This window comes from Mesoplodon bidens (assembly GCF_964165515.1).
Source record: "Mesoplodon bidens genome assembly, chromosome: 12".
NCBI classification, from domain to species: domain Eukaryota; kingdom Metazoa; phylum Chordata; class Mammalia; order Artiodactyla; family Ziphiidae; genus Mesoplodon; species Mesoplodon bidens.
This window is the reverse complement of record NC_138168.1, coordinates 94,162,696-94,233,164: the sequence shown is the minus strand read 5'-3', so window position 1 is coordinate 94,233,164 and position 70,469 is coordinate 94,162,696. Positions and strand designations below refer to the sequence as shown.

Genomic DNA, 70,469 nt, shown 5'->3' with positions numbered 1-70,469 from the left:
CTGACAAAGGATTAATCTCCAAAATTTACAAGCAGCTCATGCAGCTCAATAACAAAAAAACAAAAAAAACCCAATCCAAAAATGGGCAGAAGACCTAAATAGACATTTCTCCAAAGAAGATATACAGATTGCCAACAAACACATGAAACAATGCTCAACATCATTAATGATTAGAGAAATGCAAATCAAAACTACAATGAGATATCACCTCACACCAGTCAGAATGGCCATCATCAAAAAATCTAGAAACAGTAAATGCTGCAGAGGATGTGGAGAAAAGGGAACACTCTTGCACTGCTGGTGGGAATGTGAATTGGCACAGCCACTATGGCGAACAGTATGGAGGTTCCTTAACAAACTACAAATAGAACTACCATATGACCCAGCAGTCCAACTACTGGGCATATACCCTGAGAAAACCGTAATTCAAAAAGAGTCATGTACCAAAATGTTCACTGCAGCTCTATTTACAATAGCCCGGAGATGGAAACAACCTAAGTGTCCATCATCGGATGAATGGATAAAGAAGACGTGGCACATGTATACAGTGGAATATTACTCAGCCACAAAAAGAAACGAAATTGAGCTATTTGTAAGGAGGTGGATGGAGCTAGAGTCTGTCATACAGAGTGAAGTAAGTCAGAAAGAGAAAGACAAATACCGTATGCTGACACATATATATGGAATTTAAGAAAAAAAATGTCATGAAGAACCTAGGGTTAAGACAGGAATAAAGACACAGACCTACTAGAGAATGGACTTGAGGATATGGGGAGGGGGAAGGGTAAGCTGTGACAAAGTGAGAGAGTGGCTTGGACATATATACACTACCAAACGTAAAATCGATAGCTAGTGGGAAGCAGCCGCGTAGCACAGGGAGATCAGCTTGCTGCTTTGTGACCACCTAGAGGGGTGGGATAGGGAGAGTGGGAGGGAGGGAGACGCAAGAGGGAAGAGATATGGGGACATATGTATATGTATAACTGATTCACTTTGTTATAAAGCAGAAACTAACACACCATTGTAAAGCAATTAGACTCCAATAAAGATATTAAAAAAAGATAAACTATATGAACCCCAAGGAATAATAACACAGGTGTAGAACAACAAATAGGTCTTGTGCAAAGATATCAATTTCCCCCAGATATGTTTAACCCATGTTTTTTCTTTAATATCAAGTCTTTTAAGAAAAGAATTTCATAAATTAATTACTTAAGAGTCAAAAAATATATATATCAAAAATTTGTTACACCTGGAAGCCCAAAGGATTCCAAGGCCATGATCTGCTGTATGGTTGTTGTGTCAGGGACAGACTCAAATGTTTAAACGGTTATTACCTCGCTTGGCAGGCTATGGGCCTGTGACGGCGAGGCCCTTTTCTCAACCACATGGATGTTAGTAACTGGAACATCCCAAAGGGCTGTCTGTGCTGCCCAGGTAGCTGTTCAATTGCCCAGCAGCAAGGTCAGCTCAGTAATTGGCCACTGAGGTTTGACAGGGACCAGACTGGCCTGAGCTGGAGGAGCACAGATGACTGCCTCGATGGTCAGAGGTCAAGGGCCGTCCTGAGACTTGATGTCTATTGATGCCCACTCAGATGGGACAAAGGATGCCTGCAGTCCCAGCAGGGCCCCACCAGCCCTCAGGAGGCAGCACCTGGGGGCTGGTAGGTCGCTGCACCAAGTTCTGTATAAATTCATGGCATGACCATGGAGTGAGCTCAGTCAGGCCTGTGCTGGACCCGGGCTGCCCAGGCCAAGTGGGGCCAGCACTACTCTTTCCAGTTCAGATGGTAGGAGGAAACCCTGTGGGCTTCTGAGGCCCTAACAGCCGTTGACTGAGGTTGAGGTGGATTTGAAACAGTCAGTGACCAGAGCAGACGTTTCGTTCTTCTGCTCTCAGGTTCCAGGATGGGGGTAGATAACCAGCGGCCCAGGTGAACCCCACACTCGTGAGTGACCCCCGGCAAGTCCTGTCCATCCTACAGGACTCAGAGGTGTGGGCTTAGGGGGGCCGTGGGCCAGTTGTGCTTAACACTAACCCACTAACCCTAACGCCCAAACCTCTACTGTTCACTCCCTAACCCTAACCTCCTAATCTTGAATCCTAAACCCTCATGCTCCTAACCCCTAGCCCCTAGATACTCGACCTTGACCTCTAAACTCCTAACCCTTACCCTGACCCTGACTCAGACCATCTAACCTGACCCTCTAACCCTTACCCTCTAGCCTGCATCCTTTAACTCTTATCCCTCAAAACCTCATCCTCTTTTTTTTTAATTATTATTTGGTTGCACCTGGTCTTCGTTGCAGCAGGCAGGCTCCTAAGTTGTGGCTCCAGGGCTCCTAAGTCGTGGCTCGTGGGCTCCTTAGTTGCAGCTTGCCAACTCCTTAGTTGTGGCATGCGGGCTCCCTAGTTGTGGCATGCGAACTCTTAGTTGAGGCATGAACGTGGGATCCAGGGCCCTGACCAGGGGTCGGACCCAGGCCCCCTGCACTGGAAGCACAGAGTCCTATCCACTGCGCCACCAGGGAAGCCCCTCATCCTCTTAATGTAGCCTCTAATTCTGTCCCTGAGCCTCTAACCCTGACCCTGACCCTGACCCTACATTCTAACCCTGAGCGCTGAGCCTGAATTTCCATCCTCACTCCTGACCCTCGAACTCTGAACCTTACTCTGCTCCCTGCCCCTAACCTCTGAGCCTGACCATGATCCTACACCACCCTTAACCCTAATCCAAATATAGGCCCAGATCAGAACAGACGAAAAACTGGAACCCTACTCCAATCCCTTTTCCCAGTGTAATCAGAACCACAATTTTCATTTTTGTCTGAAACCTAAGCCTGTTCAATTATGCCTTTTCTAAATGAGCTCTAATGTACAGTAGACTGAACAAAACCTTAATTCTTATACCCACATAACCTTACACTGTTAGTGGTTATATAGACAAACCCTTTGCCTGTAACCTAACCCTAACCTCTAATTCCTAACCCCAACTCTAACTTACACCCCAACCTCAACCCCAAACCTAACTCTAACCTCTAACCACTAACCCACCCAACACAGCCACCCCAAACCTCAGCCAATGCCTGCTCAACTCCCAAACTGTATTCCTAACCCTAAAACATAACCACATCCCCCGTGAGTCCTTATCCTGGCTCCTCCAGCCACAAGCCTACCCTGATCCTCACCGTGAAGCTGGGCGTAATCCACCCTTGCATCCTATCAGGCCCAGAGCAAGTTGAAGAGGTTCTCACCTTCTTCTGAGCCCTGTGCACTCCACCCCCGAGCCCCGTACCCACGGAGATGGCTCATCCGCCTGGCTCCGCACCCCTTGCATATATTACCCAGCAGCATGGTGGGGTTTTGTTTTTGATTTTTTGCTAAGTTTTATTTTAATCCAAGGACTTTGCTTCATACAAAATGTCATTGTAGAAACAATAGCAGAATCCAAAGTTTGGCTGATAAATATTACTCAGGCAGCAAACTAGTCAAATCACAGAATTTTTTTTTAAAGCAAGTCCCAGTTGTGTTGCATGGTTGGCACTTCTCTTTTTGTTTTTGTTCTTTAAAACACTGTTCTTAAATATAAAGTTTTGCAACAAACCCTTGATTTATATCAAATATAATTAAAAATTAACAAATGAATACATTTTATCAAAAAGTATGAAGATATACATGTCATGCACATACTTGAATATATGTATATATGTATATATTTTACATGCACACATAACTTATTCAAACTACAGCCACTGCTTGACTGGTTCCAGATGCAGACAACTGGTTGATGCACTTCAAATTTGGCAACTCACTATGAGATTTGGGGGGAAACGTGACAGCTGAGAAGAGACAGTACAGAAACAAAATGCAGAGTCAGGAAAACAAGACAGTATATCCCCCGCTGTCTGTAATTTTCACCAATTCCAGTGTCTAGAAGAATCCAGACAAGCCAGCATGGCTGTGTGCGTCTGGAAAAGTGGATTCTCTGCCCAACATGGCCTGGGGAAGCAGCTGTGGTTCTGCACAGAAGAATACACTCAAAATAATATGGGCTGGGGGACCAGAGACAAAACATCAGTCCCCAAATACTCATCCTTCTGCTTTGCAACAGGAGCCAGTGATGACATGCACAGCCCGAGATTCCGATTTTAATTATATCCTATTTGAGTAAAATACTCTGTTATTTTAAAGTTTCAGAGTGTTGTGCCTTCAAGTAAGGAAATTCTATAAAATGGTTTGGTCACAATCATGCTCAAACCCTAGAACAGGTGGCGGTCTTGTGTGTTTTATTTCTAATAATAAATGTGTGTCCTTTGTTGCACAGCCCTATGGGTTAATGGCATCCACTCACGGGGACACACAGACACGCACACACACACATCACACTCCAAGTTTCTTTAGGAGAATCATGGGGTAAAAGCCAATGGGAACACTCAAATGATCCAGCAAAGAGATCATCTCACATTTCAAAATATGGAGGACACACCAGAATCTACTCATCTAAATGCTCCTTTTGTTCACAAAACAAAGGGTCTCCCAGTGTTTTATGCACCACATCCTAACAGTGGTCTTTCTCCTTTGAAGGTGGCCCTGAAGCGGGACTTCGTTTGGCTGCCTGCTTTCCCACCTCTTGTGCCAGAAAGGGTGTGGGCTCAGATGCCCAGCTCAGCAGCTGCAGCTGAGCTGCTCCTTCCTCCGAGCTCCGGCCTCATTTCCGTTTGGTTCCCAGCTGCCCTCATCTGCTCAGACGCGGGCGCTCCGCCTGTCCCCACCCCATCCAATCTCCCCCACTTCCCACCAGCCTCTCCCCGATGAGTCTTCTGTGAAAAGAAATTTGCACAACTACAGAGATTGCGCCCTGCCTGTCAGGCACCCCGTCCCTGAGAATCGCGTGTAGAAAGACTGACCGGCCCACGCGGGCCGTGCTACACGTGCCCTGCAGCCTCTACTGCTTCGAGGAAAAAGGGCAAACGGCCGCTGCATTCCAACTACGACGGACCTACTGGATGTTTGCTGCACGTTCTCCATTACATCCGCTTTCTACTCAGTTGCTCTTTGGAGTAGTTTCCACAAAGCCCACTCGCAGTTCACACAGGCCTCCCGTCCCGCCCCCGGGAGCCTGCGCGAGGAGCTAGGAGGTCAGGCACTTGGTCGAGAGCCGCGGGAGCCGGGGTGGTCTGGTTGGCCGCCTGGACTGGACACAGAGCATCTCCTCGAGCAAGCCGAGAACACACATCCTGAGAGGCTGAGATCCTCCTATAGGTTTGATGTTTCACAGTCATGTTACCATTCCCTTCCCCGTTATTCTGGTTTTTTATTTTTATTTTCTGATCAAGTATATAGAGTCAACAAACGAGTGAAGGGTGTCGTGACTAAAAATCAAAACCAACAGCAAGAACGTGGTCCAGATTTGGTCCCCGTCAGGGCTGACCGTGTCTGGGAGGACAGAGCATCTGCGTGTGTTTCTAGCGCCTATTTGCCATTTTAGGTGCGAAGGGCGCCACCGGACTGCCGGTGCGCGGGGGCTGACGAGACCTGCTCGGTTTACCACCGACTCTGGCCTGAGGTCTCGCCCGCTCCTCTGCACCGCACGTTTGGATGAAGGATGATCCGCACAAGATCCAGCCCTCCTGCAAAACGTCCCCAGCACACACCTCGGATGCTGGGCCTTTCACCCAGTGCGGCTCAGCACACACAGCCGCGTCCTGGGTAGGCTCTGAGCTCTGAGACCCAGGGAGGCAGCGCGGGAGGGGTAGAGAGGGAGCCACAGCCCTCTACAGACCGCTCCGCCCAGCGCGAGGGAGGAGACACAGGGGCGAGGCTCTCCTCCCAGGGCTGCTGCCCCCGCCTCAGCGCCCGAGCGCCCCGGAGCCCAGCGCGGATGATAAAACTCATCACCTGGGACGCGCCCGCCGGTCGCGGTGCGGCTACCACCAGTGGTCTTGGTCGGGGTGGTGGTAGCTGTGCCTCCCGCGGCCGCCCCCGCCTGAGCTGAGCCCCAGAGTGCAGTGGTAGCCGTTGGGCACCCGGCGGAGGGGGTGCGACTGGGAGGTCAGGGAGGACACGCAGGAAGTCCGGGACGAGCGGCCCGAGATGGTGGCCACGGCCTCCTCGAAGGTGAGCATGTCCTCAGGCTGCGTGCGGGCAGCAGCCTCGCTGTCCAGACGCTGCCCCTGGTACGGGTTGGAGCCGATCCGAGAGCTGGGGGCCAGGGGCTGGCTGAGGGGGTCTCTCTGGAGCAGGGCGTTGTGTTCTGAAAGGCCACGGCTAAGCCGGCCGGGGGAGAAGGCAGGGAGGCTGGTCTGAGCCCCAGCAAAGTGGACGGGCGAGGAGTTGGCCGTCTTATAGGTGATGCTGGGACGGGGGGTCAGCGGGGTCTGGGGCAGCTGCCTCCGCCCGCCGCGGCCAGGGGTGCTAGCACCAGATGTTGGCAGCAGGGGGCTCCCGTTCGCTGAAGCACTGCCCTGCAGGAAACGGGAACACAGCAAACCCCAGTCAAAGGACACGGCGAACAGGGCACGGCACAGGGGAGAGCCACAGCGGGGGGCGGGGGCGGGCAGCTGCGATGGACCCGGGGCGGCCCCAGGAGGGTGGGATGGCAGTCTGGGGATGGTGGTGACAGCAAGGGATAGGCACAGGGCCAGGGACCAGGAGACCACAGCCCAGCCCACCTCTGTCAGAAGGAAAGCAAAGAAGGGACTGGACAGCGGGAGGGCCAGGGCTCCGCCCGGCGGGACGGACGGGCCCGGGGAAGTGAGGAGCACAGGCTTGGGCCTAGGAACCAGGACGGCAAGGGGCTCCCTCCCGGATCCCAGGGAGTGCGGGTGAGGCAGGGTCCTCAGGCCCACGTACCTGTCTCGGGGGTCCTGGCTCCTGCCCAGTGGTTGGCGACGCATGGTGACCCTAACCCTAACCCTAACATGTACACTAACACTAACCCGTACCCTAACCCTAACCCATTGTCGTACCCTAACCTGTACCCTAAACCGTTCCCATTCCCTAACCCTAACCATACCCGTTCCCTAACTCTAACTCTAACCCTAACCCCTAACCCTAACCCGTAGCCGTACCCTAACCTGAACCCTAAACCGTACACTAACCTTAACCTGTACCCTAACCTGTACTCTAACCCGTACCCTAACACTAACCTGTACCCTAACCCATACCCTAACCCGTACGCTAACCCGTACCCTAACCCTTGGGTAGTGCGAGCTCAAAGCTCTCTCCTCAGGCAGGGCTGAGGTCTCTGGGGAAGGCAGAGCTGTGGTCTAGAAGATGCAGCTGTGGGGTCTTTTCCTCTGCCTGGTGACAGGTCCCCAAGGTGACTGTCTCAGGTTCAGGGCGGGTCTATGGGGATGACTGTGGCTGCAGGTGACTAAGAGGGACTTATTCTCCTTGTTCTCAGGTGTCCTGTCTGATCTGACACTGCAGAGTCTGGCCCAGGGCTGGTGAAATCCTCACAGACCCTGTCCCTCACCTGTGCCGTCTCTGGGGGCTCTGTAACCAGCAGTTACTACTGGAATCGGATCTGCCCACGCCCTGGGAAAGGGTTGGAGTGGATGGGGTACTGGACAGGGAGTACAAGCTACAACCTGCTTTCCAAGGCCGAATCTCCATCACTGCTGACACGTCCAAGAACCAGTTCTCCCTGCAACTGAGTTCTGTGACCACCGAGGACACAGCCGTGTATTACTGTGCAAGAGAAAGTGAGAGGAAGTCAGTGTGAGCCCAGACACAAACCTCTCTGCAGGGAGACAGGAGGGGCTGGGCTGTAGGGGGAGCTCAGAGACTAGGCCCAGGAGCCGGTGCAGCAGGTGGCAGGGAAGGTGCTTTCGGTTGGGATCGAGAATTACCTCTCCACAACATTCAGCTGCCCCAAGGGACATTTCATGTTTTTTCCGTCTCTGAATTCTCGTATTCTCAGTGCAGCCAACAAATAAGAAAGTTACATTGTCTATTTGCAGATGGGAAATCATCAGTCACTAGGGATCTGTCTGTCAAGTTCCTATATCTTATTTATTTTTCTTGACAAAGAGAACATCCAGAAGACTCTCAGCTTCCCTGTGATTTGAAAACATTTCCACAAAGGGAGGTACCAGCACATTTCATCAACCCTGTGTCCAAACCCAACTTCGACCCCCCTCACGCACAGGTGGCCCACATATAGGACCTCCTGTCAGACAGGCACATATGACCTCAGGGGGTTATGATCAGTGCACCCCCAGGACCTCTCTCCACAGCGTCTCTCTCCCCCCAGGATATGTTAACCTCCTGCTTCTGATTTACTGGGGTGGATGTTGAACCCACCCCAACATAACGCTCTGCCTTCTACCTTTTAAATTCTCCCTCTACCTGTCCTAGACCCTGATCACCATGGGGTTAGGGTTAGGGTTAGGGTTAGGGTAGGGTTGGAGTTAGGGTTACGGTTGAAAAAAAAGCACACAAGATCTCAGAAAACCAAGTAGTGTTTCCCTCTGTGAGGGGAATTTATGAGGTAAATCTCCATTTGAAAGGGTGTCTCCCTCTCTGTACCAGGAATAGGGTAACTGAAGCTCAAGAAACTTTTACCTATGGAGAAGGCCTGGACTTAAATCTACATAACAAACATACCCTTGTTTACTATGCACTGCCTGATGACCTCCTTTAACTGGCTTCCCCCCTCTCCCAACACCTTTTGTTTTTTAACTGAAGATGGTATATAAGGGAGATTAGGTCATTTCCTGAGTTAGTTTTCCTGGTGTTGACCTGAAACAAACAGACGGCCAGATATTTCTCCAGCAAATATGGGTTTATTCTCAGGATCGGGAGAAAATCACAACTTGGAGGTCTGCAACCACAGCAAAGCACATGAGCATCCCCATGAGTCAAGGGAAGGAAAACACCTCTGTAGAAAGGAAGAGGACCCTGGAAAGGCTATAGCAAACAGAGTACACAACTTTTTATTGGCTGAGTCCTTGAGTCCCGGCTCAGTCCTTTCCTGAGGCCAGGAAATGAGAGTCTTTCTTTTCACTGTGGGGCTCCGCAATTGTGGTAACGCATGAGAGCTCTCCGTTCTGGTCTCCCAGTCCTATTTAACTGAGGTTTCTGCTTATTAATTTTTACAACACTAACCCCTAACTCTTAGCCCTCGGCCCAATCCCTAAACCCAAACCTAACTCCTAACCCTTAACTCTAGGCCCTAACCCCTAAGCTTATCCCTTCCCCACCGTCCTAAACCCTCTCCCTAACTGCACCCTTCATGCCACTTTCCTGGACCAACTGGGCCAATGACATTTCTGAATCCTTCAGCATCTCCACCCTGCCTCTCCCCGCCACCCTACAGCCCCGCCTCCAGGGCTCAGGAGGCGACTGGGGTCATCCGCCCCTAGGTGAGCGGATATGTACTCCCAGACCTAGAGCGCTCAACAGTGTCTGCAGGACGTGCCCAGGCCGTCAGGAAGTCAGAGAACCCGCGCTCCGCTGAACTTAGCTCACCTAAACGCCCTCCAAGACCTCCACGTGACCCCCGGGGACTCAAGCGGCTTCGCGCCCCTGCCCCAGGAACCAATCGGAAGTCAGGGACAACGAAGCGGGCCCACGCCAGGCCTCCCCATGGCCCCGCCCCCTCTCCACTGCCGTCCAATCGCTTCTGGCCCGCCGTCCTCCGCGCTTCCGCGCCGACTTCCGCTGTCGGCGGCGGGGCGGCAGTTCGAGGGGCCTGATGTCTGCGCCCATGGGAGCCGCGAGCGTCGGGCTGGCTGAACTGGGTTTTGTGGAGGCGGCGCCGGCGTGGCGGCTGCGCAGCGAGCAGTTCCCCAGCAAGGTGGGCGGCCGGCCGGCGTGGCTCGGCGCAGCCGGGCTGCCGGGGCCCGCGAGGCTGGCCTGCGCGCTGTGCGGCCGCCCACTGGCCTTCCTGCTGCAGCTGTACGCACCGCTTCCGGGCCGCGCCGACGCCTTCCACCGCGGTCTCTTCCTTTTCTGCTGCCGAACGCCACCGTGCTGCGCCGGCCTACGCGGTGAGCGGCCCGGGGACCGGGTAGCGCGTGCGCGGTGAGCGGCCTGCGGCCCCGGTCGCGCGTGCGCGGCCTTGCTCGCGGTCAGGGTCCAGGAACCGTTCAGCCTCCTCTGCGACCCCACCGCGGGCCTCTCCCCTGTACCCCGCGAGCGTTTCCGGGGGTGGGGGGGCGTTCCAAGGGCTCGCGCCTTCTTCTCCCCCAGTTTTTTGTTGTTGTTAATCAGTCGGTGGTAGGTGTTCAGATAATAGAACCTGTAATTTTTCGGAAACCTCGGTTCCAACACGTTGCTCATATGTATGTAGTCTGACTTAATGTTACTTTTGTTACTAATTTGAACAAGCTCAAAGAGCCTACTTAGTTGTATGGACTTTAAAAAGTTTATCGTTTTCACTCTTATTTTTTTCTTCCTTTCCAGAAAATAAGCTTTTTGTAAGCAAAAACTTTCTTCTATTTTTCTTTTTAAAAAATGACTGTCTTTTCAGTCCTGTGTGGAGTGAAGGCTCAAATATTTGAATTGCTATGTTGTTTTATTTAAAACATGTATAACGTTTCTCCTCTCTCCTTAGTTTTTAGAAATCAGTTGCCCAGGAGAAATGACTTCTACGCCTATGAGCCACCTTCTGAGGATCCTCCGCCAGAGACAGGAGAATCCGTGTGCCTCCAGCTCGAGTCTGGTGCTCATCTCTGCAGAGTTTGTGGCTGTTTAGGCCCCAAAACATGCTCCAGATGTCACAAGGCACATTACTGCAGCAAGGAGCATCAGACTCTGGACTGGAGATTGGGACATAAGCAGGCTTGTCCACAAGCAGGTCAGTCAATTCTGTTTTTATTTTTAAACCTCAGTTTCATAGTGTCTGTCAGGCCACATCTTTCATTTTGAGGATAAACGTTAACATTAGAAAAGGAAAGGTGTAATAGTTTTCAAAGCTTTGGTTAACTAGTGACTTAAACACCTTTATGAAGAAGGAACTGTGAGGTCTTGCCCACTCGCGTCCCAGCCTAGCTTTAGTGTAGTCATTTAATTTATGAGCTATAATCTAAAATGCTGGAGCTACATATGTTACTTACTAAGGAAAACTGTTATGACATGGAAAAAATACACTTCAGATACAGGAAATTATTTGACCTTCCAAACTAAATGATTACTAATGATGCTAGTTACCTTACTTTGTTTCAGGTGATTTGGACAGTACAGTTCCAGACCACAGCTTCCTTTTTCCAGAATTTGAAATTGTAATAGAAACAGAAGATGAGATTATGCCTGAATTTGTGGAAAAAGATGATGAATCAGAGATTATAGGTAGCATGGGTAAGGAATCAGTTTCAAAACTCATTCATTAAATATACACTACTATGTATAAAATAGATAACTAATGAGAACCTACTGTATAGCATAGGGAACTCAGTGCTCTGTGGTGAACTAAATAGGAAGGAAATCTATAAAAGGGGATATATGTATAAGAAAAAAAGGAAAAAGGTGGGGGGAAGAATAGTGAATCTAGTTGAAGCAGAGAGAAAAGTAGAGGGTCAAGTGTCCCAACATTCCAGCCTCAAGGGACATGTTCTCACCCATTTCAGGGGACACTGAGGACCTGCCATGGAAACCTAGGGATTAGAGAACCAATTTGGAGACACCTGTCTTAGATCATTGCTAAGACAAAAAACGTTTTTCTTTTTAACTAACATATGAGAAGATTCAGTGCCAGATGTTTAAAAGCACCTAGGGAGAGGGATGCTATGTTTGTTGGTGGGTAGTAGTGTTAGAGAGTGTGCTTTGGGGAAGAATTCACTGATGAAGGAGTCTGATAGAAAATTTCCAATAACAGGTGAGAGAGAACTCCCTGTATTGAGTGTCCAGTGAAATGAAGCCATGCTGTATCTAGTCTGGACAGTGCATGCCATTGATCCACACTGTCTCTACTCCTCAGACGTGGGGCCAATAAAGTAATAAGCAATAGAAATGTAAAAATAAAAAAAAGAAAACGCTTTCATTAAGTGATTAAATATAATGCTTGAAAGGAGGGGCTCAAAATGCCAAGAAGAGAAGCACTGATAGGAAAAGGCAACTCACTTGGGAGGCTGCAACCTATACTTTTCAAATATTGCCTCATTTGAAGATATCCTTTCTGTACTTCCCTCCTTGGTATACATAAGGTATGTTCTGGTTCCCGTAAAGGTGTCAGAGGAAGTATCCAGGTGGTCAGTTGGGTGGGGCTGCACAGGATGCTGGAAACTTGGAAAGTTTATCTGGCTCCAGGATTTGTTTCTCTGATTGAGATGGTGGACATGAGAGTGCCTAGCAGTGTTCGGTGGGCAGCAGGGGCCCTTTTATCTGGCAAGTTTCAGATACTTGATTTTGTCAGTTACCTCAAGGTTATGCTCTGGAGCAGTGCCTGTGCTGAGACTGAGCAGTAGCCAAAATTTATCCAACACTTACTCTGTACCACGGGCCTTTTGGGCATGATCTTACTAAAATCTTGACATCAGAACAATGTGTTAGAAACTCTGCCCCATTTGGCAGTGAGGAATTTGAGGTTCTGGGTATAACTTGTTTGGTCGTATAACTGACTAAAGTTGTTAAGTTCTAGAACTGAAGTTTGAGCTCCCGTCTTATTGACTCCAAAACTTGAGCTCTTAACCACCACAAAATGTAGATTTCAGAATCTAAATTAAATTTTAGATTAGAATGTCAGCTTACTGGCTTACATTTCACATTCAGGGTATCAGAAATATCTTCTGAGTTACAAAGACTCGATCCTGTTGGGGATGGCGGTGTTTCAGGTGGCTGAGATTCCAGAGGTGAGTGTGAAGGAGTGAGCTGGTAGGGTTAGGGCGTTGTGATAACTGAATGAGTGTAAGGGAAAGGAGAGATGAAACATGAAGAGATTGGAAATAAGAGTCCAGATGGGTGAAGGACACTAGTGATAAGCAGGGCTCATATTTTTGGGGTGCCCTTTTGTGTGCTGGGCACAGCAGTCCTCAGACTGGGACTTGGGGTCTGTTCTTTTAATTTGGAGTTTTGAAGAGAAGCTCTTACTAGGAGCCGGCATAGTAATAATGCTTCATGGAGTACCTGCAAAGTCAGATGGTCTTAAAGCACAAACATTAATGAATTAAAATAGGAAAGGCTGTGGAAACATCTGGCCTTCACTGTCTGATTTAACACTAAGTTGGTTGTTTAAAACTGGCCTCCCTCAGCATGTGTTTATTGTCATGACATGGAGATTATTCCTGTTGCATAATAGTTATGTTGATAATTTTTTAGGTGAAGCACCTGAGGAAGAATTGGATTCCATGGCAAAACATGAATCTAGGGAAGATAGGATTTTCCAGAAGTTTAAAACCAAAATATCCCTTGAACCAGAACAGGTAAAATAGAGTTCATATACAGCTCCTTCTGTTCTTTTCAGGTGGTGTTTTAGGGGTATAAACCCTGAGTAGGGAATTCCCTGGCAGTCCAGTGGTTAGGATTCTGCACTTCCATTGCTAGGGGCCCAGGTTCGATCCCTGGTTGGGGAACTAAGAAACCAGCCTGCCACAGTAGCACAAAGACCACCGGGGTTTTGTGAAAAGAATAATGGGTTTTGCTGTTATGAAGAATTCTGGCTTCTTGAAGTACATATTGACCTTCTGATGTAATTGTATCTACAGTGTGGGGGAAAAAAAAGAGTGGTTTTGAGGATTAAGGTAGATTGTAGACTCACACTAAGTATTCAGGAAATGTTTCCCTTTGCCTCTTTTCTTCCATTAACTTTATTCCCCTTAACTTCCCTCACCGTAAACATAAATCACTAAAGAAGACAGCTAAATTCCCATAAGCCAGTCGCTAGAGCAAATAAATATCCAGGGGCTTATAGGAAGAGTAGGTCTAGGTCCTAAATACTGAGAAGGTAGTTTTTAGCAACGCATATGCTTTTAACAAGAAATATTGAGGAAAGTCACTCATTTGTTATATAAGATGTTATTATAACAAAATTTACTTGTTTTATTTATCTAAACACTGTGGCTCACTTGGTATCTGTTCCTTTAAAAATTGTTAACTTAGGTTCCTTATATCTGTGTGAAGGTAAGCACAAACCCTGGGCTGCATGTTAGATTGACAACCTGATAATGGGGAAATAGGCTTATTGTTAGTCTTTTCACAAAACAGTCATAGGATTCAGATTCTAACCATACTGACATCTAAGAAAAATCATCTGGATATCCTGAATCAGATAAGCTGAAACAGTCCCTTTGATCAGGGGTCCCCATGTCCTGGGCCGAGGAGTGGTGCCGTGAAGCTTCACCTGCCACTCCCCGTCGCTCGCATTAACGCCAGAACCACCCCCCCTTCCCCCTTCCTGTCCATGGAAGAATTGTCTTCCACGAAACGAAACCGGTCCCTGGTGCCACAAAGGTTGGGCACCGCTGCCTTTGATGACACTGAGAACGGTATTAATTGTGCCCAGTGGAGGGGCGCAGGGGGACAGACAGTAAAGTGGTTTTCAGATGAGCGTATCATCAATTGTAAGAGTATGTACAAAGCTTCTCTAGATGATCCTCAGATCACATGAGATGTTGGTGATTTAAACTGATCCTGATTGATTTTAGATTCTCAGATATGGCAGAGGGCTTGCCCCCATCTGGATCTCTGGTGAAAATATCCCTCAAGAAAAGGATATTCCAGATTGCCCCTGTGGTGCCAAGAGAATATTTGAATTCCAGGTATGACCTTAAATAAGTACTATTTTAGTATGTAATTACCCTGATTTATAATTTTAAGCATTAAAAAACTTTGCCGAAGTAACATATGTGTATGGATCCCTATGGTATTATGGAAGGATCCCTATAATGAAAATCAGTAGTTTCCTGCCCCACCTTAGGGCTTGTTGCAAGGAGGGAGTTATCTTTTACTGGTCATCTGGTAGTTATTTCTGTCTTTAAATAGCATGCTTTTTCTGAGATTTATCAGTTTACTAGTTTTTTAGACATTACCTGCTGACTGACTTCTGCAGTAGTGAGGATTTAAATGTAGTCACTAACACCATCTAGACCATCGCCCACTTCCCAGTGTGGTTAGGGTCAATATTATTTTAGTGCCTCTATCGTTACCTTTGTAATTGAAAATAATATACCTTTTTTACAATCTTTGACTCTCTCCTTTGTGAGAGTGTTTCAGAACGCTTACTCTGTCTAGTCTTGGTTTGTAGATTTGTTAGGAGAACAAATTAACGTAATCATTAAAGTAAAATTTTTACCCCCCCCCCCCCGCCCAAAGAAGTTGTTAGCATCAAAATCCATTTGGGTTGGGCGGAAATGCTCTTGAATTGTGGATTCACTAACCTTATAAAGTGATATTTGTTTCTTAGGATAAAAAAAGGACTTTTGTGGACTGATCCAAAACTGATTGGTTCTTACTGCCAGAGCTCTGACTGACGCCCAAGATGAGCTGACGGTGGTTGTATGAAGCAATTTGATAACAGTAGTGGCAGTGCTGCCTCTTACTCTTCCCAGGAGACCACTGACTCCTAAGACCCATTTCTAGTCTATACAAATACATCAATAGATTTCCTTTTTGTATTCTACTAGGTTAGTGTTTCTTCAGTCATAGAAACAGCATCTGCTATTCAGGTTGTAAATAACCCAAAATAAAAGTTGCCCAGATAGAAGCCTCATCCCTATTTTGTGGCATATTATTAATAAAATATAATTAGGTTGACAGCCAGGTCAAATAGGTCAGCTGATCTTATTATACTTAGGAACTTCTTTCTTAAATGAAGAAGACAGACACCAAATAGAGAGGGACTTGAAAGAAATGTAGAGTTGCAGAGTATTTTTAGATTGTTAAATATGTTAACGCCGTAATGTCTGTAATCTCGCTGTGGAGATGGAGGTGGAGAGACCAGGATCCCCAGGAAGGTCTGGTCTGTTGAAAGCGGACTGTGCTCCTCACTGCCAAGGAGCGCTCTGACTGTGCCATCCTTTCCCCAGGTCATGCCTCATCTGCTCAACTACCTGAAGGCTGACAGTCTGGGCAGGAGTGTCGACTGGGGCGTCCTGGCCATCTTCACCTGCGCTGCAAGCTGTGGCCTGGGCACTGGCTACACCGAGGAATTTGTTTGGAAGCAAGATCTGACAGATGCCCCCTGAAGGCAGTGGTGTAAAGCCTTAAAATCTTCATCATCTCTTAGACTTTCCACTTCCACTTCTAGGACTTTATCCTAAGGAAATAATTACACCAGAGATACACAAAGATGTTCTTTTAGGTGTTGTCTATCTGTCCAGCAGGAGGCTACACAGTCTTAATGATACAGACTTATATGCACATCAAGTAAGATAAAGATGCCAAGGTACCACTGTAGATGGTACTCATAGTATGCTGTGTTTGTAAAAATATTTATACATGTGTATGTACACCAAAAATATCTGGAATGATATGCACTAGATGTGAACCGGTTACCAGTGGGACTAAGTGACAGGATCTTTTTACTTACATGTAATTTATTTCTATAATAAAAATGGGTTATGTGCCTGATTAAGTCAAACCATCACTCAGAGCATTTCTCCCCTAAAATTTGCAAAGTTAAAACAAGGAGAAAAATATTTGGGTAAAACCCCAAGAGCCTTCCTGAGTTCAAAGAGAAGCTCTACTTCAAGACTGACTTTGGTCCGCCAGTGGGACTGCTTATAGACCAGAGACTGAAAGGTCTTCTCTCTCCATCTCCCCATCTCATAGCACTGTCCACATGGCAAGTAAAGCCAAATAAGGACAGGGAATCAGCCACTGGAATTTCCCTGGGTCAGCCTGAGGGAAGGCTCTGAGGTAGCTTTCAAGTGAGGGATATTGTTTCCGATGCCTCTGTTTACACGAGCGGTTCCTAAAGCAGTGCCATCAACCATGCTAAGGCTCCTTTCAGCCCCAAGTGATTTATACTTACCTTGTAATAATTCCCAGTTCTCTTAGTGCTGGGCAGGCTTCACTGCTGCGAAGGCAAACCTAGAGACATTGCTGTTGATCACTGCTTGAAGACCAGCAGCTAGTTCTGGTAACATCCCTGCTAACCCTGAAATGCACTGCCACCATAAACACATCTTTTTGGAGGTAATATCACTTGCTAATATCACTGACTTGGCTATTTCACCAGTTTTATATCAGGAAATCCTGGCCTTTTAGTCCATACCACATGTGTGTGAATATGTATGTAATTTATACAAAGATACAAAAAATACTGGACTAGTGGGGCCTTCATAGCCCAAACTATAAATCAGAAGTTTGCCCCAGTAGGACAGCATCCCAACTGCTAAGGACTTTTTAAGCAAATTGATTAGGGTCTGTCTATTTGGAGAGATCCCCAGATTATGTAGACATTCTTGCAGGCATGTTGGTAACCCGCCAAGCTATCCTTTAGGTGTGTATCCCTGCCAAGGTCTGGAGATGACAGCAAGTTCACCGGGCATTTCCATTTGGAGACAGACTTCCAGCACTGAGTTGGCAACCATGTCCAAAAAAAGCAACTAGTTGAAAATAACTAAAAAATAAGAAAATTTAGATAAATAAATAATAAAGCAACTCAGTTGCCTCTAGATATGTCAAGACATTTAAAAACCTTCATACCAACCATGAAATGATCGACACATCTCACCCAGCAACTGCTCCTGCGGAGGACATCAATCACTACTGCCAACCCATGCATGCTGTCCCTCAAACCTCTGCTTGGCCCAGATACTGCCTGACCAGGCAGCTCACCCTACTGGAGAGAGCAATGCATTCACCTGTCCTTTTTTATTTGATATACTGAATGCTGGTCACATCATCCTTTGACAATTCAGAGATCACAGCAAAGAAAAAATGTTTCAGTGCTTTTGATATTCATATTAGTGGTAGTGTTCTGTTATTCTAACTAACTCATCATCCCACGTGTCTTTAAAAATTAAGGGTTCTCAGCGTAAAATACTTACTATAGAACTGATCAACTAAAAACCCTGTAGTCTGAATCTGGATTGGATATACTAGTATGAACTCATGAGGTATTTTATCTTGAAAACTTTTAAAGGGAAAGAAGCAAGCACTTATCCTGCTATGTGAAAGAAGTATATCACTACATAAATAAGTATTCTAACAAATCATGAAAAGAATAATTAGAATTTTATCTTTTGCAACCCACTAATGAATTAGTGGATCAATCAGAAGACGACAATAAGACATTAAATTCCTAACAAACACTACTTACAGTCTTTACAAAGGGATCAAGCCTTTAGATGCAGTCACCCACCGGCAGGAAATGCAGAGAACAGAGGGATATGCTGGCTGCACCCTCCTGAGTTTGCAAATAGCACGACAGACTGTAAGAAACTACTACCCAAACAGCCTATAAACTTCCTTAAACGAGATGGCAGGGGAACTTAAGGAATAAAACAGACATAAAAACATATCAATTTATTAAAATGGAAGACTAACCTATATTGGTGTTTAGGTAATTACTGTAAAAGGATAATGGTTACTTGGGTGGGTGGTGTGGCTGGACTGGTGCATAAGGAGTAAGAATAATTCAGTAAAGTGACTGGAAATACATCTATCAGCAAGAATTTTAAAGTCTTATTAAAAATGCCATTAATAACAAACTAAAATACTTAGGAATTAGCTTTTATGTAATGTAAAGCCCTATAGAAAAAAATTATGAAACTTTACTGAAGAACCTAAGACTCACACGTGGGGAAACAATTCTTTCTTGAATAGAAGGAGATCATATTGGACTGATGTCTTTCCAATTCATCCATACATTACTGACATCACTGATGATTGGAAAATGCAAGAAAGGGGCACTTAATACACCATGTTCTCTCTGGACTGTAATCTGGTATGGATCTATCAAAACTTAGAATGTATAAATGCTCTTAATACAGTGACTCCTCTTCTAGGCATGTTACTATAGAAAACCTGTACTTATCCACAAATACACATAAAAGGATGTTCCCTGCAGCACCTGTTTATAATAGTAAAACACTACAGATAACGTAAATGACCATAATTATGGAAATGGTTAAATACATAAACTTGTGTAACCATCAGATTACACCATCAGACTACATCATGTGGCACCATCAGATTCCATTTCATGGCAGTATGTTTGTCATGGAAAAATGTGTATGATATAGTGACTAAAAAAAGGAAGCTATAGAGGCTTCCCTGGTGGCGCAGTGGTTGGGGGTCCGCCTGCCAATGCAGGGGACACGGGTTCGTGCCCCGGTCCGGGAGGATCCCACATGCCACGGAGCGGCTGGGCCCGTAAGCCATGGCCGCTGAGCCTGCATGTCCGGAGCCTGTGCTCCGCAACGGGAGAGGCCACAACAGTGAGAGGCCCGCATACCGCAAAAAAAAAAAAAAAGAAAAGAAAAAGAAAGGAAGCTATAAAATCAAACATATGCTTTAGAATTTTTTCAATAGGATAACAAAAGCACCCCAAAAAGAAAAAATCTGAACAGAAGAGGGCTGGGGAGGTACCCACCAATCTGGTAGTTAACCTGGGGAAACAGACAGACGGGAGAGGAAGGAAGAAACTTTGTGGTTATATACCTCTGAGCCATCTGAAAAAATATTTTTACAATTAAAAAGAAACACACACACCCGAACAATGAACCCCAAGAACTTACACATGCTCACCTGATGTTCATGAGAAAAACACACCTCACCAGTCGGTGGACGACCCCAGCTCTAACACTGAAGGCCTTTGGCTTAGAGCCCGTGTTTGCCACTTACGGGCTCTGTAACCTTGGGCAGACCCTCAGCTGGGGCCTACCTTGCCCTACTTGTGAAAGAGTAACAAAACCTAACTGCAGCTTTTGTGAGAAGGCAACGTATCTGGGAAACGGGAGGTGCTCAATGTATGGGACATAATAAACACGTTTTGTGAGCAACTTAAAATTTTCAGACAATTCTTCCATTTTCACTGCAACATACAATGAAATGTTGATTGAAACAAACAACAAGCAAGCAAGCAAGCAAACACACTGAAATGGTTTCAGGCATTATATCTAAAATACAACTTTTTAAACAGTATGATCACATGAATCTTACAAAGTTTCATTTATAACATCAATCTAACACTTTTATAAACAGCATTTAATGTACAGAGTACTCTGAAGGAAGAAAAATATGTACAGCCATTTGTTTTCATTAATACATTTCTATTCTGTCCTGCAATACTGAAAAGGTGGAATGTGGCACAAAAATAACCCATAGGAGTTACAAATTAGAAAACAACACTTTTAAAAAAGATTTTTACTTTTCTGGTAGAAATATAAAAACTGTGGTTTATGGGGAAGAAATTAAACAAAATAAAGTCCAATGGATTGTTGAGGTGGCTTTAACACTTAAAGTTTTGTCCCTTAAACCAACTTGTCAACAGCAGTAAGTGTTTAAAATCTAAATATAAATAAACGGGCAGCGCTGCCCAAATAGCAGCACAGTTCGAGCAACTTACAGTAACACTTCGGTGTTCTCTGTGCAGAAATAATACCCCCTCCCTGGTATCCCTACGGGGTACACATGCAGGAGAGCTTCACCTCGTGCTGCAACCTACAACCAGACATCCATCCTCTCATCACATGGGGCCATCCACAACACCACTAAATGTACCAGAACTGATTTTGTTTTAATAAAACAAGTGGGTGGGGGAGGCAGGAGTACATGACAGCCATTACGTTGTCTTCCTGAAACCCTTTAGAATAGGGTAGATGTTCTCAAAGGCTTCATAAATTTCTGCTCTGACTTTAGCACCTATGAAGACAAGTTGGAGTAGAGAAGAGTCTGAAAAAACGGCATTTCTTAACATAAAACCACAAGCACAATTCTCTCCACACCTAGTAAGACAGATGCATTAAAACATTAACGATGGACCCTTGTCATAATCCCATTTTTGTTTTTAAGGTGGTATTTTTTTAAGTTGGCTTTTTAAAAAAATTACAAAAGTAGCGCCCCAGGTGACTCCAGCCTCCTTCCGCAGTCTGCCCACGTGACTGGTGCTGGTCTCTGGACTGGGTCAGAACCCAGCAGGGCAGCAGTGAGAGTGGCTGAATCTTATTCTCCCAATTGATGCCTTCAAACAAGCTCTTTTGAATCTTCCTTTGTTGTCGCAAAATGATAATGGTGATGAACCCCAAAGTTTTAGACAATGGTACCCAACTTAAAACGCCACCTGTTATGCAATGTAATGCCCCCTCCCCCTCCCCCACCAAGGTCATGCTTCAGCTGGAGAAGCAGCCGGGCTGCGCTCTGACTTCCCTTGGCTCACTCCCTCTGGTGGGTGTGTTCCGCATCAGAGTGTCAGGGTCAGGGGAAGAGAAAAAAGGGGCAAAGCTGCTTTACAAGTCACCAGTCAACTGTCCCGACACTGCGATATTACTTCTCAGCACTGAGAAAATGCCATTCTTCACACTTTCAAAACTTCGAACACTACTTCCTGTTGCAACTTACCTGTTAATACAACTTTTCCAGAAACAAAAATAAGGAGAACAATTCTTGGTTTGATCATTCTGTAGATTAAACCAGGAAATAACTCTGGCTCATAACTAGAAGGAAAATGGCAAAAACAGTTTAGAAATTAACAGCTACTCATGCCTTTAGAAAAAACGGGGACCTGAACAAGGGAAAGTACTGGGTAAGCAGCAAACTGATGAGGAGGCGAAGCCCAGTTCTTAAGGAGCATCACAGGGGAGAGTGCTCAAGGCCAGGGAGGCCAACTTGTAACTGGCACGTGAAGACCAACTAACTCTATTTCTAATGAATCTGGATTTCCTGACATAAGAACAAGAGCTTTATAAATATGCGCTACAGTCTCTGACCTTTATCAAGTTTCATTCTGGACAAGTCTACACCGACTTACAAGAGCCCAATAATCATTTATTTGTAAGATCAGACAGTCACCCAGTTTACCTTCTCGTCATTCACATCTCGGCTCCTTAAACTGAACTATCTCTAGCTGTTAACTTCGTTCAGGCAATTTAACCAAAGTGACTGAAAAGATACTAGTTGGAGACTGAATCTTTCCCTGACCATGTTGTCTGACTAAATGCACTATTGGTATGTTTTATTCTAATCCTAGTAGTTTCATTTTCTTAGTTAGAGAGACTGAAAACAGTTAGGATGTGTGACTGTGTTTAACCTAGTGGAAAATTCAAGATAGGCTTCTCTGAGGAAGAGATGCTGGGGTGGATATGTGAAATGCCAGTGGGACTTTCCTAGGTGAAAAGTGAAATAAGAGTGTGCCAGGTATAAAAGTGGGATGTGCAAGGGCCCTTGTGCAATAAGGGCATGATAAGCCTTGGGGGTGCTATGAGCAGAGAGGCTGGAGAGGTGGGCAGGGACCACCTGCCTTGTAAGTCTTCATCAGGAAGTAGCAGGGAAAATAAATGTTGACTAGCACAGAAGATTCAAACAACTGGGGAAAAAATTGATACAAGAGGTTGTGGACTTTGTTCATGTATTTAAAATGTATTTAGTGAGCAATAAAATGATAAAACATACAGAAGGGAATCAATTTCATCCCAGTAAAGGGGAGTTTTGGGTGTCGTTAAGCGAAATGACAGGGAAGTAGGAGGCTGGTGAGAATAGGTGTTACCAAAGACATCAGGAAGAAACTTCAACGATAAATATACCTATAAGTACATCATTTGTTCTTACATACTAATTAGTTTGCACATGTTTTATCATGAACAATGTTTAAATAGATTATAAATTAATTGTTGCCCAAAGCAATCACAATCCATTTCAGACTCACCTACTGAACTGTTGGTGGGTAAGCACAAGGCCTTCTAACCTTATAGGGAACTTCACGTCACAGCTCCCCACCATGTTCTGAATCTTGAAGTCCAAGAACTTAGCTGGAAAACCCAACTTCTGTACAACCCTGGCATACTTTCTTGCTGCTAGTCTGGACTGTTCTTCACTAGGGAAAGAAAAAGTGAAATATTCATACTCAAAGACAGCTAAAATAATTATTTAGATGAAAAACTTATAAGAAGTCCAAATTAGGAAAGGTATTTTATAAAGTATAAAGTGGTCACCCCTTCCAATAAAGAAAAGCTCAACAGACATTAAGAGTTTTATGTACAAAGTATTCCCGTGTCCTTGACAGAAAGCTTAGGCCTACCAAAATGAATCCCTCTTCAATTCCCCAAATTACTGATAGCCCTAGATTTAAAAAAAAAAAAAAGTTATTTATTTATTTGGCTGTGCCGGGGTCTTAGTTGCAGCACACGGGATCCTCATTGCAGCACGCAGGATCTTTAGTTGCAGCATGTGGAATCTCTGTGGCATGCAAACTCTTAGTTGCCGCGTGTGGGACTTAATTCCCTGACCAGGGATCGAACCCGGGCCGCCTGCATTGGGAGCACAGAGTCTTAAGCCACTGGACTACCAGAGAAGTCCTGACAGCCCTAGATTTTATACATGTGAAACATAATATCATCATCACCATTATCATTAATATTCTTGTATTTTAGCTCACAAATTTCTACTGAGATGAAAACTGACAAGCTTCATTTGGAGAGGAAAACAATGATGAGACTTATACTCAAAGAATGCATACACTAATTCCTCTTTTATGTCAAGTCTTTCTTTATCCATTCCTAGAAGTCATCTCTTGGACAAAACTATGACTTAGCAGGGCAGGGCTCACGTAACAAAAGCATAATGAGAGCAGTATCATCGTCGACAAGAGGCTCTCAAGTGCAGGGTCATGAATGACAAAAATGAGGCATGCATACATGCTGAACTGTATGGAAATCACGTGATAGCGTACACCCTAAACTAATGCCTGACTCTAAGAAAATGAAGTTACTGCTGTCCAGAAGGGATGAGATCAACTATTTTAATAAGAAAGCAACAATAACATTTTATTAAAGTATTAGCCTAACGCCGAGAAACCATGACACAGCCATTTCTTTCGTAACATACAGACCAGGACAATGAACTCCTTTAAACCCACCTCTTGGCTCCTGTGCACACCATCTTCCCAGAACTGAATATCAGTGCAGTGGTCCGGGGCTCTCTTATTCTCATGATTACAGCAGCAAACCGCTAAAACAGCCAGAGACAATAGTTAATGATGTCATACCAGACTGCTGACTTCTGTCAGAACTAGACAATGAGAAAAAACACCCCAAATAGTAAGAAGGACCTGGTACTTAGAAAGTTATCAAGATATCTGTCATGTGTTTCCGTACAGGGCTCCCTTACATCACCATGTGCCACACGTCTTTTGCATACGGAGCAAACACACAAGTTGTGACTGCTAAGGCGGTTGGACCAAGATCTCTGTGTTCTGTCATACACATCCCAACAAGTGAAGACAAGGAATATTTGCAAAAATATCTTTAACTATAAATTTTGTTTTATTAATTTTTTTTAGGCAAATCTACTGATAAACCTTTTCCACCTCCAGAAGGAATTAATAAATCAGATTACAAGCATATCAACGCATAGTGATGTTACCTCCTGTTTCCAATAGACTTTTAGAAACTGAATTGGTGGATCGGCATTTATATAAATGTAATGGCCTCAGTGACTAGGTTACATGATATAAAGCAAAAAATTAGTTTCAAAATAACTGAAATTTTAATATCTGCTATCTAATTACACATGAAAAAATTCATATTATTTCTAATCAAGATCACTCTTTGACAGTTTAGATTGCTTTCACAAGTTTAGTTTAAAAACTACTATATGTCTTCTGATTTTACCAACATGTAAAAATGCTAGCATTATATTCTAGTTTATACAAGTCCCAGGAAATGCCTCATTATTTTGCATTTCCTAAATTCCCTCTACTGGTTTTATTGCTTGGATAACTAATATAATTTCATTAGAAAAAATTATGTAAAATCATGTATTCAACTTAATAAAATTATGACAAAAGATTAATTCTTATGATGCTATATTCATATGGACTTGCCATATGCATTAGGCTGTTTTTTTTTTAATAAATTTATTTATTTTATTTATTTATTTTTGGCTGCATTGGGTCTTCATTGCTGTGCACGGGCTTTCTCTAGTTGCGGCGAGCGGGGGCTACTCTTCGTTGCGGTGCACGGGCTTCTCATTGCGGTGGCTTCTCTTGTTGCACAGCACGGGCTCTAGGTGTGCGGGCCTCAGTAGTTGTGGCTCATGGGCTCTAGAGCGCAGGCTCAGTAGCTGTGGTGCATGGGCTTAGTTGCTCCGCGGCATGTGGGATCTTCCCAGAGCAGGGATCGAACCCATGTCCCCTGCACTGGCAGGGGGATGCTTAACCACTGCGCCACCAAGGAAGCCCTAGGCTGATATCTTAAAATCAGAAAACTTGTAGGTATTTTTCCCTTAATCTTTTTATTATTAAAAAATCGGCAGTTATACAAAGGTAGAAAATATAATAAACTTCTTGTACTTATTATCCAACTTTAACAATTATTAACTTTTGGCTAATCTTGTTTCATCCATATGCCCCTTTCCCAATTCTCCAACTGGACTATTCTGAAGTAAATTCCAGGTAGCATGGCATTCTGTTCTATATAGTTTTCAAAACATAAATGGGATCATACTATATATTTTCTTCTGTAACTTCACATGATCCCCTCACAATGGATATGTCAAACTTTATCTTGTGGACTGCTGTATTCCTAGAGTCTCTTACTTGGCAGCTATTCAATAAAAATGCTGCATATTTTGCTTTAAATCCTTGTTTTGCTGGTGTCAACAAACTTAAACACAACATATTCTTTTTGATCTAGAGACCTTTGGAAGAAAATTCTGTATTATTATAGTCTGAAATATATTAAAATTGTTCTGACCTTGGGATTATATTCAGCATTCCGGGCACGAAGTGCAATGGTCTTTAGGTCAAGTTTACAGCCAAGGTTCACTGTGGATACAATATTTCTGTAAGAAATTAGAAAAGAAAACATGATTATTTACTGTTAGTGTTAGGTGATTACTTAGAAGTCGTATTCTTTCATTAGAACTAATTTAATGAAATTTAATGAGATTAAATTAACTTAAACTATCTTAATTTTTTAAATTAAAATTTTAAAAAATTGCTGACATTTATTAAGTGTTTAAACAAGTACCAAACACCATGCCAACATTTTACAAAGATAATCTCACTTAATACTTACAATGCACTATGAAGTAATAACTATTAATACTGCCATTTTCAGATGAAGAAGCTGAGGCTTAAATGGGGGTAACTTGCTCTGTATACACATGGCTCCTAAGTGAGGTATGACTTTCTCACTTCTCTCAAAATAAGTATCTTTTGGAAGAACAAGAGTTCAATTATCTTTGACAAAGGAAGAAAACCAGCTTTTTCCTCTGATTAACCCTCAGTAAGTCAAGAAAAACAAACATCACCATTTATTACCTGGGTCCAATGAACACATTTCATTTTTTAATATTCTTATATAATTTTATAAATAACTTATAAATGAGTTTTAACATCACTCTCTTGTGAATACTGATCCCAGATTGCAAATACATCTCCAACTGTTCCAGCTCATGGCTGCTTCTGGGTCTTTTTTTTGCACTGTCAAAATGCAATACCTTTGAAAACTTGATGGCTCATAATTAGGTTGAAAAGAGGGTGGGTGTCTTCTTTAATACAGTTGTAACGCCAGTTAGGATGATCAGCTCAACGTTCGCATTTCTACATCACCTATTTCCTTCCAATCAATTTTACATACACAAGTTCACAGAACTTTCTTATAATCTATTTTATTTCTGTAGAATTGGTAGTAACATCCCTACTTCCTTTTCTGATTTTAGTAATTTGAGTCTTCCCTTTTTTTGTTAGTCTAACTAAACATTTGTTGATTTTTTTCAAAGAACCAACCTTTTGTTTCATTGATTTTCTCTACTGTTTTTCTTTTCTCTATTTCATTTATCTCTGCCCTAATCTTTACTATTTCCTTCCTTCTGCTAGCTTTGGGATTAGTTTGTTCTTTTTTCAGTTGTAACGTTAAGTCATTGATCTGAAATATTTTTGTTTGTTTGTTTTATTTATTTTTGGCTGTGTTGGGTCTTTGTTTCTGTGCGGGGGCTTTCTCTTGTTGCGGTGAGCGGGGGCCACTCTTCATCGCGGTGCGTGGGCCTCTCACTGTTGCGGCCTCTCTTGTTGTGAAGCACAAGCTCCAGACGCGCAGGCTCAGTAGTTGTGGCTCACGGGCCTAGTTGCTCCGTGGCATGTAGGATCTTCCCAGACCAGGGCTCGAACCCGTGCCCCCTGCATTGGCAGGCAGATTCTCAACCACTGCGCCACCAGGGAAGCCCTCTTGTTTTATAATGTGATCATTTATAGGTATAAATTTCACCTATAGCACCACATTTGCTGCATCCCACATGTTTTATTTAGTATGTTGTATTTTTGTTTTTATTTGTCTCTAAGTATTTTCTAACTGCCCCTGTGATCTTCAATCCATTGGCTGTTTAAAAGTGTGTTATTTGGACTTCCCTGGTGGCGCAGAGGTTAAGAATCCGCCTGCCAAGGCAAGGGACACGGGTTCGAGCCCTGGTTCAGGAAGATCCCACATGCCATGGAGCAACTAAGCCCATGCACCACAACTACTGAGCCTGCGCTCTAGAGCCCAGGAGCCACAACTACTGAGCCCATGCACTGCAAAGAAGAGTAGCCCCCGCTCGCCGCACGCAGCAACGAAGACCCAATGCAGCCAAAAATATAAATAAATAAGTTCATAACAAAAAGAAATTAAGAAAATAAAAGTATGTTGTTTAATTTCTACAATCTTGTGAATTTTCTGGGACGCTTTGTGGAATATCAGAAATATTATGGTGTTGGCAAGAAACAAACACCCCATCTGAACTGGGTAGAATTTACGATTTAAACCAAAGGTGCAAACTTAAATGCACATAAGAGCCAGGTAAGTGTGCAAGACAATAGGGTATGGTGTTTATAGAGGTGAACTAACAAGTGCTTATCCTTCTAAAATCACTAAGTTTAAAATTATTCTGTTTTTTAAATTGCTTCAGATCAAACAAACACCCAAGGCAAGATTTAGGTCACTGGATAACAGTCAGGATCCATGGTTAAACATTACTTAGTTCTAAAAATGATCAGGAATGACTTACAAGAAAACTGGGTAACATAGTTGTTACAGATAACCCCTGATATGGCCATAAACTTCCTAAAGGCAAAAGCTATATACTTCTCGGTGACAGATATTTAAGAATATTTGTTTGTTTTTCAGGCAGGAGAAATTTTCCCTACCCGTCCCCTACCCCCCAGTTCTGTTACATACAGGACCTAATTCAATTAGATAGAAAAATACATTTAGGATAAGAACAGCCATCCTCAGCTTGTGGGAAGGGCACAGTTCTTCAAAAATTTACATGCAGCCCTTACAATAACCAATGAAGGAAAACAAGGACCACTATGAACTATAATGATTCCGTGACTAAGTAATTAATCTTCCCAAAGACTAAAAATATCACAAGGGAAGGAGACTACATAAAGCTTCATTTGGTAAATCAGCTACAGCGAAATGTCTATAATAACAATAATGCAATCTAAATTGGACTTCATTGGCCCAAACATATAAGCACAGCTACTAAATTTCTGAAGATGTTATGAGAGCCTTTTATTGGGGGCACTGACTCACTAAGACAGCTTTCCTTTTCTTTTTAAAGCGAGTTTTGATGCATGATCACCATTAGTGCCACACAAATAAATCAATCCATCTGAGAACAAAGAACAGCAGCACAGTTCCAGGAGACGCCTCCAGGGCAGGGAAAGGACATACAACAAGTACTCACTGCAGCTGCGGCACAATCCCAGAGCTCTCCGAGGCTGGCGTGGCAGGGGTAATGGGGGTCATGGGAGTCATGGGGGAGGGATACAGGGGAGTGGTGCCCGGCAAGGGTGCGGTCGTAAGAGTCTGTGAGTGGAAAAGCTGTGGTGTCTGGCCGGAGGACCCCTGGGTTGCCTGCTGGGAGGTCGACTGCTGAACGGCTGCCACTGCAGCCTGTTGCTGCTGCTGCTGCTGCTGCTGCTGTTGCTGCTGCTGCTGCTGCTGCTGCTGCTGCTGTTGCTGCTGCTGCCTTTGCTGTTCTTCCAAAATAGACAGACTGTTGGTGCTCTGAATAGGCTGTGGAGTCAGTCCTGTGCCATACGGCATCATCGGACTAAAGATAGGGATTCCAGGAGTCATGGCACCCTGCGGGAAGTTAGGAGAACAATGGGTTAGGCTGGCTGGTGTGAGTGTTTGTAGGACTTGGCTGGTAGAACAGCAGGTGAGATTTGCAAAGACAGGCACCTTCCGAGCACAAATGGGGTTATTTAGCAGTAACGGGGAGGAACTTGCTCTTCTTACACACATCACCTTCTTCTTCAGCATAACACAGTAGGTAAGAGCTTAGGGTGTGGAAGCAGACCTGGGTGTGAAATCCAACTCTGCCACTTACAACACGTGAGAATTTAAGGAAGCTCCTTAACCCTTCAGGCTCTAGAGAATAACAATGCTCTAAGACTTAGAAAAAATCGAGAACTTCTACTCTTTGAAAGATACCATTAAGAAAATTAAAACTTGGGACTTCCCTGGTGGTCCAGTGGTTAAGAACCTGTCCTGCAATACAGGGGACGCCAGTTCAATCCCTGGTCAGGGAACTAAGATCCCACAGGCTGCAGGGCAACTAAGCCCATGTGCCACAACTGGAGAGCCCGAGTGCTGCAACTACAGAGCCCGTGCGCTCTGGATACTGTGCACCACAATTAGAGAGAAGTCCGTGCGCCACAACTAGAGAGAAGCCCACGTGCCGCAATGAAAGATCCCATGTGGCACAACTAAGACCCTACGCAGCCAAAAAAATAAATAAATAAATATTTTTTAAAAAGGAAATTAAAAATTAAGCCACAGACTACGAGAAAACATCTACCATACATATATCTGAGAAAGAACTCATATCCAGACTACATAAAGAACAATCAAAACTCAATAAAAGATGAAAAAATAGACCAATAAAGAATGGGCAGGGCTTCCCTGGTGGCGCAGTGGTTGAGAGTCCGCCTGCCGATGCAGGAGACGTGAGTTCGTGCCCCGGTCTGGGAGGATCCCACATGCCGTGGAGCGGCTGGGCCCGTGAGCCATGGCCGCTGAGCCTGCGCATCCGGAACCTGTGCTCCGCAACGGGAGAGGCCACAACAGTGAGAGGTCCACATACCACAAAAAAAAAAAAAAAAAAAAAGAATGGGCAAAAGATGTGAAGGACATTTTACAAATGAAGATCTATAAATAGCTAACAAGCACTTGACAAGATGTTCAAGATCATAAGTCGACAGGAAAATGCTTGTACTGCTAGAATGGCTGAAGTAAAAACCCAAGGGCTGGTGAGGATGTGGAGCAACTAGAACTCCCACATGTCGCTGGCAGAACTTCAGAACATGCTTTCTTATAAAGTTAAACATGCACTTACACAATGACCCAGCAATCCCACTCCTGAGTACTCACCCAAGAGAAACAAAAACATAGCAGACACGGAGAAATGTACACAAACGTACAGCACCTTTATTCACAATGGCCCCAACCTGGAAACAACCCTAATGTCAGCAACTGGAAAATGGACAAACTGTCGTACACCCATACAACAGAGTGCTACTTGGTGATAAAAAGGAACTTGCTGATATACAAAGAAGACAGACACAAAAAAAGCATATACTGGTATGATGCCATTTGCATGATATTCCAGAGTAGGCAAAACTATCTCTAACTCTGGAAAGCAGATCAGTAGCTGCCTGGAGCTAGGGGAGTGACTGCAAAGGGGCAGGAAGGGATTTTTAGGGTGATTGAAATGTTCTATAACTTTCACAGGTGCATACACTTATCAAAACACATACTTAAAATGGGTGTTTTTGGATGTCCTGGTGGCACAGTGGATAAGAATCCACCTGCCAATGCAGGGGAAACGGGTTCGATCCCTGGTCTGGGAAGATCCTACATGCCGCGGAGTAGCGAAGCCCGTGCGCCACAACTACTGAGCCTGCGCTCTAGGGCCCGCGTGCCACAACTACTGAAGCCCACACACCTAGAGCCCGTGCTCTGCAACAAGAGAAGCCACCACAAGAAGAAGCCCGCACACCACAACGAAGAGTAGCCCCCGCTCGCCGCAACTAGACAAAGCCCGCGCGCAGCAACGAAGACCCAACGCAGCCAAAAATAAATAAAATTAAATCTTAAAGAAAAAAGAACGTTTTTATTTAAGTATGTAAACTACACTTCAACAGAAGTTATTTAAAAAATTTAAAAGTAGCTACATTATTTGTAACCTTAAACATAAAAATGAAAAGATAAAACTAGAAAATAATTTGGTTAGAGTTATCTCCAAAGTCAAACACCCTATAATCACTCAGACCACTTTCATAAGTGCTTATCAAAAGATTAAGTTTTACAAATGCACATTTTAGCTTCCAAACAAACTCCCCAAATCAAACACTATCATGCTTATTCAAAGCCTAACAGAACTTCTCAATGAACTAAAGGAGGCTTAAAAAATATAAATCCATTTTCAACAACAGATGGTTAAATTCCCTTGCTTCCCTTTTACACTGTCTCTAACAATGCAGATTCTGTCCTACGTGTACCCTCCCTCCAGTTGTATTACCTGAGGGGAGGCCAGGCCCTGGGCATAAGGTGGGAGGCTGTTGTTCTGATCCATGAGGTTCACTTTCTTCTTGGCAAATCAAAAACCTTTGGACTGGGAATCACCTCAGCATTCAGTCTTTTCCTAGAGCATCCCCAGCACACTCTTAGCGACTTCCTCAGCTCTCTGGGTTATCTTCATGCACACCAAGAAACAGTGATGCTGCTTTGAAAAAAGTTTGAAGTTTAATGTAAGAATACAGGTAAGCTATATAGTCTTATAAACCAGTTTCATGGTTAAACAAAAAACAAACAAACAAAGAATGAAAAAAACCAACGAAACTATTTTGGAATATATTTCTTTTTACCTTACAAAGCTGAAATCCTATTCCTTCCACATTTCCTGTGACTGCATGCAAAATTGCCAACAGGACAAAAATTGTTTTTTTATGTGTTTAATTTATAGTCTTTTTTTTTCTTGAATTTTATTTTAATCTCAATTCCCTTAAGCTCTTGAATCTAATTTTAAGATGCTTCCTATTCCACTGGTTGTTTTGTCTATCTAAAACAAAATGCTACCTTAATTATAATGTAATTATAATATAATAAATGTAATTAGTAAACATAATACAATATATAATAAATAGCATATATATTATTTTTTTACATCTTTATTGGAGTATAATTGCTTAACAATGGTGTGTTAGTTTCTGCTTTATAACAAAATGAATCAGTTATACATATATATATATGTTCCCATATCCCCTCCCTCTTTAATTTATAGTCTTATAATGTTAAAATTAAGGTACATAATCAGCATTAAAAACTTTTGGGGAAAACACCAAGGGAAAACAAATTCCTAAGGAACCTGTCATATCTGAGTAGAAATATTTATTATGCATTGTATACACAGTGCTATTAGGCTAAATTCAAGTTTTAAAATATTCCATTCAGCATTCTATCCTCTACAATGTCTTGGGCATTAAGTTTAATAAATTTTGAATTGGATCCAATACACTTTAGTGTGCTCATTTATTGAGCAACTACTTTAAATAAAACACTGTGATAGAAACCGTACAGACATAAAAATAAACATGTTTTTATATATGTAATAATTTTACTTCTTCAGAACACATAAATACAAACTATGCCTGTATCTGGCTTTCCTTAAATCATGTCTTTACTGGCTACACGTTTGAAATTTCTTTTAGTCAAAAGAACCGAGTGACTGATGAACTACCTTTTATTGTTTAGTTCAGATGGACTCCTACCGTGCTCAGGGTTGCTGTGAGAACTGACCGATTCAAACAGGACTGATTAACACCTCAAGAACAGCATCTAATTATCACACAGTAAGCACAGGATAAATGTTAGCTATTATTATTAGATTTCAGTTTAAACATTACCATCTGATAAGATAGTCTCACACAGAACTTACAGATCTTAAAGTTACAAGTTATACGTCAAAGACACACATGTAACTCAAGCATGTACTGGTACAAAATAAGCACTCAGAAAGAATCTGATAATGACTTTGAAAGGACAAAGGATTCCAAAGACTATATATCCTACATATTCATCAATGGAAAACAGACCAAAAAAAAGAGAAAACTCTGCTTCAGAAAACATCAGACATATAAGAAAATTATGCTCTTTCAGACATTGTTACCCTCTTACAACAACAGAAGTGCTGCAAATATAAAAATGAAGAGGCATTTGATCCCTGGCATCAAAGAGTTCAATTTGAAGGGTTTGTAAATAATCACTGCAAAACTTAAGTGCTATAATAGCAGATATGCACTATGCTAAGCCCCTTGAGTGAAGAAATCAGCAATATATGTCTTTGTAATCTCTGTACTTAGTATAGGCCCTGGCATATAGTATGTGATCACGAATGAATGCATACATGCTACACAAAAGAAGACAATATAACTGCTAAGTGTTCTGAAGAGTATGTTTCATAAAGCAGGGACCATATGACTTGGGTCTAGCAAGGTGAGAAGGAATTTACATTCAGCATTTCAGGCAGAAGAAAGATCAAGCAGAAAGAGACAAACACTGAAAGAGCATGCAGTATGCAAGCAACAAATTTAGCATGACTGCATGGAACGTTCCTGCAGGGGATGAGACAGCAAATATAAGTGGGGTCACATTATCAGAATTTTAAGTCATTATTACATAAGCAATATGGGCAGTGACAAGGTTCTGAAGTGCACCATGAGTAGATCTACTTTGGCAAGAGTGTGGATGAATTCCAAGAGATAAAACTGGAGGCTGGAAGTTCGGTTTAAGACTCACTGCTGTGGTTCAGGCAAGAGCTAATGAGGGCAGGATTTAAACCACTCATTAATATGACCACAGATTATCCAGAAACTGGTGGCTCCCAGACCCCTTTTTACAAACTAAGTCTAGAGAAGAAATCTGTGGAACTAGGTTGAGGCCTCATGTTACCATTTTCAGAGCTCATCTCTCACTCCCAGTGGTGGAACTGACCATCTTTCCTCCCCTGTGTCATTAAAACCGCACAACTATTACCGCACTACTTTATCCTCACAAAAGAGAGTTGTTTGCAGAATCTCCTCATTTTTTGGTCAAATTCGGTATTTTTTGGAGATAATCACTGATAAGGGAAAAGACTCAATTAATTCTGCATAGCCTTCTAGTGACTGCATATGTCAATCAAGCATAATCTTTTCAGAGACGCCTACCTGGAGTTTTAAACGAGAAAACCACACAGTCCAGGCCCTAGGGAGGGAGACCTCGTAAGGAAAGTGGTGTGTATTTGTATCTTAACGCTCTAGCGTGCCTGAACTCTCCGACCTCTGACAAAACGTTAGAAAGTCTCAAGCGCAACTTTATTACAAAACCACCAATGCTGGTAGCAAAACAGGTGGGCACAGGCCAGGGTGAATCTGCCTTTCAATATCGAGGAGAATTAACGGATGGCAGGACATAAAGACTCCGCGTCTTGGATGCGCGGGACTGTCCTGTCCCAGGCCCCTCCCAGCACCCTGCACCCCACGCTCGTACAATGGGAAGCCGCTTTGGAACCACGGCAGAGGAAGGCACCCGTTGGGGTCGGCAGCCGGTACAGGCCGAAGCTGCGGCAGCACGAGCGGGAGGAACAGCCCCCGCGCGGTCTCCCCGTCCATTCCGCGCCTCCTCCCACCATCACCCCAGGGCCCCGCTGCAGTGGTCACCTCTACACGAAACCTCAGAGAAAAGCTAAAAGGTCTGTTACCTGGAGTCACTGCAGAGACAACTACCGGCCGGCGAAAACGAAGTTAAGTCGCAAACGGCCGAGGAGCCCGCTACGGCGACCCTTCCCGACCCTACAGAACTCCTGGCTCGCTTTGTTAACGTCACTTCCGCCAGTTCCGCCCTCGGCTTCGGCCGTCTGCCCACCGTGGAGCGCGGGCCATGGGAAGTGTGGGCGTTGCGTCACTTCCTGTGATTTGCTGGGTATTCGGCTTAAGGGAAACAAGGGGCGGGGCGGAGCTCTTCTGCCTTCCGGGCGAGGCCACCCTGCCAGAGTATTTTACGATTGGTTGTTGCTGGATGTAGTAGACAAGACATTGATTTTTAAATATTGACTGTTTAAACCGACTAGCGGTGTTACATTTAGCAAGTTACCAGACCTCTCCGCCTCAGTTTCTTCGTCTGTAGGATGAAGTAATAATAGCACGTGTACTCTAAGGATTGTGAGATGGATTAAGGAAATGCATGAACAGTGCCTGGCACATGGTAAGCATGTTAGCTATTCTCAAACATGTAGAATGATAAAAAAACAAACAAACAAAAAAACACCTGGTTTACAAATTCGATTATATTTTAATTCTGCTGCTACCATCTTATGCAGTATTTTCACATTGGTCACAAAAAGACTATAGGTAGTTGGACCCCAGAGTACCTCTCCTATGGCTCATTTAGGCATAATTACATGTTGTAATTCTTGTTAATTTGCTTCCTTTGTACTTCATATAATCAATGAGGTTGTGAGCTCCTTAAGGATAGGAAATGTTTTACAGAATTTTTGTATCCAGGCCAGTACTTGAATAAGTACAATACTTCTCTGTCCATAACCATCAAAGAAAATCCTTTGTTTACAGTAAAGTATGGGGAAAGTTTTAATTAAAAAAGTACTTTTCAAAAATCCTCTCTGCTTCCAGAATTGCATGTATATATCAGACAGTCCATTCTATATTACCCAGCTGCTTGCTTGCTTTTTTACATAACATTTTTAAATTGTAAAATATAATATTCATATAAAGAAGTACATAAACCCATATACAGATTAACAGACGGTATTAAATCAAGTAAAGACAACCAGTACTGCCAGCACCACGACCCGTCCCCAGCCACACAGGCCCTTCCTACTCACTGTGTACTCCTAAAGTACATAGTATGTATTCTTTTGCTCAACGTTAGAAGACTCATCCATGTTGATTGATGTGCCTTCGCTCTAGCTGAAGTAGGTTAATTTTTTTCCTGTGACACATCCCTCAGTTGCTTTATCTATTCTGCAGTTTATGGACATTTAGCTCATTTCCACTTTGGGGCCATTAAGAACAATGTTTTATGAACATTGTTACACGTCTTTCTGGCTAGGGTACATACCTCGGCGTGAAACTGCTGGGTCATGATGCGTGTGTATTTTCAACTATGCCGAGTAATGCCAATCCCTGTTCGAAATATTGCTGTACCAATTTACGCTCCAATAGAGTCTTCGAGCTTCCGTTGCTCCATAGTTTTGCCAATTTCTTTGTAAGGTCAGACTTTAAAATTTTTATCCATCAAGAGTGATTCCGAATGTTTCCTTGGGAGAGAAAGCCTTTACCTCGCTGTCAGCTCTCTTGGAAGAGCGGGCGCCGGCTACTCTCTGAAAGGCTACGGCGCTTGCCTCTGGGACCAATGACCGACCGGCGTGATACCGAGCGGCCGGAGGCAGCGCCGCGAAGCCGGAAGTGGCGCCATTTCCGGTAGGGGCCGCCATCTCGCCGTGAGGCAGCAAGAGCAGAGCAGCGGGATGTTGTCCTCGGTAGCCGCGTACTCGGGTCCGGGCAGAGACCCGGCCATGGAGCCTCACAGCGCCGCGGGCCCTTTGCAGCTGCGCTTTTCGCCCTACGCTTTCAACGGAGGGTAAAGCCCGCAGAGCCGCCGCTTCCTCTTTCTCCCCCCATGTCCCTGCCTAAGGCTGTCGGCATGGCTACCCGGCTTTGCCCCGCCAGCCGCAGGCCTCCCTCTCCGTGGTTTCTCGGTTCGATCTTGTTCCTCAGGGCTTCACCTTACAGTCCGGTCACTGGGTCTCGATGTGGACGGGCAGGTTTGCATGGACAGGAGGTAGAAATTGATATCTGGGCTCTGCTCTGGAAGAGCTTTAAAAATGGACCTAACCTTTCCTTACTATCTGAACGTGTTTCTCGCGCCAGCAGGCAAGGGGCAGGTTGAGCATCTGAGATGAAAGAGTTAGGATTGATTGGCCGTGTCGTTAGGTGTAGTTGTGTCTGTAGCTAAATCAAACTACTTCATCATTTTCTGTTATTTTAAATAGCGGGTAGGATTAGTCGGCCAGACTTAGTTTCATAGATAAGTGTTTATTTTTATTTTTTTTTTCTTTTGCGGTAGGCGGGCCTCTCACTGTTGTGGCCTCTCCCCTTGCAGAGCACAGGCTCCGGATGCGCAGGCTCAGCAGCCATGGCTCACGGGCCCAGCCGCTCCGCGGCATGTGGGATCTTCCCAGACCGGGGCACGAACCCGTGTCCCCTGCATCGGCAGGCGGACTCTCAACCACTGCGCCACCAGGGAAGCCCTATAAGTGTTTATTTTTAAGGGTTAGCGTAAGTTAAGGAAAAAAAATACTCAGAAGGGGGACCTTTGAATATTGTATTCTTGCGTGTTGCATTCAAGTTGTCTTTTTTTTTATAGTTACCATCCTTATCTTAATACTTTTCCTTGATAGTACACTAAAAGAATCGGGGTTGTGGAAAAACAGTCTGTTTAGGACTCCTAAACAATGAAAAGCTGCATATTTAAGCACTGATTATAGTTTACCGACCAAACTTTGTACTTTAAAATATCCCCACCCAACTGGAACAAACAGAGGGTCCTTTAAGGCAACCAGGTTAATTAATCAGGTCCTTATGGATTTGAAATTTTAATGCAGATTTTTGCGGTATGTTGCAAACAGGGTGGAAGGCTATGAATTTAGCCTTGTTTCTGCCACTGAAGAGCCCTGTGGTCTTTGGGTACCCCTCAACTTCTTGAACCCAGATTTCCTTGTCTTTCTTAGCTACTCATATTTTGGCGAGGGGAGAATCAAAAGAGAAGCATTTTGTAAATTGAAAGCAGTTATCTTTTTTAATCCTCATGATGACTGAGTGTTAGATGGTATATGCCTCAATTTTACAAATGAGCCTGGGCCCTTAGAAGTTAAATTTTTTAAGTCACAGAGCTGGTGTGAAGTTGAGCCCCAGGATTTGAATCCATAGCTGTGTTGCCATGGAGTTTATGTATGCTTTTATTATTGCACTTCTAAATATTTCCTATGACAACTAATGAAGTAGTTATACCACAGAATGCGTTAATAGACCCATTTCATGAGGCAGTTGCAGATTCTATATAAGACTTATAAGGTATTCAGTGTTCATTACTCACTTTTTAACCTTTGTAACCCAATTACTGCCCTAAAGTTAGTTGCTATGGCTTTCTCATTATTGAATTACCTTTTCTCAGTCTTCTTTCTTTTTCTTTAGTATTTACTCCTGCTGGCTCTTGGGCAGCCTTCTACAAAATAAGACTTGGTCCTATGTCTTTTTCTATTCTGACTAAATGTGGTTAAACTCCAACTGATTAGCCTTCACATTTGTCACTGAGTACTCTCACGTGTTTCATTTATGGGAAGATACTCCCAGATCTGTTTCTTCAGTTTTACCTTTCATGAGCCCCTCGATTCTGGCTTCTTAAATACAACTTTCCACCTGGATTTTCTGCCCTCACCATAACTTAAGATATTAAAACAAAAAGCAAACAAATTATTCCTCTCAATCACTTCTCATTTACACCGCTTATAATTAGGCCATCATGCTGCTTGTCAGAGTTTAAAATCTTGGATGTCAAAATTGGCTCTTCCAGCTTCTAACACATTCTGGTAGTTACAAAAACCTGTACAGTTCGTGTGTTTATATTACCTGTTTCTTCCTGTTCACGTTGCTACCTTCCTACTGCATTAGTCTTATTGAAAGAGTTTCCATCCTATTTCACATATAGTGTTATCGTCACAGTAGTCTTCTTAAAACTCCACTTTGCAGAAGGAACTTTTCTCATTCTGCTTGTATAACCTTTGGTTCCTCACAAAAATTCCTAGATCTGTGCTTTTCCATGTGAGATTTTCTGCTGTTGGATCTGTCCATCACATAAGCCTTATGCCACTCCACTTGTATACACAAAAAGGGACACCTGAATAAGTTGTTTGAATGTTTTATTTGAATTATACCGGTTTTCCTTTATTCAGTGTTCATGTTATGTGCAATACCATCCTTTTCTACTTGAGAGTTTTAGTGCCATCCCACCTCGGTATGAATAATGGCCTAAGTTTTCTGAGCGCTTATGTTCTGTGAGGCACAGCGCAGGTGTTCTATGTGGGTCATGCCGTCTAATTCTCACAGCCACCCTTTAACACAGCAGCTGCTGATATCATCAGCTTGAACTTGGGTGATTTGTCCAAGGTCACAGAGCTGTTAAGTGGCAGGGACGGGTTTCGGGCAACTCCAGAGCCCAGGTTCTCAGTGATCATACTCTGCTGCCCATGCTTATGCCACAAGGATCATAGCTAACACTTACTGGAGGACCAGTTATGTGTCAGGCACTGGTATGAGGGCTTAACAATTATTAACTCATTTTATCCTCTAACGCCCAAATAAGATAGCTACTGTTATGATCTCTGATACGCATATGAGGACATTGAGGCCTTGAGAAGTTAAGCAACTTACCCACCATCTCATTACCTGCTAAGCAGGAGAGCCAGACTTAGAACCCAGACGGTCTGCTTTTAGAGCTCATGCTCTAGGCCTCCACTAAACTGCTATCATGAACCACACAGCCACAAAGGGAAAAGTTTGTTCTTTGTTGGTCCATTTTCCAACAGATATTTGGCTGTCTTCCTGAGTGCAAGACATAATATAAAGACTTGGATATAAAGAAATGAAAAACATTAAGCCTTTTGGACTTCCCTGGAGGTCCAGTGGTTAAGACTGCACTTCCAATGCAGGGGGCAGGGCTTCCATCCCTGGTGAGGGAACTAAGATACCACATGCCGCTTGGCGTGGCCAAAAAATAAAAAATACAAAAATAATCTTATGGGGGTGGGGGGTGTGTGTGATGATTTGGGAGACTGGGATTGACATGTATATACTGATGTGTATAAAATGGTGGACTAATAAGAACCTGCTGTATAAAAAAATAAATTAAAAAAATAAAAAGTGGGATAGTTTCTTAAAATGAGCAAAAATATATATATATATATTTATACATACGTGCTTATGACTTTTATGTGCAAGAGAATATAAATTTTTTAAAAACAGAAAAATAAATAAATTTTTAAAAAGAAAAGAAAAACACTAAGCCTCTCTTCCCTGAGCTCAGATAGTTTGTGTTGTAGCACCACTATCTACACCTAACTGCCCTCCCACCCCACGGCGGGCAGGGCCATGGCCTTTGGCTGTTTTATAGTATCGGTAGATATTAACTTTTTGATGATAGTGATAACTTAGTGATTTTTTTCTGTTACCTTCTGCTAAGGAGCCTTTGCTCTGATTTAGGCTTGTGTCTTTTACGGAGTACTTCATATTTTTTCCCAGATGACCTGTAGCCGGGGATCCTCTCCCCGATCTTTCCTCTTCCATCTGAATCCTGCACTTGCTTACATGTAGTATATTTTATCCCAATATATGCTGTGGAGCATTCTCATTTTGGGAAAGGTGTTATTACCATTCAGAAGAATTCATGAATTTTCTTTTTTGTCTTTCTTTTCCCCTCAGTACTGTATTGGCAATTGCTGGAGAAGATTTTTCAATTGTTGCTTCTGACACCCGATTGAGTGAGGGGTTTTCAATTCACACACGGGACAGCCCCAAATGTTACAGATTGTAAGTAAATATTTCTAAGGACACATTCTCAGCATCTTGTGATGACTTAATACTGCAGGAGATTTCACTTCTAAGTGACTTGTTTCATGAATTTTTAAATTGCCTGTTTGGAGCTTAGCTTGCATTTTTGTTAGGAAATTGTTTTCTAATAATTCAGTATGTTGTCTTCATGATATTTGCCATATCTAGGTACCAACAGTGCTTTTGGTAACTTAAATATTTTTTACCTCAGCATCTTATGAAAAATTTCAAGTATACGACAAAGGTAGGATAATTTTGTAGTGAACACTCATATACTATCACCTAGATCTTATCAGTATTTTATTATTATTACTTTATTATACATACTTTCATCCTTCTATGCATCCATTAATATGTTGAATTTTTTTTAATCACCTTAAAAAAGAAAATAACCTGAAACATTCAATTTAACCATATCGTAAGCAGTTATATCCATGGTTCACAGTTTTAATGGGGTGCTTATATTTTTTCTAAAACATAAGAATATAAAGTCATGTGTACAGGGGAAGAAAGCCTGCATAAATTACCTAAATGTATCTTGCATGTTAGCAGTGGTTTGTATTTAACGTTTTTAGACACAGTTAAAAGTGGTGGTTACGCCTACGTTAGTCCACAAGATCATGTTAACCTTGAATTGTAGCAGGAGTGGGCTGATGAGGTTCGGGTCCTTTGGGTGGGCCTTGCGGTGCTGCAGGGCATCAGCTAGCCCACATCTTAACCTCAAGAACAGTAAACTTGTCTTCATCTTCCCAGTTCCCTTTCTGTCCACTTCTGTCTTTTGATACCCCTTTCTCTTCTCCGATTGGTAGCGTACCCATGCTATAATTTTTTCTTCTGAGTTGTAACTTTTATGATTTGAAAGTAGTAACGTCATAAATAAAATTTAAATACGTAATTTGATATATATTATCCTTGTGCAAGATTCTGCTCATCTTTGTAATGTTCTCTTTTAGTTTGTGTGCTGCCTAAGTGAATGCCCTTTTTTTTTTTAATGAAGGTCTTCAGGTATATAGAGACAGAACATTAATGACTTCCTGTGTCCCTGTCACGCATCTTTTGCACTAGACCTTACATGCACTTGAATTGCCTGCGTGCCTCTGATCCCATGCCCTTTGGGGCTGACCTAGAGCCCAGTCTGCCTCTTGCCCACGTGTTTGAGCCTTACATCTCCTCTTTATTCTTTGCATAGAAACGCCTCTTCGTTTGCGTACCTGGCTATTTGGCGAAAGCACTCTTAAGCCCAGATTTTGTCCTAGCCTCTTGGTACCGTCAACTCTTGTTAGCAGTTTAGGCGATGAAGCCTTGTGTGTATCGGGGGTCTTAGGCTCAGCGCAGTGCGGTTGGTGGTGGGGGTAGATCAGGAAATGCTGGCGATGCCCCTGGACGTGCCACTGGTCTCCCCAGCTGGACAAGTATGTTTTGTATGAGTCAGTCTTAAATTTCTGAGAGGAAGGGTATCACGTGGCCTCTGCTGATTCTCTCTTGACGAGATGGGTTTGTGTTTCCTTATACATGTCAAGACTTGGGAATTAATTTTTGAGACATAGATGTACCAAAATTTTATCAGTTTCCCTCTGGTGGGCATTTGGGTTGTTTTTGTTTGTTTTGTTTTGGAGAGCCATTAAAATAATATGTATACTTACACACAAGTGAACCTAGAGTATATCTTTGCAAACTTGCATAAGTATGTTGACTGGATGAATTTCTAGCAGTGGAATTATTGAGTGAAAATGGTGTGCAGTTAAATTTCTACTAGATACTGTCAAACGAGCCTTCTAAAAACTTGCATCAGTGTATACTCTTTACCAGTATCTGAGAGTACACATTTCCCACAACATCACCAGCATTAGGCATTATTAGTCTAATAGGTTGAAATCGTCTCTTATTTAGATATGAATTTCTGATTGGCATGGAGGTTCTTTTATATGTTTACGGTGACTTGTGTCTCTTTTTATGTGACTTTCATATAAGTTACCCATCGTTCCATTGTGGTTTTTTTTAATTGAGGTATAATTGACATATAATAGTTTCAGGTATACAACATAATGATTCTGTATTTGTATATATTACAAAATGATCACAATTAGTCTGGTTAATGTCTTTTACCACACATAGTTATGGCATTTGTTCCCTTGTGATGAGAACTTCTAAGATCTACTCTCTTAGCAACTTTTAAATACGCAACACAGGCTTATTAACTGTAGTCACCATGCTGTGTATTGCATCCCCGTGAGCCATTGTGCTGTTAATGCTTTTCATATTTTTAGGAACCCTTTGTAGAATAAGGAAATTAAAATTAGACTTTGGTTGTATGTACTACAAATATATTTCCTTAGTTCTTTTCCTTTTTCTTTTTGGCTATGCCGAGCGGGTTATGGGATCTCAGTTCCCCGACCAGGGATTGAACCTGGGCAACAGCGCTCTCGGTTCTTTTTTTTTTTTTTTTTTTTTAAACTTTGTTCATTGTATTTTTATAGAAGTTTTAATTTTTTATGTAATAAAATTTATAAAGCTTTTCTGTGTGGACATTGGGTTGTATCATATGTAAATTGGCTGCCCTCAACCTAAGGTTGTAAAAAAAATTCAGTCATATTTTCCTTAGTCCATTCATAGTTTCATTTATTCTTTTGAGTGACATGTTGGGATACAGGACCTCCCCACCCCCCGCCTCCCTCCAAAAAGAGCTAACTAAATAGTAGTTGTCCCGTTACCATTTGGTGAATAATGGGAACGGGAGTTTTCAATTTAAAATTACCCAAGACATGTTTTCCTTTACTGTCAAACCAACTCCGTTTCCTGAAATGTGTTTTTTTTTTTTTTTACAGAACAGACAAAACAGTCATTGGATGTAGCGGTTTTCACGGAGACTGTCTTACCCTGACAAAGATTATTGAAGCAAGACTAAAGGTAGATGCTTTTGTATATGTCTACACTGTTGAAAGCTAATAACAGTTCTTTAGATTCTGTTAAGCATACATCATGACTTGCTCAGAATAGCTGGAGAAGAGCTAGTTTAGCAGGTGAAACTAACCTATCCTGGAAATGAAATGATAGTGGTAATGCAGCATCACCAAAGTAGCATAATGTGAAACTACAGCAAGTTCCTCCTGTTAAAATATATGTACAGCATAAAGTAAAGGATTATCTGCCTTTTTTGAGGCAGACGGGGAGGGGTTTCTTCTGAAGATACTCTTCCCTCAGAAATGAAACAAATCGATTTCTGCAGAGGAGGCAAGCTTTTAGGCCGAAGCTTGGTCTGGAGCCCCGCCAGCTGACATGCTCTCTTTAATAGCACTGCACTGTTAGCAAGAGCAGGCGAAGAAGGAACAAACCAGCTGTTTGGGCCAGAGGCACAACCTGCGCCATTGTCACCTGCCCCTCAACAGGCTTTAGTTAATAGCTAGCTGAGGAAGGAGATTTGACGCAAGGTGGGTGAGGGTGGAAGAGACAAAAAGGGTGGTATTCGGAAGAAGTAAGAACGCGACAGACTAAGCTGTTGTACAGTTTTTAAAGGCTGACATTGCCTGCATGTCTTTTGTGGGAGCTGGGGAGGCATAAAGAACAAAGGAGTGCTGACCTGAGGAAAGCAGAGGCCCGTCTGGATTCTGATTATCGTCCGTATGCATTAGCAGTGTTTGCTGCAGGTAGTTTCAGGGGGAATAGGATAGGTGTAATTTGGACTGTACTAAAATGGACTTTATCTGTAATAATAGCCAGTAACTACTCTTTTCTTAGTTGGTAACAGTATAGGGTTGGAGTAGGGTTCTCAGTCACCATATGTCAATATTCAGAAATGTAGCTCTGTTTCTTAATCAGTTATAGCCTGCTGACATTTTTTAAACTGCTGATATTTACAGTGTCAATATTATATGCTGTTAATTTTCTTATTTAATTTTGTGGGCTACGTGTCGTAATTTTTTAATTAGTAGTTGGTAAGTCCAGCTGGTACATGAAGAAATGAGCTGGGTTGGTCGCGTTCTGTTTTGCCTATTTGTGAATAACCCTTAAGATTATGAGTGGTGTCACTGGAGTATGTAATGAATTTGTTTAACTGATACTTGCTTTTTGAATGTGTAGAAATGATTTCATTCACTATTTATCAATTTTTAACATTTACTTAAAACCTATTTATATTGAAAGCTTTAGTGACTTATATTTATTGATGTATTTGTATGACTCCTAATGCATATTTTATAAAAGGCATTTAGAGGACAAAAATAAACATGACATGGAGAGTAGTGTTTTGTTAATAAAATAAAACAAGCAACAGTGAGTTCAACTCAATGTACAGTCCTTGAAATTTTTCCTTCATATATTATTGTGTAAATGGTGAGGTGAATAAATGTTGGTGCTTGGTTTTGAAATGAAATTAAGAATTTTCTTTATAACTGTGGAAAAAATGTTTCTATGCACTGATTTATCCAAGTAGCTCATTTCTCACCTTCCTTCAGTATTTGTCATTGTTTGATTTTATCGTACTTCTTAGGTTTCTCTTTAGAGATGTAGCTGACAAATTGGTGAACTTAAGTTTATTTTACTGGATAATTTGGGGTTCCTAAGGATGTAGTAAATCTAAGGTTGGAGATCACTGTATAAGATGCTCTCTTGGATACTTCTGCTCTCCGTGGTAGATGCTCTAAGGATCAAGACCGCTGCACGGCATTCACACACAGTAAGGGTGCTGCCCTCAGATCTCACAGGTATCTACTCTGCAAAGGGAGGGACTTACATCTGAGCCTGGTCAGGACTTAGCATAGCAGCTATCTTCAACTTTATGAGCCATTTGGTTGCTGTGGCAACTGTTCAACCCTGCCCTTGTGCAAAAGCAGACATAGACAATACGCAATGAATGAACGAGACTGTGTTCCAGTAAAACTTTATAGGAACAAGTGGTGGGCTGAATTTGGCCCATGGACTTTCCTGACCACTGTCTGTTTGCAGAGTGGAGAGCTGGATTTGGAACATCCTCTCCAGGTCGCCTCATATGCTCTGTTTGTGTATATTTGCTCTTGAGTTAGCAGTGCCTGGGATAAGGATGGCATGGAAAGTAGTCTTCAAACCAAAGAGCTGAGGGCAAACTTAGCATTCTTTCTGATAGGAGTGTTTGTAGCCCCCAAAAATGATAGGACATAATAAAGTATTATTTTATTTTAGTAGTATTGTGTTGTTTGATCATGAAAGAAACAGACATCCTTTCCCATTTCACCAAGATAGGCTTTCATTCTTTTCAATTTACTGTTCATTGTTCTAGGCTTTCATATATTCTGCCTCTACATGCCTGTTATTTTTGTTAATAATTGCAGATGTATAAGCATTCCAATAATAAGACCATGACGACAGGGGCGATTGCTGCAATGCTGTCTACAATCCTGTATTCTAGGCGCTTTTTTCCCTACTATGTGTACAACATCATCGGGGGACTCGATGAAGAAGGTAGGATGTTTTCTTTCTGGATGATGAATAGGGTGGCATTTCTTAGATGTGTGTGTTTCCAACCAGAGTTGAAAAGAACCGGATACCCTGTTGCCCAGCAACTTCATTTTCTCATAATTAAAGCAGTGAAGAAACTGAAGCTAGGGCTTCCCTGGTGGCGCAGTGGTTGAGAGTCTGCCTGCCGATGCAGGGGACACGGGTTCGTGCCCCGGTCCGGGAAGATCCCACATGCCACGGAGCGGCTGGGCCCGTGAGCCATGGCCGCTGAGCCTGCGCGTCCGGAGCCTGTGCTCCGCCACGGGAGAGGCCGCAACAGTGAGAGGCCTGCGTACCGCAAAAAAAAAAAAAAAAAGAAACTGAAGCTAAAAGGGAAATAAATGATTATCCAGAGACACACAGCAAGTGGTGTATTAAGTGAATGTTGGGCAGTCAGTTGTTTCTCTATTTTCTCAAGATCTTGCATGAATTTGATAGTATATTTAGCATTTTAATCTTACAGAAAGAAACCTGACTTGAGAAGCTTGAAGCTTGAAGATCCTAAGTAAGACAAACATACGTGACCTCAAAAGGTTTTTTTGAAAGTAATGTGTTAAAGAAGTGCATTTCCACCGGTGTTTTTGGATCATTTTTAAAATCCCTCTTGGATTTTCTGTCAGAGTCGTACCATGAGGGCCAGGGAAAATCAGCATTGTTACTTGACATTTCCATGCTGTTTTTGATCCAAAGCATGGATCAAAGGGCAGCAGTGTTTTTCACCAGGTCTGATTTGAATTGACTTTTAGTTGCTTCCAGAAATCAAATACAATCTCCCAGGACAGATCTGTGCTGCCTTTTAGAGTAGTCCATTGTACAAAGAAGTTACAGAAATGTCTTGGGTATCATTGAAACAAGTCTGTCTTTCTGAGAGGGAAGGTTTCTGGGTAAGATGGAGTCAGGTTCTTCTCATCTCCTTTCTAGTTTTTACTCCTGTCCGTTTCTGTTCCATGGGTTTTTTCTTTGTTCTCTCTCTCTCTCTCTCTCACTCACTCACTCACTCTCACCTCTGCCCCTCTATGTGACCTCTGGGAGCATTCTGATCATTTTACCTACCATGGTTTATATGTAGACAAATTAGGTTGACAACAGTTTTTTCAGGCTTTCAAACTTGCTTGAAAACTAAGAGAAAATATAAAGCACAGAAATGGTACATAGAAATTAATTACACTTAACCTGGGTAATTAAATTCTAGCTACAGGTTAGCTTGCCTTACCCAGCATGCTGGACACTTCTGGTGCCTTTTTTGACTTCATTTATGTCTGACTTGAATGTCAGGTTAATAAATTTTGATTTTAGCAATATTAATAATAGCTACCATTGAATTTCAGCAGGCCAGACAATGTCCTTTGAGTTTTTCTGAGCATCAGACTGATTGGAGAAACCTCATGTGTACTGAATGGCAGAGCTAAGGCTTGGATCTGTTTGACTTCAGAGCCCTATTCTTTGATTTCCACGTGATTACACTCTTCCTTGTTTTGGTGGTATTCTCAGGCATTTCTAACCTTTTTTTCCCCCCCTCTAATCTTGTCTGGTTTGATTTGATTTTTATTCCTTAGAGGAATTTATGTGTGTAGTAAAGCAGTCCTTTGCCTTCTTTTTGTGTTTCCCAGGACAGTCTTCAGCTCTTTCACCCGTGCTTTCCTCTTTCTTGGTTTATTTCCTTGTTTGGTGGTGTGCATCTCTAGAGAAATTTCTGAAGAAAGGAATCAGGAGACCTTTTTGAGTCTTCGTTTTTTGAGTCTTTTCTTTATCCTGGTGTTCTGAAAGGTTACAGCGAGGCTCCTCGTCCAGAGTCTTTGCTCGTTTATTTTGTCTCCTCTACCTTCCTCTTGCCTCTCCTCCTCCTCTCCCAACCCTGCCTTCTCCACAGCCACCTGGGTTATGATCCCATAGTTTCTCATTTTTTTCCCCTGCATGTTGTCCACCTGTTTATTTTTTTGTTCTGCTCTGAAGATTTCCTCAACTTCAGTGCCTCATTCTTTACTGAGCTTTCTGTTTTTGCCATCATTAATTTCCAAGAGCTTTTTCTTATTTGTTAGCTCCTTTATTTTTAAGTATCCTGTTACTGCTAGATTTTTTTCGTACTTATTTGAAGTTTTCTTGTGTTCTCTGCATTTCATCCAATTGCTTTTTTTTTTGCGGTACGCGGGCCTCTCACTGTTGAGGCCTCTTCCGTTGCGGAGCACAGGCTCTGGACGCGCAGGCTCAGCGGCCATGGCTCACGGGCCTAGCCACTCCGCGGCATGTGGGATCTTCCCGGACCGGGGCATGAACCCGTGTCCCCTGCATCGGCAGGCGGACTCTCAGCCACTGCGCCACCAGGGAAGCCTCAATTGCTTTTTTTTAATGCATAATTTGATAAGTTTGGAATATGTATATACCCACTGAGACAATTTATTCCTTTTTTAAATTTTTATTTATTTGTTTTTATTTTTGGCTGTGTTGGGTCTTCTTTGCTGTGCGCGGGCTTCCTCTAGTTGCGGTGAGTGGGGGCTACTCTTCATTGCGGTGCGTGGGCTTCTCGTTGTGGCTTCTCTTGTTGTGGAGCACGGACTCTAGGCGCACAGGCTTCAGTAGCTGTAGCACTCGGGCTCAGTAGTTGTGGCTCGCGGGCTCTAGAGCGCAGGCTCAGTAGTTGTGGTGCACAGGCTTAGTTGCTCCACGGCATGTGGGAAGAGATCTTCCTGGGCCAGGGATGAACCCCTGTCCCCTTCATTGGCAGGCAGATTCTTAACTACTGTGCCACCAGAGAATCCCTCAGATGGCTTTCTTCATCTTGTTTATTTTTGGCTGCTGCCTTCTACATTGGAGGTTTCCTTCAAATTTCTTTTGAATTTTGGCTGTCCATTTGTACTGAAGATTGATAATCAAAATCTGGTCATAAAGGTCTGCACTGAAGGAGCACATCAGCTCTCCATTTAACACTTCTGTTTTTGTACCTGCCTTTTACCCTGTCCATGCTTAAGCCTGGTGCCTCCAAGTCCAGAGCCTCTGCTGAAGTTTTGAGATTTTTAATTTTTTTAAATTTTTTTATTTTTGGCTGTGTTGGGTCTTTGTTGTTGTGCGCAGGCTTTCTCTAGTTGCAGCGAGCAGGGGCTATTCTTTGTTGCGGTGTGCGGGCTTCTCATCGCATTGTCATCTCTTGTGGCGGAGCATGGGCTCTAGGTGCGTGGGCTTCAGTAGCTGTGGCTTGTGGGCTCTAGAGTGCAGGTTCAGTAGTTGTGGCGCACGGGCTTAGTTGCTCCACGGCATGTGGGATCTTCCTGGACCAGGGCTTGAACCCGTGTCCCCTGCATTGGCAGGCAGATTCTTAACCACTGAGCCACCAGGGAAGTCCCTGTTTTGAGATTTTATTTCCTGTCTTTTGTGTTGGTGGAAGTGGGGCTCTGTTCCTGTGGAGACCCTCAGGACACTGGGTCAACAGCTGACTTTAGCACACAGTCAACAGCTATCTACTTTGACCTCTGTGCCCTTACCTCTCCAGTTGCAATCATGCCCTCTTTTAAAAAATTTTCCCTAAGTTAATGAGGGCTTTAGTTTTTCTGTAATGAAAACAGTAATGCTTATAGAAGTCAAATAGTACTGGAAGATACAAAGGTAAAAGTAGTAATCCCCCAAAGCCTGTCCCCAGAGATAATTACTATTCAGCTTCTAGCGAACATGCTTTTAGATATCTTGGTGTGCATACGTGCTTGTACACTACATAAGTAGGATGTAGTTTATACGTTTTTCTGGGACTATACAGTGGATGTATTATCACTGAGGTAGTTTTATGCTGGTGGATAAAGACATGCATAATGATTTCAGGCTGACATATGGGATAGAGTGGCACCATAGTTTCCCCACCAGTCCTCTGAGGGTTATTTAGGTTGTTTCCAGTTTTCTTAATATAAACAATATGACAACTCCTGTACATACAATTTTGTATATTTCTCCGACCCAGCTTATCTCCCTGGAAAAAATTCCTAGAAGTCAAGCTTCTGGGTCAGAGGATATCTCTATGTTTTGCATCCTGCTGACACCATGGGCTTGCCCTTCAGAAAGAGGCCTCCTGCACTCCACCAGCAGGGGTGTGAGTACCTTCTTTGGTTTTGGGTTTTTTTGGTTCTGTTTTTGCATCCTAACCAGTATCAGAATTTTAACACATTCTACGTGTTTCCTAGTAAATACTTTGTTGTTTTAATTTATATGTATTTTTTGTTTATAGAGGTTGGGTGTCTTCGTGTTTATTGCCCTTTTCATTTCTTCTTTGGAGACTGACCCATGTGTTAATCTTTGCTTATTCCCTTATTCGCAGGTTAGTCTTTTTCTTACTGATTTATAAGAACAGCTGTGTTAACCCTGTGTAATGTATGTGGTAGATACCGTGCAAGAGTGTTCTTGGCCTCTGACCTTTTGGGATGTGTCTTTAGCTACACAGAAGTTTCTGAGTTTCATACAAATCTGTCAATCTTTTCTTTATGGCATTGAGTGTCTTAACTTTGTTAGAAACGCCTTCCCCATCAAAGACTTACCTGTGTTTTTTTCTAGGACTTGTCTGGTTTTATTTTATTTTTTACTTTGAGATCATCGCACTTTTTAAGAATTATTTTGATGAGGAAAATCACTTTATACTTACAGTCAAGATTCATGCCTTCTGCACTCATGTTACAGATGTCTCTTGCTTTTTCTAAGGGAGTCTTTGAAGCTATGGTCTTAGGTATATTCCACTCTTCTGTTTTCCTCAAAGCTGTTGTGTGTGGTTTTCTGAGATTGGTTTACCCTTGGGTAAATCTTTTGAGCCTCATTTTACCTGTGGCCTATTGGCCTCATGAGCGATACAGCTGTTCTTTTGGCTTTATACCTCATAGCGCTTCTTTATGTGTTGAAGTTAGTGGCATTGCTCGCTGTGACCTTGTTTCTTGTTCTAAGCTCGCTCCCAGCAGAGCACTTCTCCAGGTTCTTTCAGGTGCAGCCTCCTCAGCCGGGTTAGGGTTACGGTTACGGTTATATCTCCGTAATTCTGCGGTGGGAAAAATACACACACCTAACGTTGGCGTTGGCGGTTGTCCATGGTAGTAAGAAGATTATCCTTATCTCGCATCTCCCAGAGTAACTACTGGAGTGTTTCAGTTATGGCATAATGTGTTTTAAAAATCAGTTGTGTCGGGCTTCCCTGGTGGCGCAGTGGTTGAGAGTCCGCCTGCCGATGCAGGGGACACGGATTCGTGCCCCGGTCTGGGAAGATCCCACATGCCACGGAGCGGCTGGGCCCGTGAGCCATGGCCGCTGAGCCTGTGCGTCCGGAGCCTTTGCTCCGCAACGGGAGAGGCCACAACAGTGAGAGGCCCGCGTGCCGCAAAAAAAAAAAAAAAATCAGTCATAAATGATAAATGATAAATGATCTGTAATTTCTCACACTCAGAACACAGTTGTTTTAAAAGGCCTTTTTAAAAATTAGTGACATGTATTCTTTGTAATAAACTCAATACCAAAGCATATAAAGTGATTCCCTTCTTTTCTTGTCTGTAATCCCACAAAGATGAATAACTACAGTTTGCTTATTAATCTTTCCATACGTTTTGTGTGTATATATAAATGTGTGTACAGTTTACTTAGTGCCTTTAAACAAAAATAGGACTGTACTCTACATAGCACAGAGCTCTTTATTTGACATTGTCCTATGGATGTGTCCCACAGACCTGTCTTCCTCTTCCCAGTCTGCACATTGCTGTGTTGACATACCATTTTCTGCTAATGGATTTGGTTGCTTGTAAAGTTTTGCTCTGTAAGAGATACAGAAATGATCTTGTACATATTGCTTTGTGTGTTTATGTAAGCATTACTTGTAGGTAAATCTTAATTCTGTAAGTGAAATTATTACTGGGTCATAGGGTACGTACTTTTTCTCTAGTTGCGGCGAGTAGGGGCTACTCTTCGTTGCGGTGCGCGGGCTTCTCACTGCGGTGGCTTCTCTTGTTGCGGAGCACGGGCTCTAGGCACGTGGGCTTCAGTAATTGTGGCTCGCGGGCTCTAGAGTGCAGGCTCAGTAGTTGTGGTGCTCGGACTTAGTTGCTCCGCGGCATGTAGGATCTTCCCGGAGCAGGGATTGAACCCATGTCCCCTGCATTGGCAGGTGGATTCTTAACCATTGCGCCAGAGAATTCCAGGGAAGTCCCTGGAATTTCTTCTTAATTAAATTGATTTTTTTATGGTGCTGATGCTAAAGACTGTGCTTACTATTAGTTTAAAAATACACAGTAAGTTTTTTATGCTTCTCACATTTAGCACCAGGAAAATCTTACACTTGTGTCTATACTGCAACTACACCAGTTAGTTTTTTAGGAATGTTGTGAGGAGTTTGGTGCAGAACTTAGAGCAGGACCTGTGATTGTTAACTAGTGAACCTGTGAGACCACATACATAGTGGGAGCCACGGTGTGGTAATCCGTGATGGTAGCTTGAAGAGAGCATGAAGCTCCTGGTGGCAGACGCCATAGTGGACAGGAGTGGGCAGGTGGGCCTCCGATTGTATTCCGAGGGGAGGGGAGGGGAAGGGCAGGCTGCACTTCTTCTGAAATTTTAGCCAAGTTGATAGTCCATTTTGTATCACATTTTGATTAGATTTATTTTTACCACAATTTGGGAATGTGGTCAAGATGCATCCTTATGGAGACTGTTTTCTTCTTTAAGGGAAGGGAGCTGTGTACAGCTTTGATCCGGTGGGGTCCTACCAGAGAGACTCCTTCAAGGCTGGAGGCTCAGCCAGTGCCATGCTGCAGCCCCTGCTTGACAACCAGGTAATAAGACTGCGTCCAGGGGGTGGTGGCATTCACACGAAGTGCCTTTCTCTGCATTCTCTTCATTAGCTTAGGGGAGTGCAGAAATCAACGCTTTTTTGTAATTCGCTGCTGAGCTTGCTGGGCTGATTTGCCCCACCCAGCCTTCTTGTCTCTGTTCTACTGGTTCTCCTGCTGCCGCTCACTTCCATGGCTCCAGCTTCTTCCCTGTTCTCACGGCTTTGAAGGCGCTTCTGTCTACAGTGGTTGGTCCATGTTTTTGGTTCTCCTCTTGCCATTTTTACCTGAAATCATGAAAATGCATTTCTCCCCCAATCTCACCGTTCCTGTGTCACCTCATTTTGTATTCTAACTTCCAAGTGTATTTTTAATTTGCCCCCTTTTCTGTTACTGCCGGCTACGTTCAGGCTTGCCTGGCGTCTTGCCTGGATCATTGTGTTTATTTCCCAACATCCTTTTTGCCTCCAAGCTTACTTCCCTGTTTCATCCTTGCTTGTCTAAAATGTGTTATGTAGTTACTTCTGCTTATTGCTTATCTGCCTCATCTCCTGTCACTCCATATTCCACTCAGATCCTTGAAATGACGTGCCTTCCCATCTCCATCCCTTTGGAGATACCACAGCCTCCATCTGGAATGTTACTCCATCCTTTAACTCATTTATCCTTTAGCACTCCTCTACTCAGATGTCTTTTCTGCTGAAGCCTTTCTTTTCTTCTCCCAGGAGATTTAGTTATGACAGCTTGGGGCTCTCCTGGCTCTATTTTCTTCTTAGTTTCAGCAGATTCTGTAACGATAGTTTGCTTACCTATGTTCACCCCTCTACTGCGTGCTTCTCAAGAGCAGGGGCTTTGTCTCCGTGGATATTTGCCGGGTGTTAGGTATGTGTAATTCAGCCAGGGCTGGAAATATTTCAGTTGAGGGACATTTGAAGGTTGTGTGATGTATTCATTTTGAACCCTGAGACGTGTGAAAGCTTTGGGGGAGACTGGACTGCCTTTGTATGGTCACGTGATGCCTCATCCAAGTTTTCTGTCCCATCAGGTTGGTTTTAAGAACATGCAGAATGTGGAGCACGTCCCACTGTCCTTGGACAGAGCCATGCGGCTCGTGAAAGATGTCTTCATTTCTGCTGCCGAGAGGGACGTGTACACTGGGGACGCGCTCAGGATCTGCGTCGTGACCAAGGAGGGCATCAGGGAGGAGACTGTGCCTCTGCGGAAGGACTGAGTTCTGTGCCGCTGTCCTTGATCAGTTCAGAACTGGTTAGGTTTGTACCTTGGAACTGTTGGACTGATCTGTTTTATTAAAGAATAAAACCCCAAGCACTTATTTTGTTATGACTTATTTTCTTCCAGGACAGAACTAGGAAGTAGAATTTCTTTTTCCTTTCGTTTTCTTCATTCTTCCTGTATTTTTCTGTCATCCAGAGCTATTTTTGTATTTTAAGGATGCAAAATCTTTTAGCTTTCATCTGTCTGGAAAAGTGCACTGTTTTGATCAGCTTATCGTCTTATGGTAGTCAGCCCATCTTATGAAGAGAGTGTTTGGAATTTATTTAGTCCACCCAGCTTGCCTTGAAGGGCAGATTACCTTTAAACCATCTCAATCTTATTAAGACATTAATGGATATAAATAGAATATGTTAAGATTTATCATCCCTGGGATTGTTAAACAGTCTGGAATGACTGTTTTGAAGGAAAATCTTTAAATCAACCAGAATAGAAGAAAATTGTAAAAGCAAATAGCCCTTTAAACAGACTTTAACCAGAAATCTGGAATAATTTTTATAAACACTTTGGAAATGTTAAAATTGATACCTAAATTTCGGTAGAGTTTTCGTTTTAGAACTATTAAGTGCATTTTGACTTCATCAAAATGGGATGGAGTCAACATTGGATGTTGGAGTAATTTTCTTGATGTCGAACAAGTCAAATTCTGTGCTACGTAGCGGTGTGATTTGCCTCGCGGCCACTTTTACTGTTGACCTTCCATGAAGAATTTAAATGATCAAAACCCCGTAGAGGATACATATTTTAAAATTTGCTCGAGAAGGATTTGTCGAATACTCTGTCACAGGCACCAAGGATGCAATGGTGGCATCTCATTCGTTTCTCTTACAACATCACAACTGGAAACTAGACTATCCCATTCCAAGTACACATTTGTCGTCTCTATTATACCAGTTATCCAGAGACACAGAATCAGTAGGATACAGACGGAGATTTATTATTGGTAACTGGCTCACACGGTTATGGAGGCTGAGGAGTCCCGTTTCCTGTGGCTGCAGCCTTGAGACCCGGGAGCAGGGGGGTGGGCATGGGTTCCAGTTCGAGTCTGAAGGCCTGAGACCAGCAGAGCCGACGGGGTGCGATCCTGTCCCCAAGGATGAGGGAAGACGGCAGTCCCAGCTCAACAGGGAGCGAGAACAATTGGATGACGCCCACCCCAACTGGGGAGGGCAACAACCTCCTTACTCAGTCAAGTTCAAATGGTAATCTCACCCAGAAACCCTCACAGACGCCCAGAAATAATATTTAGCCAAATATCTCAGTACCCTGTCATCCAGTCAAGTTGACATTAAATTAACCGTTATATAAGCTACAAGTGTATTTTACTTTTTGTTTCAAAGGTTTTCTGTTGATTTGGGACTCAGTTTTTCACTGCTTAAAATTATATATATTGTGCCTAAAATGCTTCTGTAGGGTCCTCACCTCCCAAGGTTTCTAGGACCATTTTTTCCCCCACCCTCAGGTGCAAATTATTTTAGCATAATATTCCTCTAGACCGTGAACGTGGTCTCATTTGAAGGCCTAGTCCAGAATGTGCTAGATACGGACCCTTCTGGAGCTCCCTCTGACTCCAGTTGTTTGAGTGGCTTTTATAGGTCATTCAGTCACAAGTGCTCACCTTAAAAAGGAGCCTTTTAGCACTTTGCTAGATTGGAGGTGCCAGCCTTTAAGGTCCTGATTAGAAAGCTGCCATTATGTTGTGACTCTGCTTTATAGGTGAGTTACATTCCCGCCTGTAGCACAGAATTGAAAGAATCTGATAATATTAGAAATTGTTGGAAAGGAGCACTTACTCTTTGGAGGTATTAGCCATGGCTTTGATATACACACACACTGAATTGGAATGTTGTGTAGATGTTTGTCTTTTCTTTAGTTACCAGAGCAGAAATGCTTTTTTGCAGTCTGCTCGGCAGGGCTGCCCAATGGGGTAGTGCTGGCTCAGAGCCGAGCCTGTGACGGGCAGGGGCTACTCTTGTGCCTCTGAGTTTCACACGCAGCCACGTTGCCTGCTCTAATTGCAAAGACAAATCAGGCTGTGAGACAGTGACTTTGCAAGCCTACTTGAGAGGAACATGAACCACTTAGTAGGAAAATCGTCTTTATTACTAAAATGTCTCAATGATTACCCTGATGGGTTTTCCCACTGCTTTTCTGTACCTGTTACCTAGGAGAGCCCTTCAGTTTTCTGACTCCAGGGTCTACCATTCCCTCTGTTTGTGACTTTCACGGTGTGACCAGTGGGTCCCCTCTATCAGAATTATGCGCTTGTTAAAAATGAATTCCTGGGCCCACCCCGGACGTATTGTCCTGGTTTCTGGACTAGGCCATGAAAATTTGCATTAGGAAACAAATACCCAATCTGAAAACTCCCTTAACTCTTCAGGCAGGCCCCATCAGAGGAACAACCCTTAGGAGACATATAATGAAGGACTGATTACAGGTTTGACCTTGTGCCATTAAGAGGGGCCGGTTAGATGTATGTGTGCTTGGTGCCGGAGCCTAGTCCACGTGCAGCCTAGGCTGTTGGGAAGGGACAGTGGGTATGAAGGGAACACACGGCCAGTCTGGAAACTATGAACTGGGGCGTGAGGACATTCTCAGCAGCCCCGCTACCCCCAGAGATGGCTACAAGGGGCTGAACTAAACACACGCGGCACAGCAGTCGGGAGAAGCTAGAGGGACGCTGGCAGGAGCTGCAGGCACCACCACGCCCACCAGATGGGCACGAAAGGAAGGCGGGTGCTGCCTCACCTCGCCGGCCAGCCTCCTCCTCGGTCGGCAGCAGCAGGCCACACCTAAACGCAGGAAGTACATTCAGGTTCCCACCCCACAGCGGAGGCGGCAACTAGGTCCATGGGCAATTGGGACTGAGGGCATGGAGAGCTGGGGTACAAGAGCCTCCTCCTACCGTTCTGGTTAGGCCAGAGGGTAGGAGAGAGTTGTCTATTAACATCCGGGGCTGGTTTACTCTCTTGGCCGGGGAGGGGCTCACGGTGTGTCCGTAGTGACTCTGGGCACGTCCAGACGAGGAGGAGGCCCTGACCACCACGGCCAACGTCACCCTCTGCACAGGTGCCCAGCGTCTCCGTCCTGAAGGCACCTGCTCTCGTCTCTCCTCCAGCGTGAGATCAGCTGCCCACGTGGCTCTCCCCGGTCTGAGTGCCTCCTTGGAGTGTGTAATCATCTTTGAAACATGTTTTTTCTGTAATAGGAAACTCTTTTCAAAAAACAGCCTGGGAAAACAAAAAGCAACAGAAACCAACATGGGGTATGGATTGATATCCACAGGGCTGACGTAGAAAGTGTAGGTGACCTGGAGTGTGGTCTCACACACTGTCCTCAAGCAGACCCACAACCTGTGCCTCCTCTGCCGTGAGATGCTGCTGGAGGGGCCCTGCTAGAAGCTGTGGGTTCGGAGGAGGAGTTGGCTGCGGTCCAGGGAGGCCATCGGACCCTCGCTTAACGGACGTCAGATCCGTGGGCCGCTCTCCCCGAGGCCACTGGATGGCAGTGTTGTCTCATCCGCTGGCCATCCTGCAGCTGGGGACCAGGTGTTCTGTAAGGAAGCATGTTGCTGGCCCAGTCCTGCCACTGCAGACTGCTGAGCTCCTGTGCGAGCCCTGAGCCTGGTGGTAAATCCTGTTTGGTAACCTGGAAGGAGGGTTGCCTTGCTATGCGCTAAATCCCCCTCATCTTCATATCAAAGTGGAAAGGACAGGAGATAAACGCAGAAAAATTGGTAGTAATCATACTGGCGGAGATAAACCGAAAAGTTGGTAGGTAGTTATCTATACTGGAGGTCCCGTGTATGTGTATGGGTGGGAGGGGAGAGAGGGAGAAAGAGAAAGGAAGGGAGACAAACATCAGAACACAGAATTTCTTTGGAAATGGGGAAATTTACGGGGTTTGCTCAGGAAGCTGACTGGTGGTAGAACTGAAATTAAGACTCAGTATTCGTTTTATGCTACTGGGCTCTCTCTCTGGGTTTTCTTTGTTTTCTGCTACCAGTAAATCCTTTTACTTCTTGTACTTCAGTATGTTCCTTTCAAATGAAATGTGATGTTATGGTGCTCTAAGGACCCAAGGCTACAAATGCCACTGAGATTCGTGGGTAAAGATTTTGTGCAGGCACTCATGGTAGAAAATACCCACAAAGTCATGAGCACAACCTCCATTTAATGAAGTTCTAAATCCCGGTGAGTGGGCTGCTTACTTCAAGTAGTAACTACACCTCCAAGAAAATGCAAGAAGACTTGCTCTTCTTGCATTTAACTTAATGCCTTTTTTTTTTTTTTTTTTTTTTCGGTACGCGGGCCTCTCACTGTTGTGACCTCTCCCGTTGTAGAGCACAGGCTCCGGACGCGCAGGCTCAACGGCCATGGCTCACGGGCCCAGCCGCTCCGCGGCATGTGGGATCCTCCCGGACCGGGGCACGAACCCGTGTCCCCTGCATCAGCAGGCGGACTCTCAACCACTGTACCACCAGGGAAGCCCTAAGTTAATGCCTTTTGATTTAATAGGAGTTGGCCTCTACTGATTTCCTGTGCCACTGGCAAGGGGTACGTGTGTTTTCCTTATATATCACAGGTAATTTTGCCTTTCTTCTCTTTTGCTCAGAAGAGAAATCTGGTAACCCCGAGGCTGACCTGCCCTAACTGGAAAAAGTTTAAAAAGGAAAAAGGAAAGCTTGCCATTATAATGACCACATTTTCTAAGCCAAAGGTTGAAACATGCTGTAATATACGGTCTGACCAAACATTTCAATTCAAGGCTGTCTTTCAAATATTAACACTTGTAATAGACGTGTTAACAGTACCTGTTTAGTTTTGGTTTTCTTTCCTAACATTTATTTTTAACTATTTCAAAACCTGCACCTGGATTCTGTTTTCTTCCTGCTCTGATAATCTCATTTACTTTTTGAATTGATTGTTGAGAACCACGGGGCTGGCCTAGAGGGTGAAGACACGCCTGGTCCGTTTGTGACGATGTTGCTGTTTTTCCTCTTCATTAAGAGGCTAAGAACGTCCACCTACAAACCCGGAAATGTTGGCTAGCATCTCAGGATGTCATCTCGGACTGCACAGATTCTGCTATCACTGCTTCCTGGGAGGGGTGCTGTGCACGAATCTCTGGAAGCTTGTAGGCTTGGGGAAGGCCTCCAGGAGGACTGCCAGCCATCCTGCTCCCAGGCTCTGAGGCTCTGAAAGCCTTAAATGTCATAGAACATTCCCCATTTGTAGGATCCTTGTGAAACTTCTCAGAGGGAAGGGGAAGGTGTGAACGGGGAGAAAGACACAGGGTCAGGGACAGGAGACCCTGGGTAATGTCAAAGAGCCAGGGTGGTTGGTCATATTCCTTTCTGTAGGCTCTGAAAAGAGTATGAACCATGTGAGCTGGGACTTGAGAACAAAGAAAAGCCAGGGATATGAGGATCTTGGGGATGAGTTTGCAAGGCTCATTTGTTCCCCCAAATACCAGCTGAGCAGCATCTCTGCGCCAGGCCTGAACAGACACCAGTCCTCTGGAGCAGCTCCTCTTATGTTGGGGGAAGGGAGACGGTCAACACCGAGGAAGACAGGTTTAGAGGGAGCGGAGCAGAGGGGGACTGTGCTGGAGATTCTCCCTGAGAAAGAAGCCAAGCACTTGGCGACTCGTGTGTTGTGCCTCAGAGGGAGGCTGGGATCCCAACAAGAAGGTCATGTGTTGAAGCCTCAGCTGCTTCTTGTGCGGTGTTCCTGGTTCCCTTTGAGAAACGCACTGGAACTCGGCCCATGTGGGCTGCTGCTGGTGGGGGTCCTGACATGCAGCACATCTAGATAAATAAAAACCTCATCCAGACGGTGTTTCTGTTTTAAGTTCCTTAAAAACTAACAATTGGGAATGATTGAGCAATGTAAGAAATACTGACTACCTAGGAACTCTGCAGCCCTTAAAAGCAGTGCCCGTGAAGCCCTTGTGGTAACACTGCAGAATATTAGGGCAGAACATTACATGAAATCCACAGAAAGAAAATTGTCTGTGCGCCATGACCATAGGTATGTGAAAACATGAATATAATAATGCAGAAGAGGGCTTCCCTGGTGGCGCAGTGGTTGGGAGTCCGCCTGCCGATGCCGGGGACACGGGTTCGTGCCCCGGTCCGGGAAGATCCCACATGCCGCGGAGCGGCTGGGCCCGTGAGCCATGGCCACTGAGCGTGCGTGTCCGGAGCCTGTGCTCCGCCACGGGAGAGGCCACAACAGTGAGAGGCCGGGCTTCCCTGGTGGCGCAGTGGTTGAGAGTCCGCCTGCCGATGCAGGGGACACGGGTTCGTGCCCTGGTCCGGGAAGATCCCACATGCCGCGGAGCGGCTGGGCCCGTGAGCCATGGCCGCTGGGCCTGTGCGTCCGGAGCCTGTGCTCCGCAACGGGAGAGGCCACAACAGTGAGAGGCCCACATACCGCAAAAAAAAAAAAAAAAAAAACAGTGAGAGGCCCGCGTACCGCAGAAAAAAATAATAATAATAATGCAGAAGAAAAAACATCCAAATTAATACAGTGGAGTGGCCCAATATGGGTGGTTTTCCTTATTTTATGGACCTCCATAATGATATTTTGTCATTAAAAAAAAGTTTTAGGTAAAGTTTTGTAGATTTAGAATTCTACATTTAATAACTCCTCTTCCATTTTTGCCAACCTCCTCAAAATATTTTATTTTCAGTGTGGATGCAATCTAGTAATCAACTAACTTAATGAGAAAAATCCAACTGGTAATTTGGTTTCAGTTGGTAAAAAATTAGGTTGTTTGACAGAGTATCTCACTTTTAACCAGCCATGTTGACATCAAGAGATATACCTGATCATTTCCTAATTATTAACTGATAAAAACTATTGTTTTCATGGTGCTGTTTTCATAAGCCACAAATATTTTGGGGGTGGGTAGGTGGGGCAAGGACAGGGGTAACTGCAGAGCGCATGCCTGCTGTATTATTTCAGGACTGTTGGGCAGTTAGGCAATGGCATGGCCACAATACTAGTCTTGCTTATCTGTCGAATTATGAAACTGAAACCCTAGCCCTTTTAGAAAGAGGTGTACAAAGTCTCTGCGTTGTCTGGAGAAAATCACAGAGAATTCTGATTTCCCTCAGGCTTCATGAAGGTGAAAGGAGTTTTAACCTTTAGCAAACATTACAAAATTCTAACAAAGAAAATGATATTGAAGGGTGTAGAGTTTCCCTCAAAAAGACACGCTAATAAATTCTTAGAGGCAATATGTCCCCCACAAAAAAATTAAAGAAAAACTCCAGGGAAAATCACCAATGCCTTTTTTATTCCATTGGAAGTTTGGAGTAATGTCAAATATCAACACTTCAAAAACAAGAAAAAAACACATTCTTTCTTACAGTTTTCACAAATTGGAGGGAAACAGTTACTGGTCAAAACTTATCAGGAGGGCTTCCCTGGTGGTGCAGTGGTTGAGAGTCCGCCTGCCGATGCAGGGGACACGGGTTCATGCCCCGGTCCAGGAAGATCCCACATGCCACGGAGCGGCTGGGCCCGTGAGCCATGGCCGCTGAGCCTGCACGTCCGGAGCCTGTGCTCCGCAACGGGAGAGGATTTGTATTGTCCCATATCTCTCGTAATTCTATGAGAAAAATACGTATGTGATTTTACACTGGAGAAAACTTTAATATGAGATCTTCATTTGCTCAAAATTTACAGCCAGTTTTGAGCCCTCCTGATACTTCAGTGCCTCCTGTATCTTCTTTTTTTTTTTTTTGCGGTACGCGGGCCTCTCACTGCTGTGGCCTCTCCCGTTGCGGAGCACAGGCTCCGGACGCGCAGGCTCAGCGGCCATGGCTCACGGGCCCAGCCGCTCCGCGGCATGTGGGATCTTCCCGGACCGGGGCACGAACCCGTGTCCCCTGCATCGGCAGGCGGACTCTCAACCACTGCGCCACCAGGGAAGCCCTGTATCTTCTATTAAATAGAAGAAAGAAATCTTCTATTTGATTCTAAAGAAGCTATTTGATGTGAAGAAATCAGATGAAATCCTATAACTTCATCTGTAAATATTTCAACCCTCTAAAAGGTAATGATCATATTTTAAAATATAATCACAATTTCATAATCATACTTTAAAAGATTAACTCTAATTTCTCAACGAAATATCCAGTCTATGTTCAAATTTTCTCGATTGTCTCACAAATGTCTATTTACAGTTCATTCAAATCTGGAGCCAAATAAATCAATATCTCTCTTTTCAATCTTCCTCTCTCTCACCAGTCTCTCTCTCTGTATTAATCTCTTTCAATCTCTTGAAACTCAAAGGTCAAAGAAGCCAGGTGCTTTGTACTGCAGAGTTTCCCACTTTCTGGATATTGCGGATTATATTCCTGTAGTTTCTGTACTTGTCTTTTCCTATAAATTGGTAGTTAGATTTAGAAGCTTGATCAGATTGAGTTCAATTTTTCATCAACGGAGCAATCTAAGTTTATGTCTTACCATTGCTTAGATCGGCAAATTTGACCTGTTTCTATCAGTCAAACAATAATCCACTGTGACGTGACACATATCTAAGTACCATTGATTGTTTTAGTTTATGCCTTTGTAAGATAAACTTCAGTTTCTGAAAAAGCCACAACGTTCTTTCAATCATAGGTTCCAAACTCAGACAGGGCAGGGCTTCAAGCTTCCCGCTTGCACAGGTCAGCTGTTCCTTTCCCCCTGCCCTGGGGGAGGGTGGGGGCACCTGGCTTCTGCATGAGCATCTCCAGGGATGGGGGCTCGTCCACCCAGCCCATCCCCGGGGCCACATAGGAAGCTCCCTCACAAGGTCACAGCTTCTCCTCCAGGGCAGTGTATTTTCTTCCGAGGTTTTTGGTTTTTTGTTTTTAAACGGGGTTTCTATCATGTCACCCTGCTCTGTGTTCATAATGTAAATATCACTTGCTTTCTCAAATAACACACTTTCCAGACTATCTGGCCCACTAACTGAGGGAGTTTGGCTTGCTCTAGTGAATCCTCTTACAGTTTAGCCCCTGTATTCAACACCCTATCTCCTATGCCTGCTTGTGGCCAACACCTTTGTTCGTATTTTATTCTAGGGATCATAGTAAGAATGCACTGCTATTAGTCTCATTGTCACCTCTGCCTTTATCTTTATTGCTCCTGTTGGGACTGTTTCTGGGAGAGGGACTCAGGGAGCCTACCAGCCAAGGGTCTCTTCCAGCTCAGCTCAGCTCCAGATGGCTCCTCTGGGCACCGGGGCAGAGGGTCTGTGTGACCGGTGCCTCTTCTGGGAGGCCCAGGCTGTCAGGCTCCCTTTTAGACACTTCAGAGTCAAGCTATTCGCAGGCATCCAGCTGCCCTGCCTGCTCTCTGCCTGCCGGGCTCAGATCCCTGATGGCCTTAAAAGGAGAGTCAGAGGGTGGGCTGCACAGGCGCAGCTTCTCTCTGAAAGCGCCCAGGGAACAGTTTGTGGGAGTGAGAGGGTGCCTCCCAGAGCTTGGCCTCAAAATAGCCTGGTCGTCTTGAGCTTCCCTTAACAGCCGGCCATGAATCAATCACCCACAATCTATGTAAAGCCTTTGTAAACCTATTTATATTTTATGTTTCTGCCACTCTGAAGAATAATTGAATCCAAACAATTATTCCTGAGCATATTCTCTCCTATTTTCCTTAAACTAAAGCTATCCTTAAGTTTCAAGGGTGTCCTCTTGCCTCTATGACCTGGAATTGGGTGGCGTGTGACATGTCACATCCACTTGTGAATGTGCTGTGGGGAGGTCCAGCTGCGTCTATGATACCAATTCATTGTCACTGTCACCTTCAGATGGAATACTGTTGCCCTAGTGACATCAGTTTCTGGGCGGAAACTAAGCGCCTTGCCTTTTGGAGTAGATTCCATCTCAAGCAATTGTCCAGAAAAGGAGACACTTATTTATCTCAGCTTCCTCCATGACTCCATTCCAAAATCAGCTTCTATAGGGACAGTATTCCTTGCAAACGTGGCAGATGGTCAGGGCAAGATCACAGCTCTTCTCCTTCCTTTATAGCTGTGACAAATGTATGTGCCAGGAGGTTGAATTAAGGAAAGTTACAGATAGGAAGCAAATCTACGTGGATTTCCACCCAGAAAGAGTCGGAGCTGGGCTCATTCAGCAGCCGAGACAGACTTGGATGCCAAGAGGAAGCCAGGGTGTGCCATGAGCCCCTGGGTGTTTACAAGATGCCTGCTTAGAGGGGGCGTCCACGGACACTATTTTGGAAAATCTAACATGAATTGGACATTAATGTGAAATAAGGCCCAAGAAGAGGCTCCGCTTTCCCTGCGTTTGCAGGGTGACTGTGCAGTGGTGCAGTGCGACTGTGCAGTGGTGCAGTGCGTGGCTCTGTGCTCGGGTCTGCACTGCACTCTGCCCACTCCCTGCCGGCACCGGGGCAGCTCTGCAGACCAACGTGGCGCAGCCGAGCCGCACCAGCGCCCTCAGGTCCTGGCCTGTCTTCCTACTGTCCCTTTCCAGCGATGACAAGCTGCTTGCTGTGGGCCAAAGACACTTGCAGAGTCGGTGGCTGTCGGCCCTGGGGCCCAGTTCCCTCACTTCCCAGCCACGCGGCCTCAGACATCCTCACCTGTGAAATGTGTGCAGCGTTAGGAGGAGTGGATGAAGTGATGCGATGAAGTGACGCGTGTGCTCAGCCTGGACCCCGACGTGCAGCAACTCCTCAGTGAAGTGCAGTTATTTTCTTTAAGCCTCGGGCTGTTCCCGTTCTCTGGAGGGTCCACAACGGAACCCCCTTCTATCATCTGCCTGGAAACTTTTTTTCTTTTTGGCTGCTTTGGGTCTTCGTTGCTGCACGTGGGCTTTCTCTAGTTGTGGCGAGCAGGGGCTACTCTTCGTTGCAGTGCACGGGTTTCTCATTGTGGTGGCTTCTCTTGTTTTGGAGCACGGGCTCTAGGCACGTGGGCTCAGTAGTTGTGGCTCGCGAGCTCTAGGCGTGCAGGCTCAGTAGCTGTGGCGTATGGGCTCAGTAGTCGTGGCATGCAGGCTCAGTAGTTGTGGCTCGTGGGCTCAGTAGTCATGGCGCACAGGCTTAGTTTCTCTGCGGCATGTGGGGTCTTCCCAGACCAGGGCTCAAACCCGTGTCCCCGGCATTGGCAGGCGGATTCTTAACCACTGTGCCACCAGGGAAGCCCTACTTGGAAACTCTTATTTGTCCTTCTTCTCCTTCAAGTCCCGGCTCAGGGGTGCCTCTGGGAAGCTGCCTCTGACCCACCTCTGCCTCCTCTTCCTTCCCCGCCTCATCCCCGCTCCCCTCTCCTCCTGCACAGATGTCCTGAGGAGGGTAACTCCTCACTGCATGGCGACTTCTTGCTGTTACCCTAGAGGGCTCGACATCCATGTCTGCCATTACTGATGAATACATATTTGTTAAAATAATTAATTAAACAAACTCAGGGCTTTATTCAATAAAACTTTGGCTGGAAGCTATAAATGTCTTTGATTCTTGAAGAATTCATTGTTACTAAATGCAATTTTGTAAGAAAAACCTTCCCGACACAGGGTGGGTCAATGGAGGCGGGGTGGAAAAGATAAAAAGAATTCTTGGTGGTAGGAAGTTTGAGGAACCGCTGCACTAGCTTCTCCTCCCATCCCAGCAGGAGCTTGATCTCCAAATTAAGCATTAGTTTCTGAGCTTAGGCGGCAGCAGCTGCCACTGAAGGTAGGATACAGTGCTTTGCAGCTGACCAGTGCCTTTCCTGGGTCACTTCCGCCTTCTGCCTGGCATGTGCCCCTGTTGGCCTTCTGTGGGCTGGCCTCCAGTCCCTGGCCACTCCCTAAGGTCCCTTGGGGTTAGTTAGATGCAAACAGTTGGATGGGACCAGCTCCTCTCACCTCCTGCCATTTTGCAGTTAAAACTCTATGCATGCAAAATTTTGTAAATGACCCAGCATGATATGGTGACTATATTTTCAGACCCCAAAACTGAGTTTGTTAACCAAAGATTGATTTCAGACTTGTGAACTCTTTTATATGAGAAGTCTTATAAAGTTACAAATATTAAATCATATTTTATGATGTATTCTTTTTTTAAATAAATAAATTTATTTATTTATTTTTGGCTGCGTTGGGTCTTTGTTGCTGCACGCGGGCTTTCTCTAGTTGCGGCAGGCGGAGGCTACTCTTCGTTGCGGTGCGCGGGCTTCTCATTGCCGTGGCTTCTCTCGTTGCGGAGCACGGGCTCTAGGCGCGCGGGCTTCAGTAGCTGTGGCACGCAGGCTCAGTAGTTGTGGCTCGCGGGCTCTAGAGCACCGGCTCAGTAGTTGTGGTGCACGGGCATAGTTGCTCCTCGGCGTGTGGGATCTTCCCGGACCAGGACTCGAACCCGTGTCCCCTGCATTGGCAGGTGGATTCTTAACCACTGTGCCACCAGGGAAGCCCCTGATGTATTATACTATCATCGTACTCTCCTCCCAAGTCTATACTCCTATGTGCACCTTTCTCTCTTTATTCCATCCAGATACAGCTGGAGAAGGTCTTTCCCCCTAACAAAGCTCAGTTATTTCGCAGGAATCTCGGACCCGTTTTCCTCTCACTGTGTACGTCTTCTTTCCTCCTATTACACCCTCCTCCACGGTGAATTACTGGTTTTTCTTTAGGACTTGGTCATCCTCACTGGTAAACTGATGTGCTTTAGGGTCTCCCACATAAAGAAACAAGGGAACCTCTCTGGCCTCCTAACCCCCCTCCAGCTACGGTTCCTGTTACTCTGATTCTCTTTACAGTCAAATTCCTCAAAACACTTTCTGTCAACGCCGCTCGCCATCCTCCCCTCCACGTGCCCTCCTGCACTCTGACACACCGAAGTGCTCTGGTCAAGGCACCACGGATGTACTCAGGCCTAATCTAAAAAAGAATTCTCTTGCTTGGACTCCCTTCTGTCTGTCTCGGCTTTGTGACAGTGCAGTCTCTGGAGCTTTCTCCTGTTCCGTTAGCTGCACCTCAGACTTCTGTATGCTTTCTCCTTCCGTAGCCAAGTTCTGGTTGTGGGTGTTTCTTAGGGCTCTAGAGGCCACTCTTGAAGGAACTTGAATATGCTTGGTTTTTGTTATTTAAATTTTTGTTGGTATATTATGCTACATGACTATACCTTTTCATTAAAAACCCACAATTACATAAAGAGCCAAAATCCCACTAACCACTCCCACCAGCCCCATTCTCATCCACAGGACAAACCGCACCCCAGGCCTGGGGCTCTGGAGCCTCGTTGGCCACTTCGGGCCTCCAGGCCACCAGCCACCTCGCCTTCTCCCCTCCCCAGACGTCATCATGCCGTTAGGAGTGCTTCCCTAGGCTCTTCAGGTGCCAGCTGGCGTCTCTCTCATCTACCCTGTCTGAGTACTTATTCTTTGCAAGAGCAAACTGATTATTTTGTTCCTAGTAATTAGCATAATCTGCAACTATTTGTTCACTTGTCTTGAGTTTACTCAGTCTCTCCCGTTAGAATAAAGCCTCTGGGAGCAGCAGCGGCTCTGTGTCTCTCAGTGTTTCAGTCCCAGTGCTTGGAGCAAACGGGGCACACGAAAGTAGCACCATACACGGATGGCAACTTCAGTGCAGCCTATGTTTGGTGCCCATCTCACATGTACATACCCTGAGACTACATGTATGTGTACATATGTGTGCAGTCAATCCTCGTTACCCATGGATTTCATACTTGTGAATTTGCCTACTTGCTAAAAATTTCCAAGAAAGGAGATCGGTGATGCACAACCTCCCAGAAAGAAAGGCAAGTGAGCAACACAACACAACACAACACAGCACAACACAACACAACACAACACAACACTACGCAACACAACGCAACACAGCACAACACAGCACAACACAGCACAACAAACACCACACAACAGTCATCAACATTCGGAGCGTCGGAGCACGAGAGCCTTCCTCCCAGGTGTTAGCTGAGCTCTATTTCCCAGAGTCGAGCTGTCTCCCCAAAGCCTTTCCCAAATGAAGAAACCTTCATTTCTTTTAGCCTCAACAGGCCATGTGTCCAGAGCTGTTTGTTGTCTTTCATATCCTTTAATAGACTTACTTCATTTAAAGGTGAAAAATTTGCCTAAGAACCTGGCTACTAGAGATCTAATCCAGTGCCGTGTTTCTCTGGAATCTAGAGGTTCACAGATGTGGTAATGACAGTGAGGGCAGGCACAGCAAGGCTTGAGGACAAGAGGGGGTTACGGCTCTCTCCCCCGCTGGGAGTCCCTGTGCCTCGATTATAACCCTGTTGGTTATAATCTTGTCCCCTATCGGCTACAGCCAGGAGGGCAAAGCTTCACACGTCTTGCTCGCTTGGGCGGGTGCCTGGCACTCAGGGTGCACAGCAAGTGGTTTTGGTGAACGAGTGGATCCAGCCCCTGCTTGACTGGTGACCGTCTGTACTGCACAGCCTGTGACACGGGACAGACCACTTCGGGCCTCTGACCCGCCGCTCCTTCGAGAACATGGGTTTTGAGGGGACTCTGTGATTCTATGTCATGAACGTGAAGCCACACTGGGAACCAGCAGACACAAGCTGGGGAGTCGCCCTGGACAGAAATGGGTAGGCAGGAGGGCTTCCAGAACCATCAGAAAGCACTCCGTGGGGTAGAGGTAGGAGGGCGGCAACCGAGGGGACAAAGGAAAACTCCTGCCAAGGAACAGTCCTCAGACTCCGCCCTCACCGACCCCTCTCAGCCTGGAGGCTCGGCTCTGACCAGGAGGGCCGTGTCTTCTGTAACAGAATTCATGCCATTTAATCCTGACAGTAGCCCTACTTTGTCACACAGATGAGGAGCCTGGGACTCAGAGAGGTTAAATCCTTCCCCACAGTCACGGTAGCTGGAGAGGCGAAGAGATCGCATCTGACCCCAGAGCCCGAAATGCTACAGATCTCTTAGCTTCTGACAGTTCCCTGAAAACTGCAAGGACAGCAGTTGTTAGGAGTTCAGGCTCTGAAGTGAGGACGCAGGGTGAGAGACTCCTGGTGCTGCCCTGTCTGTCCCTCAGTTTCCACGTCTGTAAAATAATGGGGATGATGGTAGTGTCTGTGCCACAGGGTTCAGTGACTTAAACTGAAAACACACCTGACAAGTAATCCGTGACCAATAAGCATTAGCTATTACTATGGTTATTATACTTAAAGAATTACTACAATGAGGAGAAAACCTGCTTTTCCAGGTTTATCTCCTGTTGCTTTTGAATCCCCTCCGACTCCGTTCTAGATAAGAAATCCGTGAGGAGAAAGTACTCAGACAGTCCATGCTCATGGCCCAGACCTGTCTGAGGTCCCCACTTACCAGCCTTCTGGGCAGAGGAGAGGGAGAGCCATCATCTAGGTGACATCTGCCTGACTGCTTTCAATGGTGCCTCATTTCTTTCAGGTTTGGGGATTAGCTCGTCAAGCTAGCTTGTGTGGCCACTTTGAAGGAGACGCGATCCTGGGAGAGCCAAGGACTGGGGATGACAAGGGGTCTGTGTGCGGCCGGGCCCCTCGAAGGCCTGGCTGAAGAGAAGACACACCCCCAGACACGCAAGGGCCATTGTGGCCGTGGCTCGGGCCGACCCTCCCACCTGGGCTGCAGGGGCTCATGTGGATGCAAAGGGGGGATGCAGCCTTTGGATCAAGAGGGATCAGGAGAGGGAAGGAAGATGGTCGGCCCAGGACACGCAGCCCCTCTTAGGTGGCCCCTGCGCCGACCCTGCTTCTCGTTACCTGCTCTCTGTGTGTCTTCTGGCTTTGGCTTCAGCTGCCAGCTGCTCAGTTCCTGCTGCCTGTCTGTCTCAAGTTCCAACTCCTGCAGAGAAGCTGGCCGTCCCCTCAGTTTCCCATCAGCCCCCTGGGCCTTCTGCCTCTCGGGCCAAGGGCAGATTCAGACGCTACCCTTGAACTAGGAGTGACTTAAGAAGGGCAGTGAGCACTGCAGGGGCTCCTATGTGCATCTTCTGGACGCCCAGGGCTCAGCGTTGAGGCCAGGTAGCCAGGGCATGACTGTTAGGGGTGGAAGCAGAGACAGAGAGAGAGAAAGACACAGACAGAGAGACAGGGGCAGAGACGCACACAGAGAGGAAGGAGAGGCGTCTGGCACCTGCTGGAGGTGAGCACAGCCGCCTCTGGCTCAGCCACACCTCCTGGAAAGGACGCCCCCAT

At 44.6% G+C, this 70,469-nt stretch overlaps 3 protein-coding genes across 20 annotated transcripts; 2 read left to right on the top strand and 1 right to left on the bottom strand.

Moving 5' to 3' along the window:
• Nucleotides 1-9,558: 9,558 nt before the first annotated feature.
• On the top strand, nt 9,559-16,523 carry PDCD2 (programmed cell death 2). 5 transcript variants are annotated; one of them, XM_081251061.1, is made up of 7 exons: nt 9,603-9,998; nt 10,565-10,807; nt 11,176-11,307; nt 12,718-12,797; nt 13,264-13,367; nt 14,589-14,702; nt 15,969-16,118. In XM_081251061.1, the coding sequence occupies exons 1-7, from the start codon at nt 9,704-9,706 to the stop codon at nt 15,994-15,996; spliced, it is 996 nt and encodes a 331-aa protein (XP_081107187.1). In that variant the 5' UTR covers nt 9,603-9,703; the 3' UTR covers nt 15,997-16,118. The 5 variants fall into 5 exon arrangements, with proteins under 5 accessions (XP_081107190.1, XP_081107187.1, XP_081107186.1 ...); XM_081251060.1 differs by lacking the exon at nt 15,969-16,118 and adding an exon at nt 15,347-15,557; XM_081251064.1 differs by lacking the exon at nt 12,718-12,797 and having other exon boundaries at nt 9,559-9,998; nt 15,969-16,523.
• A 3,468-nt stretch (nt 16,524-19,991) lies between these two features.
• On the bottom strand, nt 19,992-36,446 carry TBP (TATA-box binding protein). Of its 13 annotated transcripts, XM_081250768.1 has the most exons (11): nt 34,834-35,455; nt 34,301-34,337; nt 34,147-34,212; nt 32,833-32,930; nt 31,615-31,818; nt 28,774-29,174; nt 25,800-25,887; nt 23,963-24,054; nt 22,754-22,921; nt 21,451-21,545; nt 19,992-20,754 (listed from the first exon to the last, which is right to left on the bottom strand). In XM_081250768.1, exons 5-11 carry the CDS (start codon nt 31,666-31,668, stop codon nt 20,675-20,677), a joined length of 978 nt encoding a protein of 325 aa, XP_081106894.1. In that variant the 5' UTR covers nt 31,669-31,818; nt 32,833-32,930; nt 34,147-34,212; nt 34,301-34,337; nt 34,834-35,455; the 3' UTR covers nt 19,992-20,674. The 13 variants fall into 13 exon arrangements, with proteins under 13 accessions (XP_081106894.1, XP_081106895.1, XP_081106896.1 ...); XM_081250769.1 differs by lacking the exon at nt 34,147-34,212; XM_081250770.1 differs by lacking the exon at nt 34,301-34,337.
• A 107-nt stretch (nt 36,447-36,553) lies between these two features.
• Nucleotides 36,554-54,330, top strand: PSMB1 (proteasome 20S subunit beta 1). Of its 2 annotated transcripts, XM_081250774.1 has the most exons (6): nt 36,554-36,731; nt 40,628-40,735; nt 43,582-43,663; nt 46,060-46,189; nt 52,898-53,004; nt 54,047-54,330. In XM_081250774.1, the coding sequence occupies exons 1-6, from the start codon at nt 36,619-36,621 to the stop codon at nt 54,230-54,232; spliced, it is 726 nt and encodes a 241-aa protein (XP_081106900.1). In that variant the 5' UTR covers nt 36,554-36,618; the 3' UTR covers nt 54,233-54,330. The 2 variants fall into 2 exon arrangements, with proteins under 2 accessions (XP_081106900.1, XP_081106901.1); XM_081250775.1 differs by lacking the exon at nt 40,628-40,735.
• The last annotated feature ends 16,139 nt before the right edge of the window (nt 54,331-70,469 follow it).

Excerpts from the sequence above, each read along its gene's own strand:
- PDCD2 (XM_081251064.1), top strand. The coding sequence starts at position 9,704 with ATGTCTGCGCCCATGGGAGCCGCGAGCGTCGGGCTGGCTGAACTGGGT. Across the intron at positions 9,999-10,564 it reads GTGCTGCGCCGGCCTACGCG|TTTTTAGAAATCAGTTGCCC; the intron begins GTGAGCGGCCCG and ends CTCTCTCCTTAG. Across the intron at positions 10,808-11,175 it reads GCAGGCTTGTCCACAAGCAG|GTGATTTGGACAGTACAGTT; the intron begins GTCAGTCAATTC and ends ACTTTGTTTCAG.
- TBP (XM_081250767.1), bottom strand. The coding sequence starts at position 31,668 with ATGGATCAGAACAACAGCCTCCCACCTTATGCCCAGGGCCTGGCCTCC. Across the intron at positions 21,546-22,753 it reads ACCCACCAACAGTTCAGTAG|TTATGAGCCAGAGTTATTTC; the intron begins GTGAGTCTGAAA and ends TTTTCCTTCTAG. Across the intron at positions 20,755-21,450 it reads TGGAAAAGTTGTATTAACAG|GTGCTAAAGTCAGAGCAGAA; the intron begins GTAAGTTGCAAC and ends TTGTCTTCATAG.
- PSMB1 (XM_081250774.1), top strand. The coding sequence starts at position 36,619 with ATGTTGTCCTCGGTAGCCGCGTACTCGGGTCCGGGCAGAGACCCGGCC. Across the intron at positions 40,736-43,581 it reads AGCCCCAAATGTTACAGATT|AACAGACAAAACAGTCATTG; the intron begins GTAAGTAAATAT and ends TTTTTTTTACAG. Across the intron at positions 43,664-46,059 it reads TTATTGAAGCAAGACTAAAG|ATGTATAAGCATTCCAATAA; the intron begins GTAGATGCTTTT and ends TAATAATTGCAG.